Source organism: Cavia porcellus, unplaced genomic scaffold (assembly GCF_034190915.1).
Source record: "Cavia porcellus strain 051 isolate PalLab524CR breed Dunkin Hartley unplaced genomic scaffold, mCavPor4.1 scaffold_31, whole genome shotgun sequence".
Classification (NCBI taxonomy): Eukaryota; Metazoa; Chordata; class Mammalia; order Rodentia; family Caviidae; genus Cavia; species Cavia porcellus.
In genome coordinates, this window is record NW_026947514.1 from 18,758,153 (window position 1) to 18,830,241 (window position 72,089).

Sequence of the window (72,089 nt, forward strand, 5' to 3'; positions counted from 1 at the left end):
TTGATTATTATATTCCTGGGTGTAGCTCTGTTTGTATTGTAGGTGGCTGGGGTCCTGTATGCCACATACATCTGAGTATCTTTACCATTTGCTAAATTAGGGAAATTCTCTGGGATTATTTCTGTGAATAGCTTTTGTAGTCCATTTGTTTGTGTCCCTACTTGTTCTTTTATGTATAACTTAATTCTTAAGTTATAGATCCTCTTATCATCTGCTAGCCTTTGTATTGTTGCTGTTTTTTTTTTTTGTTATTTTTAAGAAGTTTTTCATTTCATGCTCCCATATTACAAATCTGCCCTCCAGTTCAGATAATATATCCTTAATTTCTTTCAAGCTGTTATGCCAGTTTTTGTAGAGTTTTTAGTTTCCTGGTAATCTCGTTGAACCTGCTTCACGTATTCTGTTTTCTCTATTTTCTCCATCAAACAATTCTCCCCTTTTTTTTTTTCTGTTCTTCCATTCCACCATCTGTTTTTTCTTGGGTGGTGCTTAGCATTTCTCTAACTATTCTACTTATATCTTGCTTCAGGTCATTAATAACTTCATTCCTGAACTCATCTATAAGGCCCTGGAGATAGCGCTTTATGTCTATTGGTGCCGTGTCTGATATTGCATGTTTCTCAGGATTGAGTGCTGAGGACCCTTTTTTGTTGCTCCCTCTTCCCATATTTTTTTGTTCCTTTTATACAAGCAAATATACGAGGCCCAGGTTCTTTCTTTTTCGGTTACAGTTTGTTTGAATTGCACTGGCTAGGTGTTCCCGCCCACTGCAGTGTACTAGGGAGACACAGACCTGGGCAGCCTATGCTGGGCCTGCCCCTCCAGGTCAACCTACCGAAGGCTTCACTGCTAAGGTGCACCTCTAGGTGCTGGGACCTGGTTTGGGCTAGCCTACTGGGTCAGAGTCAGTGGTGTCATGCAGGCCAGGTACTTCCCACCAATCCCACTTGAGAGGGGACTGTGTGACTGAAGTCACTGTAGCATCCTTATGGCCAGCCCACCCAGTTCAAGTATGTCCCTTGCTGAAGCCTCCTACTCTATGGAAGGGTCCCCGATCTGCTCACTCACCACAGGTTGATGCAGGGCTCCCAGCCAGTCCTGCTCTCAACTCCATTCACCGCTTCCCACTCTCAGAGCTTTGGCGCTGTCTCTTTGCCATGCCTATTGGGACGTAGCAGCAGCTGCAGGAAATTCAAATTGTAGCTTCCAGTGGCGCAGGGTCCAGCTTCTGCACTGAGACCTTATCTGTTCCTCATTGTTCCAAGATTGCATTTCCAGTTGGTTTCTCTTAGTTTATTTCATTCCTGGGTCGGCAAAGTATATCTCCCCTTGCTTAGGATTTCTCGCCCAGCACCATTCCTGGATTTTAATTGCAGTTTCTCAGAGAGCCTCCAAAGCTGCTGCTATTTATCCGCCATGTTCTCCCAGAAGTCCCTGGAAGTGCACATCTCTCTTAAATTCAGCGAAAGTGTGGATTTTTAGCCTTGGCCATATGCAACATGCCTGGACTTGTTATGCTAATTAGATCAAGAGAACTATTTTCTCACTATTTTAGAGACCGTGAATGAAAATTCCAACTTAGATTAGCCATACAAATTCCCATTTCCTCTTAGGGAAGCATGCTTGGACTATTTGAAAGTCATCCACTCATTTTTGAAGGCCTATATATACTTGAAATATTTTCCAGTATAAAAAAGCAGGTTAGGAGTTCACAACTGCTATGAACATGTTTCATCTGTAGTGTTGCAGTCACTTTCCTCATCACTGAAACACCATCCTGACAGTTAAGACCTACACAAGGAAAGTTTTATTTTTGCTCAGTTTGGCTGACGCTAAGACAGAAATGGCACGGTGAAAGGACCTGGACTAAGAAGAGCTGCTCATGCTCTGGCAGCCAGGAAGCAGAAAGATAAAAGGGGGATCAAGAGAGAAATACTTCTTTTTCCAGTCATATTCCCAATGACCTGTCTCTTCCAACCTGGCATCACCATCTGGAAACACATCCATCCAGGAATCACCAGTGAATTCATTCACTGATGAATCCGCCACTCTTCTGATTCAGTCATGTTGCCAAAAACCCCTCTTGTGCACACATGAGGTTTTGGGGAACACTCTAGATACAAATCAATGAGCTATAACATAAACATTCTGCTTAGAGTTACAATTATGTGTTGAGTTGCCTATTGTCCCACCCAAACTGTAAGGCCTTTGTTGTTGGTGGCTCAACAAAGTATAACACAATATAGATATACAGAAACTGACAAAGCACATTCAATTAAATTAAAAGAATTAGCTATTTAGTAAAAGAAAATTCTATCTATGTTTTGGATATCAAAAGGCAAATGAGGTTCAGTTAAACCTATAAAGTTAATTCTATAACATCCATGAATAAGATATAATAATAATATCTCACTACAGAGGGTTACGTATTCTCTCTGAAAGATTGTTAATTGTAATCTGATTACTTTGGCTCCATATAAAAATGTAAAATTCCTACATTTCTGTAAGTTTTAATGTTTAGAGAATGGGAAACATTCTTATATGTACCACTGCAAGTTGGCTTGGGCTCTCTTATTCCAGCCAGTGCTCATGGAACTTCATGGATGCTTTCAGCATCTTGGCACAGGAGTGTGCAGATTGCATCGTGACTGTGCACAGCAGTTTCTCTGACACGGAGGGCGTGTGTCTCTGGAAGGATTTGTTTGTCTTGCACACATGATACTTATGTGCTGGTGATAGAACAACAGATAAAATACTTCCTTTTTAAATTCTGTGATAGGGAGTTTTGAGACATAGCAGAAGGGTTTTTAGAATTCCCTTGGATCAAGAAAACATTCTTCCCTGTAGGCCACCAGTTGAGTAACACATTTTTTGGATGAACTTCCTGTCTTATTCTGTTCTTTCTAAGGTCCCTGAGTCTCCCTAAAAGTCACATTCCCAAGCAAATCACTTATTTCTTAGCTTTTGAGTAGAGTTTATCTTGAAAAAAATCAGATTAAAGCAAAGAATCTCTTTATTGCTAAAGATGCCGTTGGTGCCAATGGTTTTATTAAATTTCACAAGGCTAAATAAAATAATTTAAAATGTGGACTTCAATAACACTGAGTATTGAAGGAAAATATTATTTCATAGCATATCTGAAATAAAACTAACCAGGAATTTGAATTTCTAAAAACAGTATTAAAAAATATTTGTGCTTTTATTTTCTAAGTTGAATACTAAAAAATAAATAAATTCAAAAATCATACTAACTAGTGAATACTATAATCCTGTATGGCTGGCAATTTTATTCTCTAACTAAAGATTTTATCTTAAATTTATCTTATTTGCTTGAAAGGTATTAGACTTCTAGTTCACCTATAAAAAAGAAGGTAGTTTTTTGGTTGAGGTATTGTTATTGTTTGTTAAATTGTTATTTCCATTGAATTATAGTTAATCGCTATAGTTCTCTTCATTTTTCAATTTTATAAAAAAACTATTAGCCTATGGAATTTAACTAACATAAGAAACATGTGTGTATTTGTTTATTCAAGAATATATTAAAATGATTTAAATCAATACTAGTGATTTATGTGTCGATCACCTCAAAAATAGATGCATTTATTATTTGAATTCCAAAAACAGTGTTCAAAGGTGAAGACTTGGACAAAATCCCTTTGGGTTTATTTATAACTATTAATAGAAATTCAGGAACTGGGTTCATCAGTGAACGCAATCAAGAGCTGTCATTTTATATTACATTACAGAATTTAGTTTTATTAAAAATGCAATAAATTATTCCCCTCAGCTTTCTCCATGTTTCTTCAAAGAGTGAAATGACAATGAACATGAAATCCAAAGTCCATCCACCTGAGAGAGCCGCCTCTATTCACTGAAGATCAATGCACCCCAACAGCTGTTTCTGCTTTAAATGTCACCGGGAATTTATAAACAGTTTCGTCTTTCCTGCTTTTCATAAGGTTAAATTATCCTATAATCAAGAAAGAGACAAATTCAATATATGTCTTATGAGCAAATCAAAAGATAATAAATATCTAGAGGATGTAGTCCTCTGTTAAGAAGCCCTTTGTAAGAACTGGCCATCCTTGTGGCAGGGTTTGTAATCACATAAACCTTTCTTCCCATCTTCTCTCTGCTATTTGGACTCTGTATGATACGTATAGCCTTGGACAAACTACAGGCTATGTGGGAATCTCAGTTTATTGACTAGAAATTGAAGAAAAGGAATGTTAACTTTAAGCAACAAACATAGGCAAATGTGTGCTTCCCAGTCTCTGGATATTCAGAACACAGGAAGTGTTGAAATACATGAGCGTGTGACTTTAATTTTTTCTCTGTTATAAAATTATTGTTTCAATGAAAAAGAAGAATTAATAATAAAATAAAAACCTTTTAAAATCAAATTATACTCAAGTTTTGCATTACATACTAACACTCAGGAAGTTGAGGCACCAAGATCTCTGCAAAGTTCAAGGTCAGCCCAGGCCTTGGCAATGAGTCTAAGGCCAGCCTGAGCTGCATAGCGAAATGCTGTCTCAAACAACACAATAACAACAAACAAATAAAAGCCAAAAAACCAAACTATGCTCCCACTGAAGTAGTGTAATTAAAAGAAAATGTCACACAAAAGCAACTAACCATTGTACTTGTCTGAGAATGCAGACTCATGGGTTGTTAATATTTCTTTCTTAAATGTGAAGAAAAATTAGATGCTATTACCTATGCAAGATATTTTAAAACCAAATTACTGGTTCAATAAAGGAAATAACCTACACATTTTTTTTAAAGAATAAAATAGATTTACTGTTTTCATGATAGTCAGTGAATTACGTATTGCTTCACTTGTAAAATCCAGTAAGTCATGCTGGAGAAGGGTCAGCTAGGGCTGATGGGCACAGAGACATTAGATAAGGATGGCTTGCAGGACTTTATCTACTCACAGCCCTCCCACAAGTACTTGCTCTTACTTTATTTGGTTCTAATTTTATGTCATATGTTTTAATTTTCTTCAAGTAAATCTCTTTAAGGAAAGCTGGGTTCATCTTACCAGTGAAAAGCAAAAACTGGGGCCCTAGACACAGCTCAGCAGCATAAGCTCCTGTCTTTGTTAGGTTGCTTGATCTTTTTGTTTTTTAATGTCTAGATCTTGTAACCTGAACAACTACTTCTAAAATAACAATATGCATTTTATCAACTACTGTTAATTTCCTAATATTTTGAAATTCTGCATCATTTCTATCCTTTTATTCTGTTTTGTTTTTTAAAAGAAAAAAAAAAGAAAAAAATGCTTTATTCTGGCTTTGATGTTTTCTGCGTGTTATTCTAATTTATTTTGAAACATAAATGAGTCAAGTCCATTTGTAAAGAAATATGATGGGTAAACGAGGTGACGCCTTCAGGCCAGATGACTAATTTGGGTGTTCCCAGAATTACCTAATTGAAAGGACTATGTCTTTGACCCAGGGCTTTGTTGGAGAGCATGAAGCTGCATCCTTCTCAACGTTTGATAAAACATAGAAAGATTGTTTTTTTCTTGAACTAGTTTAAGTAATCTAGTCACAGGTAGAAACAAATTTATTTCTGAGTCCACCTTAACCATTTTTGAAATTCAATATTTTTATAGGTTTTGTTTTCTCCTATTGAAAGCTTTTTGTAAGTGCATTTGAAAGTATTTATCCTCTTATCCTCCCAATCAGGTACCCTTCACATTTATGGATGTATGTGTGCATGTGTGTATGTATGTATGTATTTAATTTGACTATCTTTATCATAGAAGCTAAAAAATTAAAATTAAAGTAAAAACCCATAGAATTCAATTATTCTGATTTCTCATGTCCCATTTATATAAATGCTACATGGAGTAGAGGCATATAAACCAGAATTTCCACCCAGGTGATTGTAAACCAATATTTAGGGGAATAAGACTAAGCAGGACCAAACATTTCAGAACCAGCAGATGCTGCCATGGGCACGGAATCAAAATTCATAAGAAGAAAAAATACCTCCCTTGTTGATCAATCCAGTTTTAGCACTGTTGGTATCAAATTAAGTGATTTTTTTTCTTTATTTTTAATATATAATGTCATGTTTATTTATGTTTCACATATTTTTATTTAAAAGTGTTCAGACAACTTTATTTAAGAAATTTAAGTAACAGGTACATATAGACTTAGATAACAATGTAAATCTAGTTAAATACTAACTGTGGAATAGATAGGTCATGGATACAGTAACTTAACATGAGTTTATTTTCTTGAGTTCTAAAGATGAGAAGTTCTAGAGGGGTACAACTGGTATTGATAAGCCCGCATTCCTTTCTAAAGCTTTCTGGAGACCTGACTGAAGACTCTGCCCTCCTTTCCAGTTTCCTTGGTTTATGGAGACGTCCTCTCTCATAGTACTTAAAACCCACCAGTGTAGTGTAGTGACATCTTATCCTTTCCTACTCTGATCTATACTTCTGTTGATCCCTCTGTCCCATTCTTTCATCAATTAAGGACTCTTGTGACAATATTGTGCCTAGGGTCACTCAGAACAATCTCCTGGTTTAAGGCCCTTAAATTAATGGCCTCTGTAGAATCTCCTTTATCAAGGAAAATGATGTGTTCACAGGGTTCAGGGATTAAGCCCTTGACTACTTTGGAGAGCATTATTCTACCTACCTCAATATCTATCATTAGTTCATCTCTCTTTACATATATCAAGCTCGATGATATTTTGAATGCATTAAATTCTGCTTAGTTTTCAAGGCTCTCTACTGAGTTCTACATACAAAATTATTCTTATTTTAACTGTATTTTAGAAAATATTTTTTTAAGTTTCATTTTTTTAGGAATTTCTGTGATTGCTTACAATTTTGGTATTCTCTGTGTGTGTTTTTATTAATAAGTCTATCATGTTGACCCAGAGTGCTAATGGATGGATATTGTTGTGTTTGTCTTGATATCTGTTTTCTTTGTTATATACATATTTTACATTCAGGAAGCCTCTATTGAACTCTCTTCACAAAACTGGTTGATGAACTGACAAATAGTTCATGTTGTGTTCTGGTGCTTTTTTCCCTAATGGAATGATTTCAGTAATAATTTATCTCCTTGGTTATAATTATATAGCCTAACAGAAAATTTATTTTATGAGTGAAGAGTCCCTCACCCCAAATGAGCATGCTGTAATAGAAATATAAAGTACAGAATAATTATATAGCTATGTCTAAATCTAATTTGAATTTACATGTTCCCTTAAAATAACCAATAAGTCAGAGTTCAATGTTTCAACTCAAAATATTAATAAAATTATAATTGTAGTCATATTAAATAACAGTTTGGCATGGTACTATGTGCCTCTAATTCTAACACTTTGGAAAACTGAGGCAGGAGAATCTTAATTTCAAGCTCAGTTTGAATAAATTAGCATCTTATTGAGACTCTGTCTCAAAATCCAAAAAAATAAAAACAAGTAAATATAAAGATCTAGAATTACAACTTTGTGCAAATATGCTGTGTTCAACATCAGCATTGGTGAAAAAATTATCCAACATATATTGATACTGAAAAGTTCCTGTTAAGGTTCATATCTAAAATGTATGCATGAATTTTCATGTGCACTAGTTGGGGCTTTCCAGAAGAGACTGGATCATTGGGTATGTGTGATATTTATCATTGGATTAGTCCACCGGTGTGTTGGATCAGGGCATAATAATAGGTAAAGTCTACTAGATAAGTGCTTCTCTGTGGATGTGGTCTGGAAAGGTATATATCTCTCCTCATCCCTTGATCCTACACATGCTATGCCCTAAGCTATTTCTCCCTTGCATGACCCTCTTCCTGCCATTCCACTCTGCCTTGGAGCCAGGTGACTATAGACTGAAACCTCTACAAACTCTAAGTCAAAATAAACCTTCCCTCGTCCAATTTATGGGTATTGAGTGTTGTTTTTCAGCAATGAAAAGGTAGCTAAGACAGTACCAGAAACTGAATTATTTGGCATTTTCACTTCTGCTTCAAAAAATGCCAGAAAGAACGGGATGTGTTTTCAAATCGAGATGAAATATTTTGTGGGGGGATTAATGACAGTATCTTTTACTTTAATAGATTTTTATAATCTAAACATTCACTGAATGTTTTATCACAGTGTCTATAGATGAGTAAAAAAGTGGACATAATAAATAAAATATTTATACTGATTGAGTTCTCAGAAAGTAAAATTATACTAAAATTTTTATTTGGAATTACATAATTTTTGTTGGCTTATACCTTGGATCCCATCACATGGAAGGTTAGGTCTACAACTTTTGTATTGGAGAAGGAAACAGAAATAATTTACTCATAATATTTCTAAAAAAATATGAAAGGGTAAGTCAGTAATAAAAATTGGAGCAGGATTTTCAAGAGCAAGAAAACAGCTAAAATACATACAATCATGATTCTCAGGATCAGAATATTTGGTAGTGTCTGGAGACGTTTTGTTCATTTTATGTGTGTGAGATTACTATCAGCAGCTAGGGGATAGAGGCCAGGGTAGATACTTTATATCCAGCAATTCATAGGGCAGTACTCACAAGAGAAAAAGCTGTCACCCAAAATGTCAGCAATACTGAGGATGAGATATCACCTCCACTATGTCCACATACATGGAAAAAATACACGTGGAGGAGACAAGGGGTCCCATTTGGCTGGAACAGACAGACACAGAATAGAGGAGAGAGAAGAGAGTAGTAAGGCAGATGAATACATGCAGTTCTGGAACTATTTTGCAGCTTTAGGGTAAGAAGTCTGGATTTTATCTTTCCTGTACTAAGGCTTCGAGAATTTTAAATGTAAGCTGATGTGACACCTACGTATACCCTTGGGGGGGGGAGTGGTTTATGTGAATTAAATGCCAAAATCCAAACTAAAGCAGCTAATAGTATTCTGAATGAACTCTAGGCAATGTTATTTTACGTCATTTGGACCTCATAGTGAAAATAGGTTGCACCAAATGAGATTCATTAAATCACTAAAAAATCTCATCATAATTTGACAAAATAATCTACCAGTGATCTGATACATTATAGCTGTGCCACTAGATATCTCAGATGCACTCTGTTTGATTTTGTACAAACACCACTGTGCCTCCTTCTGTTTATATTTTTGACTTCCTATATGCATTTGCATTTTAAATCCATTAGTCTGCTAAATCAGCTCTGCCTCAGTCCACCCACGGTAGTATGTGCAAGGCACACCCTTCACATGCAGTATGATACACATTGAATAATAAAAAGTACAATTCATGGGAATCAATATTTCATTAGTTTTCCTCCTTATTCCTTTTTTCTCTTCCTAATCATTGTTAATAGAGAAACAATAGAATAAGAAAAAATCCTTATCAATATCCAACTAGGACATCTGACCACATTACTTGTGAGTTATGATCATGAGTGGCTTAAAGATGACCTCAGAGAATTCTCTGAGATTATACCCAGTGGCCTTGCCTCCTGGTGTTTGCAGCCTGCTGTAATTCCCTACTCTTAGATAATTTGATAAATAATTGAGGGAATGTTTTTATTCTTAGTGCTGTCACTTTTATTACTAGCTTAAAAGAGGTGGTGATTTGTGTCTTGCTAGTGGACTTGCGCTTGCTGGTTTTCATAAACTAATCTGCTGTATGAAAGGGCCCTGCAGAGGCTATTTCAACCTGTAGCTTGCTAGGAGATGCGCTCTAACTCTGACAAACCTTGAGGAACTGAGCCATTGCCAGGTTTTAGCAGTGTGGGATCAGCAGTGATCTTTTCACAATTTCTCCTGCAGAAGACACGTTGTCCTCTGCAAGCACCTTTCCTCTGGGTTGTTGAGAGATTGTGAAGTAGAAAAAACAGCAAATTCATATGCAACTTCCTGCTCCATAACAACTGTGATAATAAACCTGGTTTAAGTCACTAAATATTGGGTACATTTGCTGGACAAAGATGGGTGAGTAATAATGGCCCTATTTCATGGTTCTTCTAGAATCCTGTATCTTTGTCATCTGTGATAAGCGCTGAGCCACAAAGGTGAACTAATATGTGCACTAAGTGGGCAGGAATTGAGAAGGAGGGCATGGGAGGACAGTTAGAAAGGCTCAAAACTCTATGAACAAAGGTACCATTGAATATAGTCATATAACAAATGAAAAAACTCCAAGATAGCATTGTTAATAGCGAAATAGGTAAACTTAATGAATCCAAGATAAGTTATCCAAATATTTAGTTATTTCCCAAATTCTGAGCAAATGCTGAGAGCAGAAAATTGTAGATTTTTATTCTACACAAGGGCCAATCACACTTGCCCCTTCACCATGGGGTAGAATATGAATGCTCAAACTTTTGTCTTATCTGAGTGAATACGAACATAGAACATAGAACACAGCCAATGGATAACAAAAATATTCCTGCTTTTTTATGTTTAAACTTACTAAATTATTTTACAAAGCACCCTAAGCCTAAATTTAATAATTCAATAATATCCACATATGTCTGCTTAAAAGCAACTGCCTGTCTTCACAGCAAACACATAGTAGGTTGCAGTTTGATTAGTGGCAATGGCTGTGGTTTACCTGCCATGCTATATCAGAACATGTAAGCTCTGGTGCACACAGGTTTTGGTTCTACTGACTGTGGGTGGTTTGGGTGGAAGATGGAGTCAGCACTGAACTGAGCGGGCTCCTGAACAGTGTTCCACTAGTGACTGTGCATTCCTTCCCTGAGTGTGCAAGACTATCATGAAAATGATACCACAACAATTTTGTAATCCTGTGAGGCTACATTAGCAGCTGTCCAATGTCACATGCAGCCTCCATTGTAGAATGATGCCATTTTGAAGGATTGTATGGCATAGAATGATTTTAGTCCAATAATATCATTGTTTTTTTTCCTAAGAATTGATATAATCCATACTAGTGGAGGCAATATCTGCTGCTTTAAGAGATCAATCCAAAGGGAGCAGCACAGCAAAACAGTCCTTTATCGCATGTCTATGTTGTTCACAATGGAGATTTCTGATCTGCGTAAGTCTTGTGTTACCTGTACATTACAACTGCTGCACTTTTCAATCTTCATTTTCGGTTCTTTGTACCACATAAAGGAAGAAACTTGTCACATAAGGGAGGAAAATGGCGGGTGATTGTTCATGAAAAGAGCTTGTGAGAATAGATCAGAATGGAAAACCCAATAGGAAGCATAAATGGACTTAGTGACCAGCAAACCAGACCCTGCCGCATACCTTAACACTTGTGCTTTGCAAATGAAGCTATGGCTATTTTTAAGGAGTGTGTAATACATTTGATAATATTCATGTATACCACAAATTACTTTCTCTAATTCATACTCACTGCTTGTCTTTCAGAATTTTTATATTGAAAATCTGGTCAGTAGATAATTATTTTTATAGAGTTTTCTAAAGCTATTAAACACTTTGCTGGACTATTGTCAAAGGTCATCTGCAAAGATTCAAATGTGTGATTAATCAACATGGAATTGCTTAGCATTTCGATTTAAAAGAAGTAGACTACGGTTTTCCACTTGTGTTGAAATGGTGAATGAAATACAGCCTTTCTACAATCGTACATTAATAAAAATTAATTAATGAGAGTGTAGTTCAGTGCCTAGAAATCATTTGGAGACATATGTAGGTTTCCTAGAGGCTTCCATTTAATTAGAAAAATGTAATTCCATCATCATTTATCTTAACTATATTTAAATTTCATGACATTAGATCAACAGCACTTGAAAGAAACAAAAGTTCCATTAAGTCTCAAATAAATTGTGTTGAGTCATTCAGTAACTTTTACCTCGATGCTGTGTTTCAGAGAGAGCAATGGGACCATGAGGTATAAATATTTAGCAGGCCCGGCATTGCTAGGTGCCTTGATTCTTGTCTTAGACATTCAATTCTGCTTTCCCATTGTACTGATCAGTTCTTGATATCTTATTTATCTCATTCACAAAACACAGTTTTTGTTTAATGGTCACCCACAGCCTTCAGGTGTGCCAAGCTGGTGGAAAGGTTGCTGAGTGACTAAGGAAAATACAAGGAGACAGCTTGTGAGAAATAAGGTTTATTAAAATTTTAGCAGGAAATGATAGGGTTAGTTGAGACTTACTGCTACAAAAGAATAGCATTCATGGGTGACAGGAAAGACCAGAAAATCACTAGAAGGGAGCAGTTTTCTTTTATTTTATTTTTGCCTTTTACTCATATGAAAAGAGATGTACTTTAGTCAAGTTTATTTCCTTACCTTTGCAGTTTAAATATAAATATCTTGTTGAATCATTTTCTAACTGAAGTGGGATGCCTATTTGTTAAGTGCAAAGCCTCAGTATGATTAATATTGAAATTAGAATGAATGTAAGAATGTCTTACCTGAGACTTTATAAAAATGCTTTGAACTATAAAAATGAAGATACATTATATCAATGATATTTTGGATAGAATTGTACTGAAGATGCTAGATTCAGGTGGCTACCTAACCTTGTACTTGTTGTATATAACCATTAGATAAAATCAGGGGTTTGGGTGGGTGTGGCTATGCATCCTACTTTTGTAAAACTGGTGAACTATGGCACATCTAGATTGTAAGTACTCCTGTGGAGGGGCATCTTGTCTATCACAAGCAAGATGTTGTATTGAGATAATTTGGTAAAGTGCTTAGAGAAGCAAAAGTGGGAGCGTGTGTGTGTGTGTGTGTGTGTGTGTGTGTGTGTGTAGACAGAGAAAGAGACAGACAAGAGGGGGAGAGAAAAGAGAGAGAGAGGTTAAAAATATAACAGAGCTCATTGGGCTAGAAAATGGGTAAATTAAAAGAGACTTTCGTAATAGGTTGTTCTTTCAAACCGATGGTGTATAGGAATAATTACATATTCATCTCAAGTTCAGAATTATTAATAAGGCAAAAAATTCATAATACCATTTTACACATACTCACATATGCATATACACAATTACAAGACATCAGATGTGCAACGTTTTTACAACTTTGTTAGAGTACTTGACCATTAGTGATTCTTTTTAAAGCCCAAGGAAGGATGATAAGAATGTTTTAAAAATCAACTGTGAGAACTGTTTGTAGTATCATTGCTGGAATGTCCACTTTACAAGCTTTAATTTTGTGACTTGAACAATTATTTCTAAGATGACAATATGTAATCCATTAACTAGTGATTTCCTACTGTTTATTTTTTTCTGTAAATCTGTATAACTTGTACCCTTTCTCTGTTTTTTTCACCTTAAATAAAATAAATAAAAAAAATCAACTGTGAGTGAATAGTGAACAATTGAAAGATACTTTATCAATAATTTGTAGAAAATCCACCACAAACTGTTCTCTAAAATAAAATTTTTCAATTGTTTTTACTTTTCCAATGTTAGTAGTAGAAATAGAAAAAAAATAGTAGAACTAGTCCAGTGAACTTGGAAAGGCAAATACACATAAAATAATTCATCTTGTATAATATATATTTAGATTAAATATGTATATTTTTGTATTTTAATAAACAATGTAAAATCTTCTCAGAGACTTTAGGATGAGGCCTGGATTCAGGCATGGGAAACACTGCTTTAATTTGATGATTTGAAGTCAAGATAATGGAACTATTTCTCTTAGTTTTGTTGTTTCCTATAACTTCAACTATACTTAAAATCAATGATTTCTTCAATACTCACTTGAATTTTGGGTCAAATAGGCATCTTTCTATGTTGGAATATCTACAACCGTTACAGTTTGCTTCTATACTTAGTCTTTGGAAGTTTAATTCTGTTCATTTCCCACTTTTTATTGCTGCAGTTTTCTTAAAAGATTGGAATCCTTACAACACAAGATTGATCCCATAAAACTCAGTAATTTGTTAAGTACTTAGAGTCCATTTAAAAAGAAAAAGGCATGAAATTGAACAAATTACTGGATATTTGTAATTCCTTAATTTTTTTGGGAAAATTTTCTTCATTTTGTTCTCATGAGGTTCATTCTGGCCTTGGAATTTATCTTATCTTGTAGTCAATGATCTCACCAAATTGCATAATTTATAATTGTATAATCAAAAACCAGATGATAGAGAAAGCTTAGTGGAACATAACGGGTTTACAGAAATTTTTAAAAATACAAAGCATATGAATGGCAAAATATCTGAGAAATATAAAAGAAAAGACCTGAAAAAAATGCATAAGTTAAAGAAAATCATGACAACCATAGACAGAGGGATGGGAAAGCCTCTCACATTTTACAAATAGTCAGGTCCAAGGGTGAAATCATGGGCTCGGTTGACCAGATCCTGTCTTTTGTGGAGCCAACTTATCTACTTCTCCATTGGGAAGATAGTTATGTAGTTTGAATGACCTCTTGGAGGTATTCAGAGGGGGAAAACAGCAATGAGAAAAAAAAAAAAAAAAAAAAAAGATTTGAAATGCTGTCAGAATTCTGTGGTGAGTTGATTGAAGCTGGGAATAACAGGATGATAGTTCACTTGCTTTAGGTTCACCAGCCAATATGCTGAGTCTCTTCTAAACATCGTCATTTGGGGGTGCTAGCAACTCAGATATCTGTGTTTATTTTCATGTTACAAATAAAACACAAAGGAAAGCACACCTATTGCAAAATAAACTGAATCGTATTTCCCCAAAAGTCACATGCCGGTTCCTAAACTATGATGTAACTAGCTATGAAATGACCACAAGTCCTTCAAGGCAGTCATTAAATTTAAATTAGGTAACAGAGATAAGATGTAACCCAGTGGAAATGGTGTCCTTTTAACAGACTTAGGAGGCACTGGAGGGTTCAGAAGGAAAGTCATGTGAAGACACATCAACAGTGCAGTCATACGTAAGCCAGGAAAGGAGGGCTCAGCAGAGCCCAGCACTGCCAACATACTGGTCTTGGGCTTCCAGCCTGCATGCTCACTGTGTAAGGCATCCTGTTTGCCATGATTTACTGGGCCTGGGCCAGCAGACTAGCACACTCTGTTACGATAAATAACCAAACTTCCATCTCTCTTCTCTTTTTTCTTAATTATGCAAAAGAAAGGATTCTGACCAGCCAGCCCTTGTTTTTGAGAACACAACCCCATTTGGAGAAGAAGATGAAGCCAGGGCCTGTCAGAGACATCTCTAGTTAGGTTGGTATGTGTCTAACATCTAATAGGACCTACTTCAGGGCCATGCAACTGGATTGTTGACCTTATCAGAGATTTGTTATACTTTTGGAAACTATAGAAAAATATATCAGTAAGAAGAATATAAGACACTGAGCATTTTAACGTGCCTTTATTTATTTATTTATTTATTTTGGAGTAGGAATTGAACTCAGGACCTGAGACTTGCCAGGCTGTCACTGTGCTGCTGAGCTGTTTCCCAGCCTCCTGACACTAAACATTTTAAATTATACTGTGCTATTCTCCTCTTCCCTAAATGAACTGGGGGTTTCATTACAGTGCAGAATATATCAGTGGTTAACACTTAGCTAGGTATGTAAGAAACGATGAGAATTTTCTAGGAAAGAAGGAACAGGAAGGTCAAAATGCAGAGAAAGGAAAGGAACACACAAATAGGGAGAGAGGATAGGAATGAGGAGTAAAGATGGGGGAGGACAGAAAGGAGCTTGGAAAGCACTGACATAAGCTCAGGTGGAATTAGCTGCTCTGGCTTTGTGATTATCTGTGTATAATATTTGTATTTAGTAAGAAAAGCAGTTATGTTGAAGAACTGGATATGGAGGGCAAAACACTGATGGACAGATCAAAGGACCATGTGTAGGAAGCAGACATTTGATTAGGGAAAGTGATATTGGGTCCTGAGACAGACATTGGGAATTCAGGCTGCCATTCATCTGCTGTCATTTATGTTTTCGTTGAGTCTGTAGCGTTTTAATTAGGTACTTACTCAAGAGAATTAGTGGGGTGTCATGCACACTGCGCAACCCCGTGACCAGCCTCTTCCTGGCTGCAGACCAGACACAATCTTTCTTACCTTGTCATTTCATTCATAGTAGAGCTCACAATTCAATCAGGCGCTGAATCATTTGGACCACTGCTACACTTTTCATCTTGTTTTCATTTCCTTTCTCTCCACATCTTCTATCTCAGATACATGTTTTGTTCCTCAAGTTTATCAAGACAATTTCCATTTCAGGGCATTTATATCAATAAAATCTAAATTCTAGAACAGTCTATTCCCCAGATGTAAGCGAGACTATCTCCTAGCGTCAAATCTTCCTAAAATACCATGTTTTCCACATAAGACCCACTGTGCCAGAATCCTCCATTGCTCTCCTACATCCTACATCCACTTTTGTCCCTCTCAGTTTGTATCTGCAGATTAGAAACTGAAAATGGTATCTCTAAGGTGATCTCTGCCAGCTGTTGTCCTAGAACTCAATTAACAGCAAAGATGGGCAAAAAGGAGAGACAGAGAGAGAGGTTATGCCAGGGTCCTTCATCCTGCTCCTCTTCTGGTTTACATCTCCAGTTCTGACAGTGAGGAACTCTAAATTCAACTTCTGTGTCTTCGCCTGTGATATGGTGCCATCTACGCAAAGGCTTTCTTCTCAGCCCATCGACCTTTCATTTTCAGGCTTAGGAACAGAAACAGCTTTCTGGCTTCTCTAGCCATGAAGTTCCTCAACAGTCTTTGACTCAGCTTATGCCTCAGTAAACAGCACCTTCTTTGGATTTTCTTTAGAAGGCTATTTGAGTGTACCTTGGCTCTCAGAATAGACCCCCAATGAAAATCTATCCAGGTGACCTTTAAAAATATATGTCTTCTCATGCAGTATGTCAGTCCCCTCTGCCTTACTCTGTTTTTTCATTGAATCATTGTTTATCTCATAGCGACATTTTAGGAATTGTTATATTTGTTCTTTGCAATCAGTCTTCCTTAGATAAAAGCAGAACCATGACCACAAAGATCTAACGTTCAGTGAGATGTTTCAGGGATTTCCCAGTGTGGTGCACAATAGATATATAAAAATCACTTATTGATAAATGATTAGTGCATTAATTTTCTAGTTACATATGGGAAATTTCCCAAGAAACATTGCTTGTTGTTGGTCAGTGTTGATAGACATCTCTGTTTAACATGAAAAAAATTGTACTTGTTTTTTACTTTTTAGCCATAATAGACTTTAGAGAACAGGAGACTCAAAATGAGTAATGAAATAACTTACATAATTCATTGTAATTAAGCTCATATATTTGTAAGGTCATATATTTGTTTTATTTTGGTTTGTTTTAATTTTCCAGTTACTGATACTTGGACTTACTGACTAGGATGATTTAGGCAAGGCTGCAGTAACAAAACCAAAATGTCAGAAATTCAAATTAAAAGTACATGATAATTTTCTATCTTCTTGGATATTTGTCTCAAACTATATGGTGCTATGATCTATGTCTTGTTTACTGAAGAGCAAATCTTCCCCCATTTGAAAGGGCACTGGTTACTATGGTAAGGAAAAGAACACATGAGAAATCTTACACTTGCTCAATTATTTTTTTTCATAAGTAGCTTGCATTCTCTCTGCTTTAATATTATTGATCACAGGAAAGACCTAAATCAACAATAAAAAAGTGGAAAATATCAAATTGTAACAAGTCCATGAGAAAAATAAAAATATATTTGTTGGGCATACATTACCAACAGTTGAATCACATGCCTTTAGGTGATTAACTTATGGTGGATGTTAAAAAGAGCGTATTATCAATAATTTTAATAATTATGTGTTATATATACATATATTTATATATACGTTTACATGTGTAAAAATTACTAAGTTGGTAAAAAGAGGAATAAATTAAAATGAATGAAAATCAGTTTTTGTCAAGATTCATGCAGTTTATTAGAGGAATGTTTTTTTGAAAAAGCCCTAAAATAGTTAATTTTTGATGGATATAAGATATTAATATCCTTTGCTGCAATTCTTAAAATTAGACTATTGAAATTTTAAAGAATGAACTTATTTTAAATAGAATTGGGAAAATTTAAAAAGCAATATTTGGCACTTCGATAATAAATTTTAAAATAATATTACTTAGATGTTATGGGAATTTCCTAGACCCCCTTTTAGTGGTGTAAAGTAATGCTAAAATGTTACATACTTTTTTTTTTAGAAGAATACATGGATTTAAGGCTAAAAGCACAGAGCTAACTTTTTTGATTTAATCTTACTTGATTTATGATGCTCTCTGCTTACCGAAGGCTCATTTCTGTTCTCTTCCATTTAGTTATGTAGCTTGGTCATTACTCAAGTATTTTAAGTGTTAACTTTATGTCTGTGCCAATAAATTTACAAAACTTTTCATGCTTGTTCCATAGAATACTTTCAAATGTGAGATTTATTTCTCTCTAAATGGCTAAATTTCAAACAGAACTATGTCAGGAATGATAAAGGAAATAAGCATGAGTGTGACAAGGAAAAAAGCAGGAAATAAAACCATCTTTACCGGTGATATCACTTTTCTTAAAATGTTTTTGTGTATAAAAATAAAGTAAACAAGTTGAAGATTAAAAGGTAAAATGTTGTCAAGAAAAAGTTGAAAATGGCTGCCATTCTCACTGTTGATGCTTTTAGTTCACTTAATCAAATATGTAAATCTAATTTTTCATTTCACCATATAAAACAATCAGCTAAGACCAGGAATGCAGTTTTGCTGGTCAGGTGCCTGAAAAGCACGCAGATTTTATTTCTTAAAGTTTGAATTTATGATACTGGAAATATATTTTTAATTGATTGAACCAAATAATGCTTTCAATATAGATTGTATGAAATTTCATTTGATTTACATATTATGTATTTATGTTAAATTTTCTTTTAATTTATTATAATGGATTAATCAAAGAGTCCATAGAAATCAATGTAATGAACTTACATAAATAAGTTATGGCAAAAGTTTCAATATCTTCATCCCTTTTGATTCTGCTAAATCATACTGGAAAATAAGGATTGTGATGAGAAGTAATCACCATTTTGATTTTATCTTTTATTAAGAAGATATGTCACTAAATAAATCAACATGGAGATTCTTCAGAAAACTAAAACTGGAAATTTCATTTGATCCAGCTACTCATCTTTTTGATGTGTTCCCCAAAGATACAATGATATCAGATTACAGTGACACATGCACACTCATGCTCATAGCAGTGCAATTCATAAGACCTAAAAGCTTTGAAGAAACCAGTATGTCCATCAAGAGAAGACACAATAGAGTGCTATTGTGTCATAAACATGAATCTTTTGTAGGAAAATGGATGCATGTTGAGATTATAATATTATATGAAATAAATCAGACACACAAGGTTAAATATTGTGTTTTGCCTGGTACTTTGCTCTTTTCCTTTCTATAGATTTGGAAGGACCAAGCTGCCATGAATCCTACAATCATAGTAAAGTGAGTTTTGCAGAACACCAAAGGAAAATGAGTAGCAGAACTTTTATGAGCTGAGGCTCTAATCATAAAATCTGTGCAGCCAAGTGAAGCATAGATTTAAGAGACCCATTTAACTATGCCTGGAACCCTGACCAGTAGAACCTGGGAGACAATAAATATGAACTCTTTTAACTTGCGTGTCTATGGTAATTTATTGTGTATCATAGACACTACTTTATTCTCTTATTTGAGGCCACTGTCAAGATATAAATCATTACACAATTTTCTTAGAACTAGTAAATTGTAAATAGGTAATGTAGACTTTATATGTTATATGCAAGGCAGCTGATAATATGAAATATTAACTATCAAGAGATGACATTTTACTACTCTACAAACAAAAACATGTGTAAGATATTACAAAAATGTTCTTTTCCTGACTGATGTTGACGCATCCATATCTGTTTAACGGCAGGGGACAGTAAATGGAGCCATCCTTTAAAATTGCTTCAAAAAATTTAAAAGTTTAATATAAATGTTAGCACAAACTATTTTGATATAGGGTTTCACCATCCCCAGTCATGTCTGTGGTTTTTATGGTTTAAATTGACACATTAATATAAATATGCTCTTCAAAAGACTGTGCAGGAAGCACTGAATGTTTTATATAAAAGCTGATGGAATCCATACTAACTTGCATGATTTTTCTCATGTTTGAACATTGAACTATGTTTATTAATTTTTATTTGATTTTGTTTGGCTTGTTTTTGCCCTCCCCATCAACTTTTCACAGATAAGCAGCTGAACAGCGCCTGCAGACATTGTGATACGGTAGCTTACCATGAAATTCTTGTTTTCTAAGTTTTCCTTCAGTGCTTTGCACTTAGGATTTTAAATATAGCTTCTTGTGCACATCCTTTTCCTCTGTGCTGTGCATCCTGCCCAAGAGAATTATTTACAGTTCCCTGAAGAATTTTCTAGTTACTATATTTAGAATCACCAGTATTTTATTTTCTCACTTAGAGATACAATTAAATCTCTTTGGGAAATATTTTACTTCTGTAGCAACTCACCTGAATATAATCTAATAGTGTTGTTAAGGTTTTATATCCTGCATCTTTTAAAGTATAGAAAATGATAGCTTCTAAGACTATTAAATACCACGCTGATTAATATCTCTTACAAAGATAGCCCCCTCTCCCAGGAGCTGAACAACGCTTATACAGACAGAGATTTTGTAAAGGAGATTAATATTTTGGAATGATAAGATTATCACAGAGTATCTTAATATTAAGATACTCTGTGATAATCTCAGGGCCTTAGAATATTTATGCTGCCAAAGCGAGCACAGAGGTCCCCTTAGAGGAGAGAAACACAGACGCAGCCTTATTAACAGGATATGGAATTGGAGGCCAGACAATAGAGAAAACTGTATGAAAGGAAAGGGAGACAGATACCAAAAAGTGTAGGTATGTGCTGCATCTTAGTTCATGTCATATTGATATAAAAAAAAAAGGCTGGAAAAGTTACAATGCAAATGTTTACTCAGCCCATAGTTTTGCAAATCCAAAACTATGCCAGCAGCATCAGTTTCTGATGGACTGTGTGATATGATGGAGTTGTATCAGGAGGGAGGAGGTGAGGCCAGGCTTGCATTTTTTTTAGGTGAACCTGTTCTTTTAGGACTCAATCCGTTCTTGCTAGATCTAACCCACTGCATTTGAGGAGTGTCAGTCCTCTCTCAATGGCAGTCGTGACCCAAATGCCTTCAACTAATACCCAACTCTTAAAAATTCGGTGGCTTATCAAAACCATTTCACAAAGGACTAAGTTTTTGGCACACCAGTCTCTGGGAGAAAGATTCACACCATAGCCAAAGCATAGCATTCCACAAACTGGAAAAGTTAAGGAAATGAGGGAATCTCTATTAGTTTTTTAAATAGAACAAAAGTCTGTGAGTCCATTTTAGAAATCTGATCTCCAAAACTGTAAAAGAATAAGTGTGTACTCTTTTGAGCTTAATTTGTGTCAATATTTTAAAATTTGTGTCGATTTGTAAGTGTAGCACTAAAAAACTAATGTAGTATACAAATGGATGTTAAAATGACTAAAATAGGTTTTTAATAAAGAATTTACAGACTTACAATATTAGAGACCCCATGTGAGTGAAGATTATTCTTTGCAAAATGGTGTAACATTTTTCAGCATATGGAGTTAATAACTTGCTTTATTTTTAAACTATAAATTTTTTTCTTCGCAGGCTAGAAAGCTTATCTTGGAAATATATGCTATTGCTTCATCAAATTTAAAGTTTGCAGCCTCTGTTAAGTACAGGTTTATAAAATATTTTAGTGATAAAACTGAGAGAAGATGCAGGCTGGTAATAATCAGTATTAAAGATTTTATCTCAATTCTGGAACAAAATCCTTTGGGGAACATCATTTTGGGTTTATGTGGAGGCCTCTTTGCTCTACGAATCTGCTTCCATGAAGAAGAATTTGTAAGCCCTGGGGCAGATCTAGTCAAAGCACTTATGTCATTCTGCACAGTGGAGGACATTTGCTCCTATTGATAACAATGAGAGCTACACTAAAATTGACTTTTCACTTCCAATCAAACATGGCCACATAATGAAACGATATTGCGTAAGTGGATACACATATCTTAGGAAAACTCATATAGATACTCTGCTTTGCTTAATAGACACTCATAGTAGTAGCCTTTAATCTCATCTGTTTTCTGTGAGAGGAAAATAAATTGCAGGTGGCAGACAAGTGGTCTCAGAATCCTCTTTTAACTTTGTGATTTCCCTGCATAACAGTTTGAGAAAATATATGACTGCTACCCCTTTCTTGAACATAAGCTGTGTAGGGATGTAGCCATAGAAAATTCTTCGTGAGGTAGAGACCTTAACAATTCCTATCAGAGCTGAAATATTTTCCGTTACATTACTTAAACTTCCTTCAGATGCTGTCCTTAGAAGCATAACCATAATAATTAACAATTATAGAAAGCATTGTGAGTATGATAGGTTTCAAGGGCACGGGTCTTCGTAACATATGTCACACTAGATTTTGATTAATATTATTCTGGCTGTGATTAGGAAAGTTGAGTTCAGGTGTTTAAAAACTCATGCATATGTGGACCTTTGCATACATTTATAGGGGGAAATCTATTTCAAAAACCATAGGTGGATTTTGTGAAGATACAACCCCTTTTCAATGAGAATCCCAAATCGTTTACATTACTGCAAGTCACTGTGAAAAATGACTTGGCAGAGAGTAATAATTTCATATTAAAGTATGCTTTGGAAGGCCACGTGTAAGGTTTTATTAAAAAGTTTGAGTGCTTTTTTTCATTTTCTTTTGGTAGAAAGCAAGAAACATAATCCATGTATTAAGAAAAATAGCTTTATTTCACGGATGTTAAACACAAAGAAAATAACAATCTGGAATACCCTGGTTGTCATGCCAATTTTCTCTGATTTGGTGTCTATTTCCATGGACACTGAGTGAAGTTGGTCAAATGTTCTAATACGTATAGTTACTCTCTCCGTGTCTTTCATAAGACACACTTGAAATGTTATGCAATTTAGACTTAATACTCTACTGGATACGGAGGCCCTCCTTGGCTCACTCCTGACAAGTCTGCGTTTTTATGTGGTTGCTTCTGCATCCAATACACACATGCATTTAGTTGACATGTGTCTTCTAATTAGTACCTACTCCTACCTTTTGCTGTCCCTTATGGCTCGCTCTTACTTCTGTTCCCTGTAAAGATGATAGAAAGCAATAGAACAATAGCAAGAAAAAATAATAAAAATAAGAATTATCATAAAATCAAGACAAAAATAATACCTCTAAAATAACTTAATTAATTTTATTGTTTGTATTTTTTTAAGTTTAACCCTCGGGTATCATTAAGCAACTAGAATTGAATTCTGAATTATCCCAAATGTATTATCAATGAATATTATTTCCCTCCCTTAAATAGTAGTCAAGCAACTTATATTATGCATCTTGAAACTAGGTCTGAATATCTCAAGATTTTTTTTTCTTTGAGTAATAGGCTTTTCCAGATAAATTCCAGTGATCTAATTTACCTGGCATCATATGAATTTTATTTTGGTGGAAAAATGAGACATCGATATGGTTTTAATATCTTCTACTAATAGTTTTAAAAAATATTATTAAAAGGAAATCATGTTAGTCTAATCTCTGCATAGTAAGTCTGTGTATGAGCTAGGAAGTTTGTTTCTGAAAATAACTTACATAAATATAAGCTAAATATAGGAAAATATTATAAAAACAATTTGACAAAACAATTTAAGCTGAATGGATGAACACCTGAGTGTTTATTTGGTTTCCAAACTAGCAAAGTGCTGTTTATAGTAACATCATATGTACTGATATTAAATAATGAATTAATATATGAATTTATTGTGAAAATGGAAGTTCATTAACAAAATACTAACAATTAAATTTCAAATTAGTACTAGTCCTTGGTTGACAGCTGGTTTATACATGGTTCTCTTTCAGCTTGTGTGTAGACTTATACACATACACCTGTGAGCCCATAATTCAAAATGAGTGTTCAAGTAGCCACAATAGATTATGTCAGCCTTTTTATCCCATGTCACTGATCTTTGCTTCTCAAGTGCTGTATCTTTTTTCTTGTGTTCATAGTTTTCAGGTTTGTATTTACTATAGGTTTCAAACAAACACATGGCTAAATGTGTAAATATGTTGTTTATTTGAGATGTTTTTAAGTTTATCAAGAAAGCTATCATACATAATATTTTAGTCCATATTATATTGATTCTTCATATTACATTGTCCCAATATATCTATATTATGGAATTTTAGCTTTCTTTGATGCAGATTTTTCTATTTTAACATAGGGTTTCTAAGCCCTGGTAAAAACAATTGGTAATTTGGTTTGAACAAATGATGGTTGTAAGAGACTGCTATTATAGAATAGTATGGTTAGCAGTCTTCCTGGCCTCTAATTACAAGATATTGGGGACATCTCTCCAATTATGCAAAACAATTATGTCCCCAGCCTTTTCAAATATAACTGGAGGTGGGAAGCAAAAATCACTGTATATGAAAAACATTGGTTTAACATAGCATAATTTATTTATCCATTGTATTATCAATGTGTCATGTTATTTGCATATTCTGTTCCATTCTTATAACCTTTTTAAACTAGTCTGGCAGGTACTTTGCAAAAGTTTCTCTGAAACGTCAAGTAGATACAATACAACTCATATGTTCATAGATCTTTACATAATATCAAAATCTTTACCAAGATTCTTGTACTGAATTTTCCTGTTGTGTGAATAGAGTACATGGATTTAAACTTTCTCCAACGCTCATACTGGCTCATACTGTAGATCTGATGTTTTTTACCAGTGCCTGTTCAATGATTACTCCAGAGTATCTTGCTGTGATTGTGATTTACATTTCACTGATTATTTTTAAGATTAAATATTTGCTTTTAGTGAACTCTAAGCATCTTCCTATGGTTGTAGTGTCATTTGTTTCCTCCAAAATGAAGTAGTACATTTACCTCAGCTTCGTACTGAGAATTTTTTTTTTAAATTTTAAAAAGCAAAACAGAAAAAAAGAATGGAAATAATACAGAATTTCAAAAAATAGTAGGAAATTTACATTAGTTAATATATTACATATCATTAAATTACAAGTAATTGTTCAGGTTAATGGTGGTTTTCTACAAATATTTTTCTGTGTTTACTATATTATTAGTGTTTTACTCTGTTGCCTATTTCATAAACACGAGTTGTATATTTCAATACAGACACTTTTCTCTTTTATATGTATTTTATGTTCCATTCTCGATCAGGAAGCTAACACCCATACTTATCTACATGCTTTCCGTATTATCAAAACTTTCCTTTGAATACTAAAGTGAGAGTTTACATGAATAGATATCAGATATAAGTGCTATGTTGTTTGTGGTCTTTTTAAAAAATTGATTTTTCTGCTCAAATTTTAGATTAGACTTCCTGTTCTCTATTGATTTTACACAGCTCTTCCCTCATAAATCAACTTCCATTTGTAGAGAAGTTTGTTTCTGGGCCCTTAATTTGGTTCTATTCATCAATTGATCTGTGTTCCAATAATTGTTTAATAATAAATCTTGCCAGAAACAGAGAAAGTCCTACATGCTTCTTTATTTTTTGCATTTGATGTGCCTCGTCTATAATTTACCTTTATGTCTTTTATGAGAATTTTGAATCCACTTTCAAAAATGCCATAAAATTGAAGAGTATTTTGTTTGTTTTGTTTTGGCTTTTTGTTACTGGGAATCAAAATCATGACCCCACCACTTGCCAGATAGGCGCTTGTGCCCCTGAGTTATATCCCTGGCACAACTTGAAAGTTTTTTAAACTGAAACTGTCATTAAAATTTAGCATCAATTTGAAAAAAAAGAAAAGCATGCATGTTATGAGAATCTTGCTATATTAATTCCGTGTTTCTTCTTCTACACAAGCATTGTATATCCCTACATTTATTTGGAATTCTTTAATTTATTTCTATAGAGGTTGATAAGTTGTTGTATATTTTGATTACTTCTTGATTTATATCAGGTACTTTAGATTATTTTGGTAGTATCATATGATATTTTCTTTTTAATTATACCTCAATATTTTTTTCTATTTTTACAGAATTGAGATTGTTTTGAATATTGATCTCAGATTCAGTGGCTTATTATTTATAATAATTTTGATAATTTCCTTTTTATTTCTAAATAGTTATTACATTCATATAACTACTCCAATCACAACCCAAGGAAAGGGTTTTTTAAGGTGGCAGAGTCTGGCAATATTGGTGATATTACTTACAAAAACTACTTTTAATAATTTCTTTCTTTCTTTTGTGGACTAAGTAATGATTTCATAAAGGATGTCCACATTCTCAGTGCTTCATTCTGTGAGTTATGTGACACAGCAAAGGAGAGCTTAGCATATGGAATTAAGTTAACACTTTCAAATAGGAACAATCATTAGTGAAGTATCCAGGTGGGTGCTGAGTGTAATCCCAAGTACCTAAGAAAAGAAAGTCAGAGGAGTCTTGACACAGAGAAAAAGCCAGTTTGAAGACATATGTTAGCTCCAGGATTTCAGTTAATTAAGGTAGCGTGTCTAGGAACGTGGGCAGCCACAAATAGAAAGCATAAACTCTCCCCCAGAGACTCAGCAGAGAGGTCTGCTTATTAAAATTTGCATTTTCATCAAGTGAAGTACACTTCGGACTTCCAGGAAGAGCATGCAAATGAATATGTGTTGTTTAAACTCCCAAATTAGTAATTTTTTATAGTAGCCAAAGGAAATTATCTCTCTAATTCTTATCTACTGATTCCTCATTATTACTTCATTTGACTGGTAAGAAATCCAATACAATGATAATTAAAAATATTCTGTTTTTAAAGGGGTATTCTCTTTTATTATATATATATTTATATGCATATTTATATAAATATGTATAGTAGTTTACTAAATTTAAAGAATTTTCATCTATTCCTGATTTACTTGAAATGTTTTTAGAAGACACATCAATGTAATGTTATGATTAAAATCTATATACTTATTGAAATAAATTTTATTTGCACTTCTGAAAAAAACCAAGTTGATCGTCAAGTATAAGCTTTGAGTATGCTGTTTGTTGTTAATATAAATTAAGAATATGTGCATGTACCTTCACAAGTTTTGAATATGTGATTTTTCTTTTTCTTTCTAGAATTTTCTATTTAGGTAATAATATGAAATTTGTCTCCAATTATATCGAGGAAAAGAAATTGTATATAAAGAGCCTGAATAAGTTTGCATGATGAGAATTAGCCTTTCAGCATTGCTAGTACTAAAGTACAAAACATATGACTGAGAATTGTTTTGTGGAGAATGTTTAAATTATAGCTTCTGTTTGTTATATATAGTATTATAGAGGAAGCATCTTTCTTTATTAGTCAATTTAATCAGTTATAGTTTCCTTATTTTTTATTTATGGATTTTTCAAAATTATAAATATGTTTCTTATGTGGAATGCCTATTATATTTCCATTTTCATCTATCATTAAATCCTTTTAAAATTTTTACTTTATCTTTAATTAAAATGCTTTCCAATTTATCTCCATATTTGAATAATTTAACTAAACTCTTTTTTATCACTAGTTGATATGCACACTTACCCATACAGTTATCATTGTATACCTTCAAGTTGTTGTTTCCTTATTAAAACAGAAACACTAAATCTATTGGAACAAAAGATGGTAGAAATCTTGGGGACATAGGGTTAGACAAAGGGTTCAAGAACAAAACACAATCTGTAGGGGAAATACTTCAAAGAACCAACAACTGGGATCTCATCTTATTAAAAGGTCTTTGTAATTCAAGAGAAATCACCAACAAAATGAAAAGAAAACCCACAGAATGGGAAAGAATTTTAGCCAGTCATCCCTCAGACAAAGGATTTATATACAGAACATACAAAGAATTGAAAAACATCAAACTCCCCAAATGCAGAGATCCTCTCCAAAAATGAGCATCTGAGATGAACATGCATTTTTAGATGAAGATACACAAATGACAAAAATGCATAAACTTCTTTTTGTAAACACATTTCAAAGATAAATTTTACTTACATATAATGATAACATTAACCATAGGGAATATGTACCTATACAAGGTACATTCCTACCTTAATTCTTCTTTTGTTCCCATTCACATCCCCTGCTTTCAGCCCCACTTCTTCTCCCTATTTACAAGATTTGTTTCCATTTTCCCCTTCTTTATATTTTTTCTTTTCTCTTTCTTCTTTGCCTTCTCCTTTTTCATTGTTCCCCTCACCATCTGAACATTTTATGTCCATTTGCCACCATCTTAAGGGCCACTTTTTGTTCCTTATTTTACACTTTCAGTTTCTCACAACTAAGAAGTAATGTACCTTAATTTATTTAATTTATTTAAATGTATTTAAATGTTTTACTGGAGACTATGTTTCCGTTTACCTATGAATGCCTCATTTGTCTTTTATAGCAGGATAATATTCCATTGTATAAAAATGCCACGTTTTCTTTACCCATTCATCTCTTTGGACTGTTTTCAAGATTTAGATGTTTCAAAATGTGCTCCTTTAGACATGAATTTCTGTATCTCAGTGATATGATGCTCTTAAATCTTTTGATAAGACACCAAGAACAGATGGGTCAAATAGAATCTTTAGTGCTAGTCTTTTGAGGAGGGTCTACACTTAATTTCTACAGTAGCTGCACCAGTCTACACTGTCTCCAACAGCAGACAAACGTTCCTTTTCCCTACAGCTTCTCCGGTATTTGTTATTGATTGATTTCTTATTGATAGTCATTCTTTCTGGAGTGAGATGGAATTTCAGTGTTGTTTTAATTAGCATATCTCAGATGATGAGGCCTTTGAGCATATTTTCATATATTTATTAACTGTTTGTTCTTCTTTATCTGAGAAGTGTCTATGCCTCTCAGATGATAATTTTCAGATTGAGTCTTTAAATTTGGAGTGCATAATGAACAAAACAAAACAAAAAATGAGTAACAAAAATAAAAACCTAAACAATACAAAAAGCATAATTTGTCTGACCGCAGGCCTAAAGCTGTTTTAAGGTGTCTGCAGTTCTGTGGTAGAGATTAAGTCAAAGTCCAAATCTCTGTGGAGTGACCCCACCCAGTCTGCAGTAGGAATAGTGCTGGGTGCGGGTACTCCTTTCATCCTGCATTAGGGTCAGTGACCACCAACTTTGCTCTTCCTGTACCATAGACTTGCAGGCTGATCTTGGTCTCCAGCTATGGTGGCTGACCTGTGTGTCTTTCTTCAGTGAGCATTCTCTGCACGTCGCTTGGTGGCCTGCTCATGTGGTCTCTTTGCCCTGTATGTCTCCATGGCAATCACTGGCTTTGTAGCTGTGGGCTTCCAGCACCAAGGAACCCTTGGACAAAGACTGTCCGCTGGAAGAACAATGCTCAGTTGGCCCACCTGGCCCTTGTACAGCTCTCTCTCTTTCCCTCTCTAGGCATGGCTCCTGCCTGTCTCGCATTACTAGGAGCACAGTGGTGGTGTGAGTGGGATCCTCTGCCTCAGTACCTGTGCCACCATCACAGCCCTTTCCTTGCTGTCTCCAGTGGTTATGATTAGCCGCTATGGGGCACAGCATTAGCTGTGCTACTGACCTGTTTCTCCTTGGAGAACTCTAAACTCATCACACTCGACATGTCCCTGACAATTCTCAACTCAGACAGAGGTTACTTTCTATCGTGTAATAGTCAGAGAACAAACTGGAAGACCAATGAGAGAGGACCAGTTCTTGCTTACCTGTCCACATATGTCTTGGCAAAATATCCTGGCACGCTGCAAAGCCCTTTGTTTGGAGGAGAGCACAAAAGGCAAAAGGGCTAAATAGCCCAAGTCTAAGTGGCTTGATACCACCACACTCATGGATTTCCATCCTCCTTTTTGAGAACTTCCTGCAATGGGGATTCCTGCACTGCGTGGGTGGGAGTCCCATGGGAAGCCTTGTGGACTGCTTTGCCTTTTTACAAACTTCTATATCTGTATTCTGTTTGGGCTACAAGTCACTTCTTTCCAATTAATTTTGGCTTCAAATTGTATGTCCTCCCTTTATTCTATTTACCTGTTTTTAGTTGGTTTTCCGTGACTGCTGCCAAACTGGTCCTCTGATATTCAGCCTGGTTGTCTTTAACTAAACTTCTGCAGTCATTCTCTGCCCCTTATTTTTTGTCACAATAATTATTATTTGTACCTTGAAGCTTTTATTTTTCTCACAAATCTTTTTGAAGGTTTATCGGATTTTTACCCTTTAAAAATAGTTATCTTTAGTGTTTTGTCTTTAATTTTTTTTTGCTTTTTTATTATTTTAAATATTCTCATATTTGTATTTGTTAGTAAATTTGCTCTTTTCTGTTTTTTTAATCTACTAAATTTAACAACAACTGGTCTATTGATTTTGAGTAGTTTTTTATACCTTAAGTATTTAAGGTTATATATTATCTCAAATCAATACTATCATTTCTCACATGTTTTACATTATTTATTAAATACTTATAAATGCATAAATTTTGTCACATATCATTAAACAGTGTATATTCCAATATCTAAAACTTGATGAAGTCTAATATAGTCTTGTTCAGTTAAGACTTAAAATTGATCTCTATAATTGCTATTTTGTAGATATGGTCTAATTTTCAAGGTGACCTAATACCTGGTCAAGCTTTAAATCATTTATTTATGCTTGATGCATTGCATTTTGAATTACTAGATGTTGCAGTTTAGATTTAAAAGGCACCCAAACTGTCTGTATTTACCAGCTTCCACATTTCTGAGAAATGTTATGTGACACCAATAACTTAAACAAAGTAATGGTTTCTTTGACTCATGATTTCAAAGTTTTCCAAGCCACGATCACCTAGCACAAGGCAGAAACCTCATAGTGAAAAGCATGGTGGAACAAAATGGTCCATGTGGTTCACGAAGGCTGCAAGGAACAGGGCAAGAGAGGAAGAGAACAAATAGAGACTCTAAGATCACACCCTCATGACCTGTCAGACACAAACAATGTGTTTTACTAAATCTTGGGGCAGCTCCCTTGCCAATCCAGGTGACAATCCACCTCAGCTTACATGTCACCTCATGTGATCCCTAAATACCTCTCCTTAAACCATTCTTAATCTCCAAATAAACATCCAGCCTAACATGAAGCAACTACTTCATGTAAAACTGAAAATGCAATAATCCCTTCCCCAAAGTCTTAACAGTCACAGCATTGCTGAAGCATCCAATTCAAAATATCATCTAAGACAGAGCACAAACTCTTAGCCACAAATCTGTCAAAAGCAAGTTACATACACCGGACCCTCAAGTTACAACTGGCCTGATGTATGAACAACTTGGGTTAGGCTGGAATGTTAGCTTTAACTTTGACCAGCATGTTGAATTATGATCCAAATGTGTTTCCAGATAGTCTCAGAAAACAATCTAAGCCTTAAAGTGTTCTTAGGGAGCATAACAACATCCTTTTTCATGTAGGTTTCAGAATTTCTGGGCCCACATCTCTAAGGTCACTGAGCTCTGACTCCATATAGGAGAGAGATTCTAAAGCTGTGTAGAGGAGCCTGAATCTTCAGCTGGAAACTTGAGTTACAATCAACCGTTGGGAATGAACTGAGTTCATAAATTAAGATTCATTGTAATCTCCATGTACAATGGCATGGTATAAACATTCACTTTCCAACAGGGTAGAATAGGCGGATAGAAAAAATAAAATGAAATCAAGCCCCAAACTCGGCAGAACAAATATTAAATCCTATAGCTAAATACTGGCATCCTAGGGACATGATGGTGGCATGTGAGTTCTAGAGGCTTAGATAGTTACATAGGTTCTAGACTCAAAGTAATTTTCTTTTGTTCTTTAAAGTACCATTCTATCATTTTCTGTAATCCATTGGTCTTATTGGAATGTCTATTGCTAATCACTTATTTTCTGCCTAGATTTTGTTTTACTGTTTCTAAAATATTTTTGAATTTTTATTTAAATTGTATATAATTTATTACTAGTCATATTATATCTTCTGTTTAAGGTGCTATAAAGCTTTTTAACTGAACACTGTTGTCTTTAATTCTGAGTAATTTATCTCTTTTTTTTTTCTCAAAGTATTTTTTTTTGTGTGTGTCTGTTTTTATTTGTCTCCCCTTTAGGACACCCTCTTGGCTGGAAATTAATCATATTTTTCTATTTTTTAGACTTAACATCTCTCTCAAAAAAGATAATTCTTTCCCCTTTTCAGGTTCATACTTGTAAATAGTCAATCTAAAATTCCAAAAAAGCATTCATCCTTCAACTCTGTTCAATATGATATTTATCACATTATGTGCATTTTTATTTCAATTATTATTTGCTCATTGTTATTTTTATACATTTAGGATTATTTCGCTAAAATATCACTTCATCTCTTCACTTATTATCACTGTGATTTTAGTGTATATTTTTATATTGCTGAGGTCTCTATTTCTGACGATGTCCTGATGAAAGAAATTGTCTTTAAGCTTCTTTTGAGCTCTTATTTTCCTGGGACCGTAAGTTTCTTTGTCATTTATGGGTGATACCCTGGCCGTGGTCATTCTAAGTGATTTCAAAGAAAAAGAAAGGATGATCCCTCAGGTTGTGCATCCTTATGCAACTGGTCACTTTATTTTAGTAGGTCACTTTGTTCAGGTCTCTGGCATATCTCTTGCAAACAGAAACAATGTTATGTGGCTTTGTAGTGAATTACCTCCCAAAAACTTGATACAGAAGGAATCAGTGATTTAATTCAAACTCTTTTCATATCTAGTTGTTTTTGCCTTTCTAGAATTTTGAACTTTAGTGCTGTCCCAAAATCACACTTGCAAAAAAATACACCAATGGTAGAAATAGTTTCCGTACCTTATTAGAGTAAGTATGTATTTATTCTTTCAAGCAATTACAACAGGTAAAAGCAAATAGAAAACAGAAAACCAACTGAAGTGTATTTTATCAGATCTTTCCAGATTCAGATCATATTTTAAAAGTTTTCATATTCACTATTTTTTATTTAATTTCCCTATGTTTTATTTTCATTTCCAACACAGTAAACAGTTTGTGGAAGAACATTAATCTGCATAAATTTAAAGTACATAATTTAATAGTACTGTGAACAAGGAACTAATTGATAGTTATTTTATTACTCCATTAATAAGGACATTAAGTTTCAGAGAAGTTAAATAATTTAATTCACATCGTAGGACTACTGATGTTAGGTTCAGTCACATCATCAATAAATTTCATGAATCCTAACATGAATTCTGGAATTTTGTAACTTTGAACTTTCAGGTTCATATGAGAAGAAAAAATAGAAGATACACGAAGACACACATTGTTTCACATACAATGTATTCTTGAATAAGAATAGAGCCCTACATGTGATGGTTTCTCAAAATCTGTCACCCTTTTTAACCTTCTTAGTGATATATAATATGTGGAACACTGGATTTGATAATAGATAGTTAATATGAACTGTGTATTTTAAAAATTGTATTACAATAATGTACAAAAAATTAAAATTTTACAGAAGAAAAGATTTTTTGAGTTTTCTGTTTAAAATATTATACATTGTCTTTGGAATTTTTAGCGAGTGATTTTTTATTTAAATCAATTTATAGAAATATAAAAGACATAAAAAGTTGGTACTTTAATAGCAATTCTAATAATTTTTCAGAATAATTTGTTTTGTCCTTTTCCTTTACACATCTTAGTTTGCGTTTGTATAAAAATGATTTTGAAACACTCCAAAAACTGTATCAATAAAGCAAGATATTGATTATCTATTATTTACAGATTTTTATTCAAATACTGAAAAGTAATTGAAGTGTTCGAATGTGGATGCTTGTGTTCTTGAAGGTGCTTGGCAGTATTATTTATTATATAAACATGTTAGGTTAGGCACATGTCATAGTTTAAGTGCACACTTTTTACATTACTTGTGCATAAAATCCCACTGCTACTGCTGGGTGTGCTACTGTTCTACTTCTGCTCAGTTTTATACTTCAATCTTGAACCAAGTCTAACAGGAAAACTGGACTGGTGAATGTTCTAAGACTATATTTGTTCACTTACTAAAAGTCAAATGAAGAAATAAAAAATGATTCGTATCCACCTCTCAAGTTACTCTTAATTTGTGAGGTAATAGAAGTTTATTCTATTATTATACAAATACTAAGAGACTGTCAGGATGGGAGTGATTCAGTGTAATTTGGAACGTGATGTTGATGTGGAGGCCAAGCAGAAGGAAGATGTGGTATGGAGCCACGCCTCTTTAAATTTAGAAATTCTAGCCCCCTGGCTTGTCAGGGGAACATCTTTTGGTAAAGGATGGTCATCCTCAGGTCTTTCTAATTACCTCACAACTGTCAGTGCTCTTCAGAAACATTTATTCACTTATAGCTCTTCACACAAAGTTAGTTTGTAAGCTTATATAATCGTTAATTTTATGTGTCCAGATACGTGGATAAACAACATTTCTCTGAGGGTCCACGAATATTTTTCTAGGTGATGTTGTTACTGGAATGAGCAAATTACATTGCTGTGTCCAGTGTGGATTGTCCTTACCCAGTGCACGGAGAGTCAATTTAGTAGAAATATATAGTGAAATAGAGAATTATTTCTATCCACAACTGAACAGTTGAGCTGGGCCATCAGTGTTTTGTTTATGGACTGGTGTGTATGCCACAAAGCCTGTGAGTCTCTACTTTGGATTTGAATTAGAACACATACAACCTATTTCCTATCACTGAAGCTTTTATAAGAGAGAGATTCTCTTAATTTGTCATTTTTGGTCGCTCTCATCCCATATATGCATGTATATATGTGTGTGTGTGTGTGTGTGTGTGTGTGTGTGTGATTTCGTTTCTTAAAATAGTTGTTTCAACAATGTTATCAAAAGAGAACAAATGATATGAATTTAATGTATGTCATAGGAAGAATGACATTTATATATAATTTCTATAAAAGTTTTAAAAATATAAACAAATTAATTTTAGTAATCTAGACATATGTGCTCCATTTTTACTAAATAAATATCCAATATACCTCTACTATTTAAATTGTACCAAAAACACTTGAGATTCAAAAATTGAAACAAAAAAATTCTACCTAGATTAAGAAAGTCAAATCATCAAGAAACAAAGAAAATATAGTGTCGATGTAGATACATATGGTGAGTAGAGTAAATATTTCATAGAATCATTTACATAGTATAATATCACAGAAATATATATGTACCAATACATATAGCAGCACAGTTTGTAATAACTAAATCTTAGAAACAACCCCAATTCTCATTAGCAGATGAATAGATAAAATAGAAGGGTGCCTTTTTTCTAACAGAATGGAGTACTACTCAGTCATGAATATGAGTAACTTGAAACATTTATAGCTAATGGGATGAACCTTGAAACTGTACTCTAAAGTGAAATAAACTGGACCCTTATGTGTAAGTATTGCATTGTATCTCTGGTGTGAGTAACTGAACGTATAAATAAGAACCAACATGTTTACTAGATATTGTGAAACAGGAAGTAACTATTAAAAGGGAAAGGTATTGGGGGGAAGAGAAGGGAAAAGAAACAAATAAGGGAAAAAAAGGAAACAAAGCTTTATAAACAAGGATTGGAGGAGTGGTTAAATAGAGGAGATGGGACTGGGAAATGAAAGAGGAACTAACATATATCAGTTGTGGTACAAATAACCTACGATGAATGTGATCATTATGTGTATCTAAATTGCACCAACAAATTTAATTGTTTTAAAAAAGAATGAAGATACAAAGAGGTAATTTGGAACAGTTCCATACATAATGAATTGGAAAACAAATAGTAAGTTTTGAAGAGGTAATGAAATTACATTGGCAGGTTTAAAGATAAGTTACTTTTATTAAAGCTGCCCATGCTTTGACTGAATGTTTTATTTTAAGGGAGATCTATTTTTAAAAATTCTTTATATTCTAGATAGTAGTCCACAGCCTGCGGAAAAGCTGGTGACTGTTTTTCACTCTGTAGGTTGTCTCTTCAATCTGTTGTTTGCTTCCTCTGCTGTGCAGAAGATGTTTGATCTGACAGGATCCACATTGCAAATTCTTGATGTTATTTCTTGTGCTACTGGGGTTCTGTTCAATGGGTCCTTGTCCATCCCTGTCTTCTAGTGGTCTAGCTGTTTTGTCTTCTATCAGATTGTTTCTGCTGTAACATTTAGACATTGAATCCATTTTGATTTTAGTTTAATACTTAGTGACATAATGGGTCTAGATTCTATCTTCTGCATGTGCATAGCCAGTTTTCAAGCCATCTGTACAGAATTTCTTGGATATCAACTTCCGATCTCTGAGAACCAGAATATAGTCATATATATATATATATATATATATATATATATATATATATAATGAAAATTGTATTCCTTGTTTTTAAGACAGTGCATGAAGTTCACAGTGGCCCTCTTCATCGCCAAATATGGGTAGAATATTCCAAAATCTATACATACAGTGATGAGAAAAATCATGGCAACAGGAACTCATTTGTTGCTGTTGAGAATGCCAAGTCACACAGTCATTTTCTAGGACAGTTTGGCAATATTTTACAAAGATAAACATAGTTTCCTCCAGTATTTCTAAGATCGCACTCCAACTGATCTGAAAATGTTCCCACACTCGCAAATATGTACACAAATATTTATTGCAGTTTAATTCATAATTACTCCAAAAAGGAAAGGCCCAAAGTGTTCTTAAATAGAAGAAAGGATAAATAAAGCTGTGAAACATCTATACAATAAAAATATTCCTGGGAAATTTTAAAATTATAAGATTCGAAACAAAGACATTAGTAAATATGAAAGAGATACAAACTGAAAAAATTGAATAGTACAAAGTCTACAATTCCAACTGTATGATATTCTGGAAAGAATACAATAATGATTTATAAATCAATGTAAGAATGTCTATAATTGTAAGATATGAAGTGAAAAACATAAAGTACAAAGTATATTCCTCTAGTGCATGCATTTTATAGATGTTTTTGGCATTTGGGGATTAAGTAGATACATATGTGTTTATATGTACATGTACACAGAAAAGCTCATATGTGTATCAATCCATTAATGCACATATGAGCAGTGTGCACATATAAACATTTGCATGTGTATATATGTACATATGCATTCCTGATTGTATGCATATGTGTAAATATATTTGCTAGATATATCACTAGATTTTATAATAACTTAATAAAAATGTAAAAGTCTATACTATTAAAAGTATTGGTCTTGGGACTGGGGATTTAGCTCAGTGGCATAAGCACCTGCCTTGCAAGCAGGCGGTCGTGTGTTTGATCCCTGGTATCGATTAAAAAAAAAAAGTATTGTTCTGAAGGCAAGTAGAAAAAACTTAAAATGAATTTTTTGCACAGTTTAAAAGTATAAAAATCTTATAAGTTTAGCTATAGATTTTGAGTGGGATAAATGCTTAATAATATATTTTGAAAAATATTTCACAATTTTATGTGTGTGTGTGTGTATGTGTGTGTGTGTTTTAAACAATATATCGTGAATTATGTGGTAGGCTCTGAAATATTCAGGTACATTTGTATGATTTAACTTCAAAATCATAATCAATTTTTACAGTCATTTTTCTTCACGTAATAATTATTACAAACACATTGAGGTAATTCATTCCTGTAAACCCCAAATTCAGGAGGCTGAAACAGATTGCCAGGAGTTCAAGGCTAGTCTGTGGTATGTAGGAAGTTCAAAGTCGGCATTAATTACATAGGGAGGCCCTGTCTGCAACAAATAAAGAAGAAAATGAGAAAAATAAACAAAAGCAAAACTGGCATATTGTGAACTTGTCATGTCTCCGTCCCAATTCCCATAGTGTGGTCCTAAAACTCAACATGAGGGTTCAGAATATGAGGCCATGAGGAGATACTTAGCCCCTGTTAGTGGAACCCATGTGCATAGGATTAGGGCCTTTAAAAAAGAAATAATAGTTTGTTTTCTTTCTCCCTGTTTTCTGCCGTATTGAAATAAAGAACACAGCCTTCTGCATTTTTGGAAAGAAGACCTCACTGAATGCCAAATTCTCCAGCACTTTGATATTTAACTTTCTCACCTCCAGAAAGATGTGGAATAAATTCTTTTGTTTAAGCCACCTTGTTTACAATACTCTGTTACAGAAGCTCAAACTTGTTATAAGTGCTGTTGAAAACAGATAGGAGATTAAAACTTATTTTTATTCTTTGTAAACAAAAAGTTCGTGCATTTTAGCTGAATAAGATGTTAGCTTCTGTTTCAGAAGAATTAAAGCCAGTGTCTTTACAGCAGAGTGATTTCTGTCGCTAGGAAAGTTCCTTCTTCAAAGAATGATGAAACTTTAAAAACCTATGTTACATAACAATTTGCATATAAGACTGACTTACGCTTTCCTGAGGTCAAGGTATTTAGATTAGGTACGTAATTGTTTCAGTGTAAAACAAACTAGACTGCCAAGATTAAAACTAAGTGAATAGATTGGTTTATATACAGGCACTTCATTCTTCTTAAATATCCTGAAACAGATGAATTTTCACTATCCTGAGAAAATAGGTAAAATCCGTACAACTACTGTATTTTTTTAATATTCAGTTTATATGAGTAATAATAACTTTCATGCAGGACTTTCATGGAAATTAATGAGTGGTTGGAGTTAATGGACCAAACATCTCCCCCTCCCAGGCAGCCATTAATCTCTAGAAATGCCTGAAACTGCAACTACAATTGCTTAAATAAAAGCTTGCAGGAGAATTCAGAGAAATGCTAGACCTGTACATGTCACTACAGAACAAATGGCAGTTTCGATCCCAAATAAATCTCCAGAGGGATAAATAATTTGTGTTGCAATTGTTCTCTTTTCTAAAATGCTGCACTGCATTTACAATTTTTAAGGTGCCAAAGCAGATTGTATTTCTTCAGGACTCACTGCAGGATAGAACTGTCCAAAAGAGAAATTTTAACTTAAGTGGGAGAATGTAAATAACTCTGGAAGAAACTATTTTGCAATATAGTTTCTGGTGTCTATAAACCTTCAGGAGGCTTTTAAGCCCAGAGAATTGTAACTTGGGAATCATGTGTACTTATTAAGTGCACCTAAAATGTCTTTATTTATAAAGTGATGGATTCTTGATTAATTATTTTAGTGAAATCATAGTCATAGTAAACAATTTTGATACTTTTTACTTTGCAAAACACCATGTTTCATTGTCTTTGTTTTGCATAGGTTTACATCTCTCTGTAGCTTCCGAACTACTGAAGTCTGAATCTCTGCCGCCTCCCTCAACAACACCTCTGCTCAAATCTTAATTCTCGGAGTGAAGTGTTAGTTGATAGGGACTTAGGGAGGTAACTAGATTATGAAGGTGGAGCGACTGCATTAGGAAACAGTTTTCCTGACCTCTTTTCTCTCTGGAGTCTACAGCTGCGACAGGACGACAGGACCCTCTCTAGAATCTAACCATACTGATAACTTAATCCCAGATCCCCAAACTCCAAAATGTAGGTATAGATTTCTAGTGTTCATATGCTACCCAATCTATCACCACAACATCAGACTAACCAGTCCTGTCCCTTTCACTGACTGTGTTTCCTTCACTTCTTTAAAGGTCACTGTTACTCTGGAAACACGTCCCAAATACCTTCCATCTTTTACTGGTTTTATTTCACGATCCTGGTGTTTTGAATTACCTTCTTCAGGATGAAAACTCCCTAGTCTGTACTGACATAACTACACACATGACCTCACCCTCTCTGTGATTTCAGTCTCAGTAATGAGTGTCATAAAAGTCCATCTCGGGGAAGTCATTTGCCAAATTCTTTTTTTCACTAGGCCCCATCAATTTTATTTTCAGAACATATCTCCAGCCCATCCGTTGCTTGTCACTTATGTAACCTCACCCTAATCCTCAGTGACACTGCCTTTCATTTGACTTGATGGACAGAGGAACTGATTTTGCTTTTATAGTCTTGTACCTCGGCACTGTTCTCTCCAGATATTCATCAGTGATCCTTCTAAAATTCAGGACAGTCCTGCTCTATTACATAAGATCACTAATGACTTGTCAGTGAGTTTTAATACATACCATGTTATTTTTTGCAGGAGACAAGACTATCAGTGTTCCTGTCTTCAGAAGAGCAAAGAGAAATGCACTGATAATCTTTATTTAGATGTTTTACCATTATTCACTGTAGCAGGGAGATTCTAGTTTCCTAGCTTTTGTGAGACATCTCTTCCTCCTGATTTGGCAGACCTGTGACAGTAAGTCGGAGGTGAACGGGTGGCTAGCTGTAAGTGCTTATGTTATATAAAACTGTTGCATCTGTTTTACTAGGCGACTTACTTTCACTAATATTAAAGGAAATGGTTACTAAACTGTGAGCTGTCTTGTGAATAGTACCACGCTGATCTCTCTCTCTCTCTTTCTCTCTCTCTCTCTCTCTCTCTCTCTCTCTCTCTCTCTCTCTCTCTCTCTTATGCTGTCTTCTGCTACTGTGAACTGTTACCTCTTTGCTATGTGTCAAGTCAATTATGGACTGAAGTCTCTACAAACTGTCAGGTAAATAAACCTTTCCCTCCTTAAAAAAAAAAAAAAAAAAAAAAAAAAAAAAGAGCCACATGACAAGATGCTGAGATCGTTTTCTGGCTCAGGGTTGCAACCCTGGAATTTAGAGCTAGAAATAAAACAGGGGACTGCATTTCTCATCGTTTACTGATAAAGAAACTGAGGCCCAAATTTTTTCATCATGTAGTTTGCTATTATCAGGCCAAAAACAATCCAATTTGACTTACTACAAATGCTCTGTCTTTAACTGTGATATATTTGGAACTGTAGAGTTACTGATTGCATAGTTTGATTGCTGTAGCAAAACAACTACTCATTACAAGTGAAATTCTTCTGTGTTAGGAGTTTATGCTTTGAAAATGAAGCACAGATATTTTTATTTCATGCAGCTTTTGTTCAGTCTCTTGAATCCTTCATGTCTTCAAAGTTAGCTTTTAACGATTCACAATGTATCAAGCTTCACAATGGTAAGGACATTAATTTCCAGTTCCCCTAACATCTTTATCAAGGATCCTTTCTAAAAGTTAGCAGCTTTTTACAGAAGACATCAAGTTAATACATAATTAGCTTTTTTTGTTGTGAATTTTGGAAAAGTTATCATAATAATTGGTGGAGAAAAGTCAACTATAAAAGACCTCCTATGAAACACAAGGGTCAGAAGATACATTCATATTTTCTAGAAAGTGAGATAGTCCAAAGGATAATGTAGATCGTCTAAAGATCTAAAGTCATGAACATTGATAAAGAGTTAAGTAATTTCCATCAGTGATAAAGACCCAAGATATGAACAGTGCTGCGGGGAAATTGGAAATGAAGCAGTAAAAATTAAGATGACACTAGGCTGATTTGCTTAAGGTCAAATACATATAGTAATATCTCCATCTTGTTACCATTTTCTAAAGTTTCAGTCAACTGTGGTCCTAAAACAATAAAGTACAATTTTTAGAAATAAACAATTCATAGACTACTCTGCATAATATTCTGAATAATATGATAAAATGTTGTGCGTTCCAGTTCGGTTTTTTCTTGGCAGCGAATCATTTTTAGTCCAGTGTATTCACATGATGTGAGCTACCTAGGCACTTGGAGTTGTCACTTGTAATCGCATCTGTGATCAGATCATCTGTAGAGGTATCTCAGTGTTTCTGTTTGTGTAATTATTATTTTAATTAATACCGACCATTTGGGTATGACACAGGAATCTGTAACACGCTTCCTTTTCATAAAAGCTGGCAAGTATTGACAAAAAAGAAAACATGTGTGCTGATGTCACAGTGTCTATGCCATGCACCCCTCTTTTTATCGTGTTGGTATTGTAGCATCCTGTATTATCACAAGATAAAAATAGAGGGAGTATAGTTCAATAAGATTTTTTTGAAAGAAGAAAATTTCATCATGTTTATATAGTAGGTTGTTATAATTTTTATTTTTATTAGTTATGATTATATTTTTTTTACTTTAATGAAATTTTATTATAGCTATGCTTGTATAGTGGAAGACATAGGATATATAGGGTTTCTTACTATCTATAGTTTCAAGGGTTCACTGGGGTTATGGGATGCATCCCCCACAGATAAGTGAGGTATATGGTAGCTCTTAATTAGTGTCTCACTTTTTTAAGGCTCATTTACTTATGTAAAGGGAAAAGGGGAAGTAGATTGACAATATGAGCAGAAACAAAATGATGTTCATCATGAGGGCTGTTTATATATCAGGCACATAGTTCACCGTGGCCCGAGAACACCAGTGAATTATTTAACCATAATCCAAATATAGCTGGGAGGTATCTGGGTTATTATCAATGTATTATGAAACATCAGAGATGTTTATTACTAGACCATAATTGTATGTTCATTTATTAGTTATTTTAACATTTACAACAATTTCACTTCTGAAAAACTGCTCCCAGGAAAATAAATAGAATTAAGCAAAATAAGGAATGTGACATTGACCAGTAAATTAGCATCACTCTAAATGATTGTGGAATGCGATTTAGCCTGATAGTTACTTAAATTCATGGAGGAATGTCTCAGTGATGTGATTTCTAATATAAATTTCTTGTGGTAATTACAGGAAACTGTGTACCCATGTTAACTATTTTCTTTCGAATTTATTATGACAACAAATGCTCTAATATAAAGATGCTTATTTTGAAGAAGAAAATTAGGCATTTTATATATTATGTTCTGTGCTTTAATGTACTTATGACCAACATACACAATTGAGAGTCAATGGTATTAATATTTTAATTCAGCTTCCCATTGCTATGACTAAAGTCCAAAGACATTTCACTGATGAACTAAAGAGGACTTTGTTTAGCCGATGGTTTTGGAAATTCAGGTCCCTTAGTTTGAGCTTCCAGCAAATGCAGTTCATCATGGTAGTGGGTACATGGTTGGGCTCACAGGTAGAAATCTCAAGCTAGGAAAAAAAAAAGAGGAGGAAGAAGAGAAGGAAGAGGAAGAAAAGAAAGAGGAGTAGAAGAAGAAGAAGATGGAGAAAAAGAAGTGGAGGAGGAAAACCCTTTTGAGACCATACCCTATTTGCCCTGTAATTTCCGGCATACCTCATCCTTTACAAGTCCATATCATTTCCCAGTACCACTTCCCTGGGAAGCTAAGGTTTATACGTAGACCTTTGGGAAACTGCATCATTCAAACAGTAGCAAAGTGTAACATGTTTTCAGGCGGAGGTGATTAATGTCCATATAAATAACCAGAGCAATCTTCCTGTTGGCAGCAGAATTTGTAGGAAAGCTAATAGATAAGTGGAGAGGACAAAGAATGGCTTTGACATGCTTACAACCATAGTGACAAAGCAGAAAACAGAGATAACAAAGAGCACATTACTATTCATTGAGGATTTGATATGTACCCAGCAGACTATGTATATAAAATATCGGAGCTACTTTCCAAGTAATCCACTTAAAGCAGTAGCGTAGATAGGTTTCTATTTTATTTCAAAATTCCTTTTTGTGACAGACGTTGACTTCAGTGTGTTACATGTAACACACTTATGAGCTGCCACCTCTCTGATCCTTTTAATAGCAACAAGACTGCCTCATAGCTGTAATTCCATGAAGACTTTAGTAAGCTCCCAAGTCTCCTGTAGACTTTGCTACAGTCTTCCTTCAAGTAGCCCTCTGCTTCTGTGTTCCTGAGGCATCACGCACTGGCCTTATTTTATGCTGTCACACAATATATTGCACAGCCAATCATATGAGGTTTCCGGATACTAGGAGCTCAGGCTTCAGGAAAGTTCAGAAAGAGTGCATATCAAACATTGTGGTCCTCCTTATGGAGAAGTCCCTCAGTCCTATCTCACACACTTCATTCCAGGGGCCATAGACATCCATGCATAAGCATCCTCACTTCCTCCTCTGATGCTCTGATACCATCTGCAATCAATCCCTTATGCCACAAAGACTCAGCCAAAAATATCATGATGCACTTTTGACTTTTCTAAAGCCTGTTGTTTAAGTAATAAGGGCACATTGCAGAAGACTTTAAGTTCTTAAACAAATTACTCAATATCCTGTTCTGTCAAGATTTTCTTCATGTTCCCTTGTCCGTGAGCTTTTGACAGCCTTCCAAGTTGGGAGCTCTCATAATTGTACAAATATCTCTATTGTCTAGGAATGTAAATGATTTCACCTGGTCAGTTGTACTTAATTATTGTTACAGATATTGACTAATTAGGCATCTAATCATCAATTCATTTTCATTTCTGGTTGTCTGTGTATGTGTGGTGTTTAATTCTGCCCAAAACAACCATGCTATTTTACTGTTTCTCTGATTAATTGATGACTTCATGAAATCTTTGGCCCATGTTTATTTCATATTTTTATCAAAGTCATGATATTAGATTTTTTTAAAATAACTCATTCAATGAAAACTTAACTGCACATAAAGTATTGTATGCTCACCTAAAGAAGTCTTCAAATATTGACTTTAATTACTGGGAAAGCTAAAGGCTTTCAAAGAACATTGTTTCCCATGGGACCCATTCAGAAAAGCACAGACTGTACTCAATTTTCTCTGGAATACAGATAGTGGAATCTTAAATATATTGTAAAGATTACATGATAAGGAACGTATCACTTAGACTTTTATCTTAAATAAAAATATGTGCTCTTAGACTCAATTATTTTATGTCCCCATTAAGCTTGAAATTCTTTCAATGCACAGGCCTTTAGATTTTATGTCTCAAGTTTATTATCTTTGAAAGGATACCTTCTCATTTGTATCATAATTATAACTATACAAGTTTATATATCTTCTTTCTGAAATCTGGACCTGACATGGCAATAAACTTCTAAAGATGTTTCTCTCCAGGGGTGCAAGGAAGGCAAAAATAATGATCGAAATGATTTAGTGGTACATTAGACAGCTCATTTTACTAATTACCTGCCAAAAGTTTTAGGCAAGTTTTTATGGGTTTTGTAAATGTTAATTATATGTGGGAACATGTGTGTTTGGAAACAAATATTTCAATCTCTCTATCAATTTAGTGGTAGCCATCACCCACAGCAACCATGAAAGCCCTAAAGACGCTTTCTGGCAGAGGCCCATCCACATGTGTGCTTTTTGAGGCACCCTCACTTTGAAGGGTCAGATGGCCATACATGCCTTAGAGAGAGACTCACTGAGTGAAGGGTTAAGAGCTTCTGGTTCTTACAGATCCTGGGAAATGGAGAATATACCCACAGGCCACACCCACAGAGGACAGAGAGTCATAGGAGGCATAGAGGAAAAATCCTTGGAGCAGTGTTTTGGTTGGGTTAGGAGTTATCCAAACATGTGTTTTGCAGGATATTTTATGATCTTAAAAGCAAGCAGGCATGAATTTTAAGACATGACACTGTGACTGAATGGTGATCACTGCAACATATTTGCACAGGCCATCAGACATGAGAGTCAAGGGGTCAGCAAAACAAAGCGCATCTTGCTGACCTCAGGGGCAACAGGCAAGGGACAGTCCCATTAGGTGAGTGACTTACATGGCCTGCAATGGGAAAATTAATGTGGGAGGAGCACTGTGGAACCATAAATGAATCAAAGATGACTGCACTTACATCAGGTGGCAGAAAGTTCATCTTATAAAATGGGTATCAAGGAACCTTAAAGTTTTAAATATTAACTACAATATATGTTGCAGGAGAATAAGTCCCAATGTAATCTATCTCTTCTGACTTGCATTTTAGAACACGTATTCCTTCAACTGACTTTTCCTATGTATTGTCATGGTAGCTTTCTCATTTTGCAAAGTGAGGGGTACATATATTTTTACGTAGGGTAAAATAGTGTTAGGTTCTAGATAGAAATCTTGATATGGGACGTATGGAGAGGCTTTAAATGTTATTATCTGTTTGATATTTAACAATTGTAAATCTCTATACATTTAGTACAAAAGACTTGAATTTTGAGAAAAGAAGGTATTCATTCGTTTATCCATTCAGTCAATCAAGCTTGGATATTTTTTATCATGGAATAGAGGATTTTGTAGAATAGAATATTTTGTATTTGGAATAGAGGATTAACACAAACAAGATATAGTATCAGTTCCAATAGAGCTCTAAGTGGCTGAAGGAATATGAACAATTAGCTTAGTGAAAAGTTCAGGTGTTGCTCTACATGTTTTAAACTATGGAATCTTGGTTCTTGTACATAATTTGCCACTAAATCTTTAATCTGAAAAAAGGAGCATCTCTGTCTCAATTTCTTACTACTTTTTTTGTGAATATTGAGTATTATCATGTTTAGTGAGCTGTAGACATATAGTGATGCCTAAACTATTACAGCCGTATGTTGGGGAACAACAAGTTATCAGGGAGAATAACTAGGTAAAGATTTGTAACAGAATTATAGGTTTCTTCATCAAGGTAAACTACCTGACTTTTTCAAACCAGACACAGTAGGAATAAAAATTTGTTGCTTTTCTTTACATGTTGGTCTTAAGGGAGAACAAGGTCAATATAGGATAAAATAATGTTTAGCAGAGGTGAGAATTACTGGGGAGACAATTAACAAAGATAGAAATATTCAGAAAAGTAATCTGAGTGAGTTTTGACATGTAATGTACAACATGAACACTAGGATTAATAAAAGTATACTGTACTAAAATGTAACTTAAACAATAGCTATACTAATTTGCTTCAGTACAGTAACAGTTTTGATGTGTATATGTATCTTAAACATGCTGCAAATCACACATGACTAGAGCAAGATTCATTTTAAAAACACACAACTGTTTGAGATGCATGTAATAAGAAGTAGGCATTTTCTGGATATGAGGTTATATGTATTAATACAGATCTTCTTATCCACCAGGCACAATTTCTAGTGGATATATCCTAGTTGGCATAATGGAAAAGCTTCTACTTTGAAGTTATTTTATGTTTTTGTTTGTTTGTTACACAGAAGGTTCTCTAGAGAAACTTACAAGGAGCCTGTTACAATTGTGGAAGTATTGTTTCTCTCTCTCTTTTTTTTAGGTAACCTTGACTAATCTTTGCTTGTTATAATACTAAATTCTCTGCCAAGAAGCTTTGTATCTGCCTTGTTTGAACACAAGGAAAATCACCTTGAACTGAGCATGCTAAGAAGGTGCCTGCCTCTCCATATGATAAGAAGCCTTTTCAATGTGAATCTTTATGAATTTCTGGGCCAACATTCCTTTGGAAATTTTTCTTCATGCCCTTTTTTCTTGTTGAAAGTAATAAACCTCTCCTTTTCTCTTCCTCTCATTATGCCTATTGGTTTTGCATTTACCAAAGAGAAAACTCTCCGCATTCAGTTATATTGAGACACTAGTGATTCTAGAAAATTAATTTTTCAGCCCTTAAGAATGAAGGACAAACAAAACAATATATTCCCTAAGTTTGGGTTAATTGAAAAATTAAAAATCAGAGGATTTAAAATTGACTTATGAATTTGATAAACAGAATAAATTATAACTGCCATTTCCCAAACTTTCATGCATTCTTTAATATAACAAGTTCCCAGAAAATATATCTCTATGGTAAAAAAAATACTGTTTCTGATATACATAGTCACAACTCTAAATTTAACAACCATATATATATATATATATATATATATATATATATATATATGATTTCTAAATATTAGAAGACAGGTTTTGAGGTGTATCTGCAAGAAAAAAAAAACTGTTGGAAAATTTACTCAGGTATCTTGTTTAAAATTTTAATAGACTCCCAAGGAACTCTAATATTCTAAAATTTAAACATTAAGTATAAATAGGCTACTCATGCAGAGAATACATTGTATGTTATGAGGCAGGTGGAAGGGGAGGAGGAACAGGGGGATACTGACATAAAATACGGGAAAGCCAACTTCAAAGAAGGTAACACTTTTACATAAGATGATAATCTCTGCGTGAGTTTGTGAAAACATAAAACAGTATCTTAGGATATATTTCCTTTTTAATTATATTTTAACTTGTGCACAGATCAACATAATTTTTATACTTTCTGTAGAAAATGCCCAACAAATGTGGCAATGGATTAATGTGGTCTCATTTACCCACATCAAGAACCAAGTGTCACCCCTTATTGCTTTTCAATAAAAGGAAAAATCATTTAGAAAATACCTAGACCTTGAAGATTAGTTCAAAATCAATGTTTCTCTGACAATTAGAGTTTACAAAGTATTTCCATACTAAAATATTGACTTCCTTACCTTATGCTTATCGATGATATCCAAAACATTCATTGTGGTAATTAATCAAGTCCTAAATATTATTCTTCATGTATCAGTACAGGTAAACTGAGCAGTCACACTGATAAATCATAATACTAGTCAAGTCAGATTGGGAAACATTGCTTAACGTAGATAACTTTCAATCTGATTATTTATAAGTACATAGGATTCTTGAGTTACACAGGTGTCATATGAACAATTAACAGGATAAAAATACAATAATTTTGGTGATTAATTTTATGTGTCAATTTTTGTAGGCTTTTGTGCCCAGTTGTTTGTATTCAACACTAGTACAGATGCCACAGTGAAGACAATTTTCAAATGTGATAGACTTGAAATAAGTAGACTTTAAGTAAAGCAGGGAGATTTCTATAAATTCTGGTGGGATTTATTAAAACAGGTGAAGGACGTAAAGTTAGATCATGTGATTTCTGAAGGAAGAAGAATTTTTCACTAAGATGGAAAAATAGAAACTGCTTGTATCTTCAGACTACTGCTGTGTGGTGGTGAGCTTGAACAAGATTGCAACATTATCCTGGAAACATGAATTTCCAGACTGCCTGTCTTATCAAGTGATTTAAACCTTGTTAGCCACTACAATAACATATAGACAAGGACAAGATAGATAGATAAAGATAGACAGAGAGGAAGAGACACACAAATAGATACATAGATGTAATGTTCTGTTCCTCCATGAGATAGAACTTTAATTTACAATATAGTATGCATAACAAATACGTCATATTTCTAAATCCATCACTTCACATGAGACTAGACTTTGGCAGGCATCTTTTAGAATCACTGAAATTTTAAAGTATAATCATTAAGAAAAAGTATACCACGTAGAATATCGGTTCAGCCCTCATCCTCTACGTCACTGACTGCCTATAGGTGACTATCGCCATCTGTAAAATGACAAAACTAACTTAATTCATCTCAGCATACCCCTCCTGTTCTAAACTACATAATCCCCATGGTGCATGATTGTCAGTTACCACCTCCAGAAGGACTGAGATATATGAAGACTCCCTTCCAGTAACATACGCCTGGTATAGGCAGAAATCGGATAGAATAGATACATTTTAAAGTATCTTAAGACACAACTGTTAAAGAGTATTTAGGGTGTAGGAATAAGAACTATACAAATATTTAAAAGAAGTTAGATTAGTTCATTGAAGTGCAATAAGCAATAGAAACCATAGTACCCATCATTCCTGACTAAAAGATTTTGTTATTGTTGCTTTTCTTGGTTTGGTTGGTATTAGCCCTAGATTCCTAAGGATTGGCTCACTGTTAGAAATGCAGAGATTTATGGATTTGCACCCATTGTTTAGACTGATATCAAGTCATGAATTCTCTGACCACTTTTCCTCTAATTCCACAATAACTATAATCATTAATATGATCAAAATGTGATTTTAATAACAGTGAGGAGAGTTTTCAGGTTATTCACTGTCTTCATCTCTGGAGGAGGTAATAGAAATATGACCTAGTATTCCGAAATTAAGAAATTAAAGAATAGAATACTGAGAACCATATTAAATCTACCTTTGTGGAATGTAATAAAAGTAATGTTAACTTATTCTTCCTCATAATAATGTAATAGTGGTAGTATCAGTAATAATAAGAGTATCAAAATGGCAGACTATGGAATATAGGTATCATTAATATAATTGAAATATTGACAGATGAATAAATCTAGGTACTATTACAAATATCTTTAATGTGTAATATTAGCTTACGGGAAAGTTACAAAATATGATGTCCCTGATGAAGGTTGTCATTAACATTCTTCTTCTTCATTCAGGATAACATTCTTAGAGTGAATCAAATGAGACTTTATAACCTGAATTAGTTGGCCATATACCTCTGGAGTATATTTTTTGTTTTAATAGTGTTAATCTGTGGTAGGGAGTTTGACCCCTAACTCAACAGCATCTGTATTCACTGGGAACTTACTAGAAACAGATTCCTGGGCCCCATCTGAGATCTGTGGATTGAGAAAGAAGAGGGGGACCAGGGTCTGTGTTTGCACAAACACTCCAGCGACTCTGTCACCAGAGCCTGAGACACAACGCTCTCAACACACATTGAAGTATGCCTGCACTGACTGAAAAAAGAGAGAGAGAGGCTTCCAAAAGCCTCCATGGGGAAATATAATTTGCTTTTTTCCATATTCTTGTAAAGATAGAAACATCTAGAGAAAAACAGCAAGCAAACAAATATAAGTAAAGGAATTTTAAAATGTGCATTTAGAAGCAATACTTCTTTTGATTCTGCTGACTGGAAATTGTTTTTATAGTAAGAAACCTGTGACTAAATTTTGCTTCTTTCCCCCGTGATCTCAGATGATTTGTTTTGTAATATTTTTTCATCTTGTACTCATACAAACAGATACTGTAAAGTCAAAGCATTACGTATTTGGACACTGAAGAACTACCACACTCAGTTCTAATATTTTTTTTTCTACTTTTGTGTGCTGCCTTCATCACTAAATGGCTAGTTCTAACACAGCGTGAAGAAGGAATTTATTAAATATATATATACATATATATATATATAGTTTATTTTAAAGAAAAAAACAATAAAAACAATTTCAAAATAAGACTGTAGGAGAATAATAATGATTAGTACACTATGCATTGATATTTTCAAAGTAGTTCCTTGTATTACAGGCTATAATGCCTGAAAAAGTGACCCAAAAATATAGACACATACTTTTCAATGAACTAACATCAGTTAGTAGTATACGTATCTTAAGTTTTTTTGTCTGTGTGTTCTTTTATTTATTTCTCTTTTTCTATCCGCCTTTCCCCCATCTCAGTTTCTCTTTGCTTTTGAGCAGCCTCCTTCCACTTCATGGTATCTGTTGTACATTCTGGAACTTATTTGCTTTTTCAGTTTCTTATACTAGACAATATGATGTTTAGATGTGTAAGTGTGATTTATTTCACTTATAAGTATGCTCTCAGGTTGCATCCGTTTCCCTATAAATGTCTCAAGTTTATCCTTCTTTATAGCTGAGTGGTATTCGATTGTGTAAAAATACCACAGCTTTATTTATCCATTCCTCAGATGATGAGCATTTGAGTTGTTTCCAATATTTATCTATTGCAAATTGTGTTGCTATAAATGTGGGTGCACATGTATCATTCTGGTATGATGTCTTCAGTTGTTCTGGGAAAATACTGAGAAGTTGAATAGCTCAGTTTAAATATATATTGAAATCAGAGTTAAACAATTAAAATTAACCTATAGAAAACAGATAAAGGGTCATTTGGGACCTTATTAAAATTAATCAATATTAATGAATGTTTCTAAAGAAAAAAATCATATAAATATGTAACACTAAAATATCTGAATTATACACCCCCTTAACTTCACTTCTTACTGACTTGCTATTTTAAGCACGGAGCCAGTTGTAATAATGTCAGAATTATTACCCAATGCCAATGAATGCATGAAGCCCTTGATTCAAAATCAGAAATGTTTTCAAACAATTCATAATTACAAAGTCCACCTATCTCCAATTCTAGAAATGATTCCATAATGCAAACTTAATTGGCTGCTATTAGCAGGACTAAATTAAGTAGCTTATTGTGCCTATGGTAACTTTATCTGTTATGGACGTAATTAGGATCCCTACATCCAAAAAGCTCAGAGGGACTCATAGCACAGGCAACCGTCTTGCCAAGAGGCACTTACACATTCTTAAAGTTCTACTCCTGCTGTCTTCAAGAGTCACCGCTGCTCCCACGCCCCACTTTATGTTTTTAATCTGCCAGGTGGATTAATTTGATTCCTAGGAACCACAAGGGGCTAAATCCTTTATGTATGGGCATGTTTGCTTTTCTCAGAAGAATGCAAATTGGTATAAGAAGCTGGAGCTAGGGAATTAGTGGCTAGGGACTAGGATCACTGCACTACTACCCACAAACAATGGGAAGCCAAGTAGTGTTCTCAAATGTCAGCGTTTGTATTGTATCCTGCCACTTTATTATTCTTGTTGGTTATGCACTAAGTTTAAGCAGTTTTACATGTACTCCCATATATCTTGTGACTTCCCTTTTCCTTCTTTTGATTCTCCTCTGGGAGTAGATAAAACCTGCTCTTCTATATTCAGAAGAGAAGCTGAGTTGCATGTCTGTCAAAAGTGATTTTTATAGCTAGCGTATAGTAGTTAGAAATTTTTTTTTTTTTGTCTTTTTCATTTTTATCGGTACTGGGGATCGAACTCAGGACCGCCTGCTTGCAAGGCAGGTGCTTATGCCACTGAGCTAAATCCCCAGCCCAGTAGTTAGAAATTTTGCAAGGATCATTTTTTTCAGACATTTTAGAAAGTGAGGGTAAGTAATTTTGTTAAAGGCAAATTGTTTCTGTCAGGCTCATCACTAATAAGATAATGGCAAATAAAAACAGTGCTAACATTCTTCACTCACTGCATAGCTTTAAATCCAGATCCATAGGTCACATTCAACATTTTCCAAAGGCAGCCAAAGTTGAGAATCATGGTAGAGTAATTTTGCACTAATTTCTATCAAGAAACAAACAAAAAAAATTGGTTAAATGTATTTGTTTCAGTAACTAATTTTTATTTATAACAGAATTTATGTGATTAAGGAAACTTTTTTTTTTTAAATCGGGCATGGTGGTACAGTTGTGTAATCCCAGCAACCCCGAGATTGATGTAAGAGGATCCTTGCAAATTGGAGGGGAGCCTTGGCAGCAAGGTGAGTTCAAGGCCAGCCTGAACAGTATAGTGAAACCTTGCCTCAAAAGGAAAGAATAAAAAATGGAGAAGAAGAAGAAGGAGGAGGAGGAGGAGGAGGAGGAGGAGGAGGAGGAGGAGGAGGAGGAGGAGGAGAAAAGAAGAAGGAGGAGGAGGACGAGGATGAGGAGGATGAGGAGGAGGAAGAGGAGGAGGAGGAGAAGGAGAAGGAGGAGAAGAAGGAGACGGAGAAGCAAGAGAAGAAGGAGAAGGAGGAGGAAGAGGAGAAGGAGGAGGAGAAGAAGAAGAAGAAGAAGAAGAAGAAGAAGAAGAAGAAGAAGAAGAAGAAGAAGAAGAAGAAGAAGAAGAAGAAGAAGAAGAAGAAGAAGAAGAAGAAGAAGAAGAAGAAGAAGAAGAAGAAGAAGAAGAAGAAGAAGAAGAAGAAGAAGAAGAAGAAAGATGATGATGATGATGATGGTGGTGGTGGTGGTGCAGTAAACAGTGGAGAAACCAGCCCCTTTGAGAGTCACTGTCCAGAAGCAGGAATAGAGTATTGTGAGAAAGACAAGAAGGGAGTGGGTCCCTTGGACCTAGAAAGAATCTGAAGTGTGAATTGCGGCCCACAAAGAGAGTAAAAAGACAAACTTCAATGAAGAAGAAGAATACAGTAGCTGGCAGCACCTTTGTCCAGAATCAACTGTAAGAGAAGAGCTGTTGGAACCTGGGATGCATGCTCACCGTGACCAGGGAGGCTGGGAGCCCAGAGGCCCCTGCAGAGAGCTGCAGCAGTGGAATGGAGCAGTGAGCCTGGAGGATGGAACTGGCTGGGAGTGAATGCAGAGCACTCAGTCCTCCTGTGAGAGAGAAGGCAGTTGGCTGGGAGCCATTTTGGAGCTGGACTGGGTAAGCCCTGGACCAGAACTGCTGCCACCTTCGTCCAGCAGCTCCTAGCTGGGCACAGCCCCATGGAAACTGCTTGGACTGTGGGGATCCCAATGAGTTTGGTCTTGGGGCAGGCCTGCTAAGGTCATCTTCTACTCCACCATAAAACTACAGCTGGTGTGATGTGGGATTTTGTCTCCACAGGTTGTCTACTACTGAACCCAGAGAGAACCCTAAAAGTGGACCTTCTGTTTTATTTCTTTTTCCCCTCTTTTGTTTGTTTTATTCAGTTTTTAAATTGCTCTCTCTTTCTTTTTTTAAATAAGTGTGAGAGTGGTTTCTAACATCTTTGTGGGTGTGATTCTATTTTGTTCTATCTTTTATCTCTTCCACCTCTCTTTTCTTTCAATCTTCTATACCAGTTTCTCCAAGTTGGACCCATCTTTGTCCTGCAACCTTACTTATTATCTCTTTCTCTTTTTTCATTTCTGTATTACCTCCTTAATACATTTTAAACTTTAACACTAATGGCAAAATTGACCCATTATGAACTTACACATTGCATACAATTATTTGATTGGTTTTATATTTTGTTATATAATCGCAAATTTAGTTCATACAGTTAAAAGTTGCAAGCTAAAGGTTACCTCAGTGTGTTGTTTTATAGCACAGACTCTCAAGTTAAGGAGTCTTTGGAATAAAGTGCTCCAATTTCTAAAGGAAAACAACTTTCAATCCAGACTGATGGATCTTGCAAAACTATCTTTCAAAATTGAGGGAGAAATAAGATACTTCCATGACAAAGAACAACTGAGGAAATTTATGACCACCAAACCATCTCTCCAAACATATTCTGAAGGACATTCTAGAAGAGGATAATAAGGACTACAGTTCCATGAATGCCAGCAGAAAGATACTTTCAGAGAAGGCAAACAATTAGGAGAAGGGAAAAGGGAAGCCAAGAACAGGAAAATAAAATAACAAAGATAAGTCAGTATGTATCAGTTATAACAGTTAATGCTAATAATCTCAAATCACCAATCACAATACACAGACTGGCAGAATGGATCAAGAAGCAACACCCAACAATATGCTGCATGTAAGAAACACATTTAATTAAAAAAAAGAAAGTCATAGACTGAAAGTCAAAGGATGGACAACAATACCCATGTGAACAAGAAATCAGAAAAAAGCAGGAGTAGCTATTCTATTTGCAAAGAAAGTGAATTTTCAGCCAATAGTGATTAAGAGAGAAGGTCACTACATTCTTGTAATGGGAAAAATCCAAGAAGAAGAGATAATAATCATAAATATATATGCAACAAATATTAATGCACCCAGTTATATAAAACTATTATTAACATGAAAAGTCAAAAAAAGCCTTTATACAATTGTATAGGGGGACCTCAGTACCCCACTATCACAAAAAGACAGATCAACCAGACCAAAAAAATCAATAATGAAATTTTAGAACTAAATTGAATTTTTGAGCAAATGGAATGTTCCATCCTACAACATCATAATATATATTCTTCCCAGCTGCACATGGGACATTCTGCAAAATAGATCTTATATTGGTCGATAGAATACGCTTACATAAATGTGAAGGTATGGAAATTATCCCATGCATAGTATCAGACCACAGCGCAATGAAGTTGGAAATCCATGCCAAAGCAAACCACAAGAACTTCATAAGTATATAGAAGTTAAATAGCATGCTACTGAACAACAATGAGTAATAGAAGAAATTAAAGAAGAAATTAGTTTTTACAGTTGTATAATAATGACAGTGTAGTATACCAGAACCTGTGGGACACAATGAAAGCAGTCTTAAGAGAGAAATTTATAGCAGTAAATACCCATATCAGGAAAACAGAGCAAGAGCATATACTTAACTTAATGTTGAACCTCTAGAAAAAGAAGGGGAGGCTAAGGCAAAAGTTCATAGAAAGGGGGAAATTATAAAGATCAGAGCACAAATTAATACCCTGGTGACCAAAACAACAATACAAAGAATCAATGAACCAAAACCTGGTTTTTGAAAGATTAAATAAAATTGATAAATACTTCATCAACTTTATCAAAAAAAAAAAAGTAAAAGACTCAACTCTACACAATTAGGAATGAAAAAGGTGAAATCCCAATAGATCCGGCAGAAATCCAGATCATCAATAGCTACTTTGAAAACCTTTACAGTTAATAAGATCAAAAGCACAGAAAAAAATGGAAAGATTCCTAAATGCATATGAATTATCAAAGCTGAATCAAGAAGATATAGAATCCTAAATAACCCAATATCAATCAATGAAATTGAAGATATAATTAAAAGCCTATCAGCAAATGAAATCCAGGATCCTGATGGACTCACTGCTGAATCCTACAAGAAGTTTAGTGAAGACATAACACTGCTGCATTTCAAAATCTTTAATGAAATTGCAATGGAAGCAAAACTCCCAAATTCATTCCTGGATGCAAGCATTACTCTGATTCCAAACCCAGGGAAGGACCCAATTAAGTAAGAGACTTACAGGCCGATCTCTCTAATGAACAACAACACAAAATTCCTCAGTAACACACTGGTAGATAGACTCTGGAAAATCATCAAAAAGAATATACACAATGATCAAATGAAGCTCACGCCAGGGGTTGTTCAGCGTACATAAATTCATAAATGTAATACACCACATTAACAGAGCCAAGAACAAAAATCTTATGATCATCTCAATAGATGCCGAAAAGGCTTTTGACAAACTTTAGCATCCATTTATGCAAAAAGAACTATAGAAAGTTGGAACAGATAGTCTTTACCCCTCATCTGATAAAGAGCATCCATGACAAACCAATAGCCAACATTATACTAAATGGACAAAAATTGAAAGCTTTCTCTAAAATCAGGAACAGGACAAAGATGTCCATTGTCACACTCTTATTCAACATGGTCCTGGAAACTTTAGCAAGAGCAATTAGACAAGAGAAAGAAATAAAAGGAAAAAAAAGATATGAAAGAAAGAATACAAAATATTATTTTCAGATGACATGATACTCTTCTTAGAAGACACAAAAATCTCCACCAAAAACTACTAGATTTAATAAGCAAATTCAGTAACGTAACTTGCTACAAGTCAACATGCTACATTAAAAACTATAATATTCTGAAAAAAGAAGATGGAAAAAAGATATTAGAAAATGGAGAGATATCCTTTGCTTTTGGTAGGAAGTATAAACGGTGAACATAGCCACAGTTCCAAAACTGTTATACACAATACAATCTCAATCAAAATCCCAATACCATACCTCACAGAATTAAAGGAAACATCTGGATGCAGAAGACAACTAGAATAACAAAGGCAATCATAGGCAACAAACACAAGACAGAGAGCATCACAATCTCTGGCTTGAAATTATACTATAAATTCACTGTGATAAAAAATAATGTGGTACTGGCAAAAAAAAAAAAAAACAGACCTAAAGATCAATGGAATAGATTATAAGATGCAGAAATAGCTTCAGACATACTAAGCCAACTTATCTTTGACAAAGGTGTCACACATTCACTGGAAGAAAGATACCCTCTTTAATAAATGATGCTGGAAACACTGGCTCTATGCATGCTGCAGATTAAACCTGGATCCATGTCTTTCGTCATGTACTAAGCTAAAATTAGAATGGATCAAAGATCTTAATATTAAAACAGAGACTTTAAATGTTCTGGAAGACAGAATAGTTAAAACTCTTGACGGCATTGATGTAGGCCATGACTTGATGAACAAAACCCAGATTGCCCAGGAACTGTCACAAAGAATCTACAACTGAGATCTCACCCTACTGAAAAGCTTTTTCACAGCAAGAGAAACCACCAATAGAGTGAAGAAAAAACCCACAACATGGTAGAAAATGTTTGCCGGCTGTTTCTCAGTGGATTTCTATGGAGAACATATAAATAACTAAAAAAAATTCAGTTCTTCCAGATTAAAGACCCAATCCAAAAAATTGGGCATCTGAGATGAGTACACACTTCTCAGAAGACAAAACATAAACAGCAAATAAATATGGGAAAAACATTCAGCATCACCGGTCATTCAAAAGATACAAATTAAAACAAAACTGAGATTCTACCTTACCCTGGAAATAGTGGCTTGTATCAAGAAATCAACCAATAACTAATTGTGTAGGGGCTGTGGGGAAAAAGGAACCCTCCTCCACTGTTGGTGGAAATGCAGACTCATGAAATCACTGTGGAAATCAATGTGTAATTTCCTCAAAAAACATGGATTGGAGGTTAAATTCAACCCAGTTATTCTTCTTCTGGGTATCTTCCCAAAAGAATTAAAAACATCATAACACAGTGATATATGTGCATCCATGTTTATAGTAGCACAGTTTCTAATAGCCAGATCTTGGAAACAACCTAAATGCCCATTGACTAAGTAATGGATAAAGAAGATGTGGAATTTTATACGTTAGAGAACTACTCAGCAATAAAGAATGATCAACTGAACATTTTTATAGGTAAATGGATGTACCTTTAAAACATCCTAATTAGTAAGATAAATAAGATGCACATGTCTAAATATTTTACAGTTTATTAGTGTGACAAAATGAAAGAAAAAAACGTGTATCTGTATGTATATGTTCATAAAAATAGTTAAGACAGTTATATTACTGATTTCTCGGAGCTCACTGAAGAGAAAGATTTGAGCTGGTAGTGTTCAGACAATTGAATGCAGATGTCTTGTGTTCTGAGTGCATGGTTTGTAGATGACAATGTGCAGTTGTTAAACCCTGCCGATGTACTTTAAAATTTTGTTGCAGATTTTTTTCTTCTTTATTTTTATATTTGACTAAAATAGTTTTTAAAATATGACAAAAAAAGAAAGAACCCCTTTTGGCACTTATTGGAATTCAAACTAATCAGTCGAAAGATAAGAATTAGAACTCTCAGTTTATTTCAGGGCCTTCCGTAGAATTTGCCACTCCCTATTATATAAGAATCAAACATTTTTTCATCATTTATTATCATATTTTGGAGAAATTTTGCCATTTATGTTCGGTATCATTTCAGGCAGTTGAACTAGGTATAGTGGAAAACATCTGTGTTTCCAGCAGTCAGATGGCCAGTAAGAGCACTTCCAGTTCAAGGCCAGCCCGACCTACAAAGTGAGTTCAAGGCCAGCCTGAACTGCATCGTGAAACCCTGCCTAAAAATTAATAAATAAATAAATAAATTAATTAATTAATAAAATAAAATAAAAGACCAAAAAAATCAGGCATTTATGCTAATCTTTATAATGAGGATTACATTTCTACCTGCTTCATAGTGTCACTAGCTTGAAAGAAACTCTTCTAATTAGCAGAGAAAAACCTAGCATAAAATGACTCAATAAATATTCAATATCATCATATCCATGAGTTCAAGATAGACATATTTTGAGACAAATTGAAGATGTGGTGTTTTTTTGTTGTTATTGTTGTTGTTGTTGTTGTTGTTATTTTTAGCTATCAAATTACCATCATTTGAAATGTATGATGTCATGAAAAGGCAGATTTTCTTATTAGGTTTACAGAGGATGAAATGATCTTTTTCTTACATGCAGTAGATCTGGAAGCAGTAATTTGCCTTGTGTTCCAGATAGAGACCATCTCAATTTTGTCTATATTGCTTGGTACTCTTCCATTCTCTTACACCAAATATTCTGCAAGTGATGAATTTGGGCTTTTTGAGCAGAATCTTACAACGTGTACGGCAGAGAAGAGGGAGACTTCTCACTTTACTTTTGCTCGTTTTTCTCTCCTTAGTATCTGTGACATGAAAGTTGCTATCTATGCATGTATCCTATAAACAGACCGTGGACTGAGATGCGGATTAGCACTGCCCCTTCCCAGGGTCATCTGACAATTCCACATTTTATATAAACTTACTTATTTGTCACACTAAAACTCTTCTTAAAAATGAAATAAAATATCCTAATGCAACCATATTAAATATGATAATCTAGAAGGGAAAAAGAGAAACATTACTTTTAAAGAACGAAGGAAACAAACTTTTAAAAAGGAAAACTCATTTAAAAGCTTTTAAGCAGATAATGAAACTTCTACATGAAAATATTTGGTCAACAGTAGAAACATCTACCTCTCTGGCTTCTCTCACCAAAGATTGATTCTATCACTGTAGAGGACTAGTTAGACATGCCTACCTTTAAAAAGATCACTTATTCAACTGTACTGGAACTTATGGTCAGTAATAAAGTGTATGCTACCTACTATATTAAATTTGAATTTTTGACGAGTAATAATTTTGATTAAACATTTTCTATGTCTTCACAAATACTATAAGTCACATACCTATTACTGAAAAAAATCATTTTGTGAAATTTAAAGTCAACTGTTTTTCCTGTGCTTTGATCCCTAATTTGACAATATTAATTTAAGTCACAAGATAACATTTTGTGTTTTATGTTTCCAACAGAAACATTGTAATGGGTTTTAACTGTTGAAAGCTAATGCTGTTTGTTTAATCCAAATACTTGAAAAAGGGTAAAATTTTGAGGCTAGAAAAAGCATCCATCTGTGTGCAAGTAAAACTATTTTCTAGGCTAAAATCCTTCTTATCGGAATGAAAGTTCAACATAAAATTTTACCATGATGTCTTCTGAACTCCATTTTATTTTCTTTGATGTTTGACAAAATTATTTGCAGTGGTGAATACACATTTTAAACTTCTGTATTTCTTGAACTTATTGCATAGTCTATTTTTATTTTAAATTTATTCTGAGCAATCTAGCTTTTACTTAATAAAGAAGTCTGAGTATTTCTCACCATATATGTACTAGAATTATTTTACATTACTCAGTGACTGATCTGTGAAAGCTATGAACGAAAATTAAGTAAAACAAAGTAACCTACTTGTGTGCAAAAGTTTGATACATTTTTAAGCAAAGCATGAGAAGTGTGTGCTTTTGAGACTTAGCTCTTCCTCTTTCAGGATTGTGATCTCAAGCAGTTAATTTAAAGACTTGACTCATCACCAATATTACAGGGTTAAGAAATGTATCACATCACAGACGTCTGTTAGAATTAAATGTAATAATGACTTATATGAAGCATAAAGTTCATTCTAGAAAATAGTGATTTTTTAAATTATTAACATTAACAAATTATATCCTGAGATAGTATTTAGCCTATATTTTCCTTCATCAGCAAACCACACTTTGAAAATATAGCTATTTAATACCATAGAATTAGAAGTCTACAGTGAACATGGTAGACTAAATTATGGCCAAAAATTGAAGTCTCCATATGAGGCAGCCTATGTAGTAAAATTAATTAAAGAAAATACATATCAGAATTAAGCATAGTGAGGTAACATTATTTAAAGATTTTTAGTAGTGTCATTCCACTGACTCTTGACAGCAAATTTGTATCTGTCATTGTCAAGAGATCTCCACCTCTGACTATATACATGTGTAAGCTATTTTGAAGATGCACTTATTGCAAAATGATCTGCATATCTGACAATTAAAATGAACTGACAAAGCAACAAAGAATGATTAGCATAGTATCATTAGATAATTGTTTCTTGTGCTAATATCTAAAAATAGATATTCATACATTATATATGTACATTTTTATCTAATATGAAATACTTGGGTTTTTTTTTCAAAATTATTAGTTTTAGTGTGAGTTTTTACTCCACTCAATTTGTGAGTTTTTCTTTTTCCTCTCATCTACTCTGGTCTTTTCTCACATCCTGTTGCACAATGCCATAAACATTTGTCTTCAGAAAAACTCATGTTTTGCTTACTTGTTTAGTTAAAATTCTCTTCAAGTAACAAGCTTTTATTCACAAAATTGCTAAGGAATCTTTACTTCCCTCTCACGTGCGCTAAAACCATTTACCTCTTAGACCACCAAATTTCTTTTCTTTTCTTTTTTTCTCTTTTTCATCCTCCATTTTTTCCTCCTTCCTTCTTTTTTTTTCTCTTTGTCCTTTATTTTCTGTATATTCTACTCAGGACTTATGTGTTCCAACAACATTTTCTTAGTCAAAACATAATTACTTCATCACATTTTTTTATTGGATACAGATAATTTTAGTTACTGGATAAAACTGACTACAGATAAAAGACACAATCTAGGATTACTGAAGTTTTAGTACCTTAAGTATTTAGTGCTCACTGTCATATGGATGACAGAATCTGTTCAAAGTATTTTCTTCCCTTAATCTCGTCACCATTATTTCTAGACAAACGAAACATTTGGTGCAAGATTGCCATGCAATGCTTATAATTAAAACAAATACACCACTCTGGGTTTGTATAAAAACACAAAGCCTTTTCCAGATGGTGTACACTTGTAGTGCTGGCACTCAGGAGGCTCAGGTAGGAGGATAGCCAAGAGTTCAAAGCCACCATGAACTACATAGTTTGTTTAAGGCCAGCCTAAACAACATAGGAAGACCCTGTTTCAAAACAAAACAAAGCAAAACAAAACAAAACAAATCACATAAAACTTTTAAGACTGACAAGAAACATTTAATTATTAGTTAATAATGAATGATATTAAATTATATATAAATAGAAGTATAATTCACAAAAGAAATCCTTGGATTATAGACTTATTTTAGGTCCATGTTTATGTCAGCTTCCCTCCACTAAAGCAAATGCCTGAAGTAATGAACTTATAACATAAAATGATTACTTTTTGCTCATAGGTTAAGAGGTTCTAGTCCATGATCAGGTAGAATCAATACTTTTAGACCTCTGTTGAAGGGATATCAGCTGGACTTGACAGTAAATGAGTGTGGGAATAGAGCTGTTCATCTCACAAGCAGGAAACAAAAAAGCCAAAGAGGAAGAGACCAGGGTATGACAGTTACCTTGAAGAGGACATCTCCAGTGATCTGAACACCTTCCATTTATGCCCACCTTTGAAAGTTTACAAAGCCTTACAACAACAACTTAGTATTGGCCCTCAAAAGACATTCAAGATTGAAAAATACTGCTTCTGAAATTTGTGCCAGTCTCTCAGTGCAAACAAGTCAGTACAACCCTAACTGTTGATTGCTGCAGTATTCCTCAAAATTCCAGTCCAAAGTCGCCTTTGAGACCCATGCAGAAGTCTGAGCTATATTCTTTAAGAAATAAAAAACAAAAATCATATATTTCCAGGATGGAATAGTGGGACAGGTAGAGGGTAACATTTCCTATTCCAAATAAAAAGAATAAGGAAATAGTACAGATAGTTGGAAACCCATTGGGGTAAACAAATTTTACAGTCTGTATATCCACTATCCAAAACATACTGTGACTCCATGTAGAATGGCAAGGGCGTGGGCTTCCCCTCTTGGTTTTTACTGCTGTGGTCTGCGTGAATTTTCCTCCTTTTTGGAACTGTCCCTGGCAGGCTTCGTACACTAGGTGGTATCTGACTTACTGTTCACTGAAGCTCCAGTATTGCTCTCTCTAATGTCACCATAAACTGCAACTCTCCTATGTGCTCCTGAGATTCACAAACCTTCCTTTGAATTATTGGCAAAATCCCCCATAATCTCATAACCCATGCATGTTGCATGCCTGGCAAAGCAAAATATGCAGCTGATTTCATGGTCTACTGTTACTATAGTCTTATTTGACTTGCTTGAATCATGGTATTGACCTCTGAGTAACTGATGTCTGAACATGAAAATGTATTCCCTAGTACTCTGGAGCCAGAAGGGCTTTCAGGGCTCTTTTCTCAAAGGAAAGTTTTGGAAAGAAAGCTCTATGGTGAATTGGGTGACTTTGCACATTACCATGATGCCCTTGAGAGATCTTTCCTACTGTCTATCTGCAAAGTCCGTGGCTTCTTATTATTACCACAAATCACTGAAGAATCCTTGGCCAGAAATTTCATGTGTTCCTTTTCTGGATCCATGAAAATTTTCAATTTCCTTTTGCTCTACTCCTCTTTGCTCCTGATTCTCCCTGTGTATCTGTGTAGAAGCTGTGAATAACACCCATGATATGCCATGACATTACTTTGCTCCACTGAGATTCCCTCTTCAAAGTAAGGTAGTCCAAGATCTCCACGTTCAACCAGAAAAAGTCTCAGAGAAAAATAAATACATCCTTTATTATTAATATTTAAAAGTGTAAATAGTGGAGTCTTTAGTCACAACCTCTTTGTTGTTAGCAGCATCAACATAATTTTTACTATACAGGATTCTATGAGTAAAGTCATGACCTTAAAAAAAGCCAATTAAATCACCATTAAATCGTTAAATTCAGCTTTCAGCACTCACATCTCCTCTGCTCTGCTCTTCAACATTTCTCCAATGTTTGCTCCACTGGAAATGAATTCCAAAGGCTTCTTCAGATATGTAGTAACTAAGTGGATCCTATTTCTTGGTACGAATTTTTGGGTTAATGGACTTTCAGTAAACTATTAAAAGTATGTGAAACAACCAAATTATGAGAAGAAGAAACATCTTTTAAAAAATTATTTAAAAGGAAAAAGAGAAAAAACAAAACAAAACAAAGCGGTGTAAGGGTACAAGTAATACAGAACTACAAAAAAAAAAAAAAAAAAACAGTAAGAAATCACCAGTTAATAGATTACACATTATCGTCTTAGAGATGGTTGCTCAAGTCACAGTATCAAAGCATACAAAGTGAACATTCAGAGAGACTGCAAACAGTTGTGTTCAATGATCCAACCAAAAACATTAATAGGGTCAGCTATTTAACACCCCTAAACACACTTGCAGTTGTATCCTTTAAAGCACTTTTTTTCCCTCTCTTTTTTACAATAAAATTTATACATTTTGGGTTTTATTACTCCTTAGTTCTTATTACTTTTTTTTGGAAGAGAATAAAGTCAAATATGGCAAAACAAAACTGTCAGTTAAAACCAAGGATAAACATAGTACATGATGTAAGAACAGAGTACAAGGTTATCAACAATGGTTACCATAATGTCTCTTCTTTCCTTAAAAATAATTTTCTATCTCATTAGGTATTATAAAGTTGAACAAAACAGTAGAGAACAAGAACAATAAAACTTAAACATTGTAAACATTACAGGTCTTCCAAAGGAGATAATAGTCAAACCAGAATGGGCATCTTAGTGAATCTTATTGCCTTCAAAGTAGTTGCCTATACACCCAAACTTGGTACTATCATACAGAATGGAACAGAGTCTAATCAGTCAAAATAAGATAGTGGGAGTATTACAGGACTTCAACACAAGTTAATAGGAAATAAAAAAAAAAGTTACTACAATATCTCCTGCTAATTTTTTAAATTTTTCCCCTTAATTAAAAAAACAATAAAAATAACTAAATAATTTTTTTAGTGAATAAGGAAAAGATTGAGATAAAAGAGGACATAACAACATAACAATACAGGTCAAAGCATGACTGTTTCAGCAACCTAGTGCTTCACCACCAAATAACCCGATTTAGTAGTAGTTACCATAGTGTCTATCTTTTGGCTCATGGTTTTAGAATTGCAGTCTATGACAAGATGGACTCATTGCTTTGGGGTTACTGATGGAATTCCAGTGGGAATGTTTGAGAACCTGTGGCAGAGAAAAACTCCTCTCCTCATGATAAGGAAATCAAACAGTGGGAAGAGAAGACCTCAGGTCTCATAATCCCTTTATAAATCACAACCTCAGTAGCTTAAGACTTTCCAATAGACCCCACTTTGTAAAGTTCCTGTCACTTCCACTAGAGTCAGGCAGAATCTAGGCGCTCAGTACAGAGGGTTCGAGGAGATATTCAAAGAAGGGTAGGGAGAGAACGGAAGATGAATGAAAAAGAATTTAAGATGTGTTATACCTATATACCAACTCCTCACGGTGAAAGTAATCATTATATACTGCAAACATGTGCTAAATAAAAATAAAAATTTTAAAAGATCCAAAGTAGAGCTCCAAGTTATGCATTTGTTGAGCTTTAGGTACCCATGTTGCAAATAGTAAAGCCAAGATATGAAAACACATAATTTTCCACAAACCCTTACCATTTAAACAATGATGATTTGCAAACTTCCATTCAGAAAGTTTAAACTGTTTCTTCATTTATATTTCTTCTTAAAGTCCCCTTTGTCCTAACAAACTAATCAACAAAATAGAAATAACAATTTTCTTGAACAATAAATTGAGTCTTAACTTCGTATTGTTTTTCTTTTAACAAAACTTTCTGCTTTGCTTTCGTACACGCTGTTATACAGTTTAATCACTCATTCATGGAATCATTAATTCATCTGTGTGCTCAAAAAAGATTTATTTTTGATTTAGCATTGTACTAATATTTTATTATGCCTATCACCTTGACAATTTCTGGGCTGTTTTATTTACTTTTATGCTAAAATTAACATCTGCAATTCTGGTTTAGTGAATAGTTTCTACAAGTGTTAAAATGCACTTGGGAAACCTAACAAAGCAATCATAAAAATAGCGTGGCTGTGAACCTTTTACTTGGTACTAGGTATGCCAAATATATTTATTCAACATTAGATGCTTTTTCTCAGATAGTTCAATTCCTTTGCCTATGAAAGATATTATCTTTTGTATTTTGCTCTTGCTTCATTTTCCTGGTCATTTACCTTTCCTATCCATCGTTTTTTATGGCCATAGGTACAGTAAAATTTCTATTATATGTGCCAGGGGAAAGCAGTCCATTAGCTACAAGTTTCCCTTTTGCAATAAAGGACGGAGGATTGTTATAACAGAGGGTCTTTTCCTCATGGGGTCCTCTTTAGTGGCAGAAAACTGGCCATGTACCACAGGCTCTAGTGTGAAATTGTGTGTCATAAAGAAAAATAGACTTTCTTCCACTGGGGGAAAACTGGAGCTGGTTTACTGCAGAAATATTAGCTTCCAGATTGCCACGTAGGGAAAAGTTCACGGAGACAAAGGGAGCACAGGCTCTTTGGCAGGGTTTTTAGAGGGGCTTTACAAACTTCTTGATTCTTTGGGGGTTAGAGTGAAGACTGCACTCTAGTGACACAATGATTGTCACAAGAGAAAGAATACTGCAGAATGCACAGCCATTTTGATCTTTGCTTAGATTTGGCCACACTAAGTTTTACCATAGAAAGAAAAGCATCATAAAGTTTTTTCAGTCTTTGTTTCTATACGTGAAGAGAAACTTCCTCCAGAACACTTTTGTGTCCTTCCTTGTGGCTTACGTATTTGAGTTCTCTACTAATTTCAAACTGATGGTAAGTGGCTTAGAGCACTGTTTGTCAAATTGAATATTTCTAAGAATTACAAGAAGAGATGCTCTGACTCCATCCCTAGTGAACTTTGTCTCATAGATCTAAAGCAAATATGAAAGTCTCACATTTCCATGGAGATCCCAGATTACTTTGAGGCTGTTTCCTGGAGCCTGATATCAAATAGTGCTGCTCTAGAGTCCAGGAATCTAGCTTTGGAAAGGGATGCTGTAGCACACAGAACAGAGATATGAAGTGATAAACAGCAGTCACACAACTACTCCATTTAAGTGGTATAATGTTTTCCATTATGCAACTTGAAGTATTTAATAGTTTTATCTTCAATGCTCAGACTCAGCAGAAGAATATGTGCTCTTAATAGTTTCTTTGGCACACATAAATCATTGTGTCACACCCACAGTCAGGATTAAGTACACATTGAACCAATTCACACCTTTAAATGCCATTCTGGCCTTCTTAAATTTAAAACTGTATAATCAGCAAGAAGAAATAGATTGGAATAGGCATGCTTTCTTCTACTTAAAATAATTTTCAATGTGCATGGTCAGTTATAACATCATCTATATCTGCAAGTAAAATCTGTTATGCTTGAATATCTTGTCTCTTCTCTTCACTAAAATCTTTACAAGGTCCAGATATTATATCATGTTCCTCTTTGGAAGAATAAGAGAGTTCACCAAGCGTAAAATTTTTGTGAATACTACACCATTGTGTCGGGGTGCACTCATCCTATCCACACAACATGATCATAGGAGAATGAAGATTGTTTCCAATATATGTCAGGTTTGGTTTCTGCAGCTCTTTTTTTTAAGCTGGTTTATATTTTTCCCCTAAATGATGCAAGTTATATTTTTAAAGACAATTTATGCTTTTAAAATATTCTATCTGAGATAATAACTGCAAGTGGTTGAGTACTAAATATTTTAAGTAAGACCGACACGGTAGAAGTCTCACAGAATATTTTTATAGTGAGAGATGTCAAAGCATGGCAATGCTTTCTACAGATCTATGTGTACTTCATGACTTATAAATACATCAACTCAGTAAAGTTGCTTAGCTTGGAAAAATGATATGAAGGATGGGAAAGAGAGGGAATAATTTAAAAGTCTCATAGGAAATAATCTACAATATTGTTCAAACTAAGGAAAAATCTAATTAAAGAGATAATATTGCTATTATGACAAATGAATGAAATATTAAATTAGGGAACATTGAAATTCCAAAAGACAAGATACTGTCAAGAACAAATAATTCAACCTGGCCTGAACATTAATACCAAGGAAGCATTGCAAGTCTCTATCTTCTTAGAAAAGGGATATGACAGATACGTTAAGTCACAAAAATCTTAAAGGACAGATAACTTACCTACCACTGGAAACACAGTAGTTTGCCTGTCTGCTATCATTGATACACATAAAATTATAGCATATATATTTCAGGATGACAGCATGTAAATATATTTATAGTATGATTCATATTTGCATTATTTATTAAATTAAGAATCTGTATGAAAGAAGGAAATCAATCACTGTTGCATGAGCTGCAAAGTGCAAATGGCATAAAATCTGTTTAATATCACAAAAGCTATGATTTTCCACATGCTTTGAAAACTTTAAAAGAGGCTTTTAAAACAAGGGCAAATAATATCTGAAAAATGAAAACTTAGTTAAGATAAGCACAAGGAAAGTTGAACATAAACTATAATGTCTTCATATTAAAATGCAATTTTTCATTTGTGTGTATAAAAGAAAAATCCCAAATAACTGGTTTATCACCGAAAAATTCTTTGAGGAAAGAAAAATTAAACATGTCAGTAGTCAAACAATGCTGAGAAAAGGATGTAATTTTCAAGTTCTATTTTACCTTCAAGATAACTGCCCTGATAAGGTTTTTCCATGACTTCAGGATAGGGCAGGAATTTTAGATTTGTGAAACTCTTACTAAAAGAGAAAACGTAAATCACAAAAAAGAATCAGATAAAACCAAACTGAGGAAAATTCTACAAAATACCTGAATGACAGTCTTCAAAATGATCAGTCATGGACACTAAGAAAAGACAGAGAAAGATGGGAGAGGAGCATTCTAAGGAGACCACATTAGTCATGGTTTTCTAGAGAAGCAGAATATATACATGCAAGGGGAGTTATTAGATAGGCTAACAGAAGCAGAGTCGAGAGACTGCACAGTAGCCAAGGGCATGGGGCAGAGACAGAGGGTGCAGCAGCTGCCCACCACAAGAAGACAGAGCTGTACAAGAGGAGGGTACAAGGAAACACCAGTCCAAGGGCAAAGGCCTGGAATCTCAGGGAAAACTCACTTGTAGGAGTCTGTGTCAGAAATCTGAAGAAATGGGAGACGAATGTCCAAGGGCAATTACAACAGCTACCCCAACTTGAAGAGAATGGAGATTTTTTTTTGAGATCACTGTACACGTCTTTCTATTTTCTCTTTTATGATTGGCCCAAACATGCCACATTTATAATTGAGGCAAATGGGAATATAAAAGACATGTCTTGAGATCCTGATTTAAGTCTTTAGATTTTATATTAGTTTAGTTTAGTTTAGTATAAGTTTAGTCTAGTTTAGTTTAATTTAGATGAATATGTAGAAGTAGTTATTTCTGGATCATAAGGAAACTGAATTTTACTTTTCTTCAGGAAACTCAAACCTGTTTTGCATGTTTATGCCAGTTTAAATTCCTACTAATAGTGTATTAGAATTCATTTTTGTCCATGCCCTCATCAAAGTTTCTAATTTGTGTTTGTGTATGTATATGCATGTTTAATAGTAAACGTTCTAACAGACAGGAGATGATGTCTCATTGTTACTCTAATTAAAATTCCCTTGAAAGTAGTGCTGTTGAGGATACTTCTATGTACCTGTTGGCCATTTGCATATTTTCTTCATAATGTTGCCCATTCAGGCTGGACCTGGTAGTGCGCACCTATAATTCCCAAACTCATGAGCTAGGAGGATCGCTGTGAGTTCGAGACCAGCCTGGGCTACATAGTGAACTCAAGAGCAGCCAGAAAACAAAACAAAACAAAACAAAACAAAACAAAACAAAAAGGAAACACATCTGTTGAGTGCTTTTGCCTTTTATCTGGATTATTTCATTTTTGTTACTCAGTTGCATGATTTTTTAAAAATAGTTTGCATTGGAAGACCAATGCCAAAGTACTTTTAACTTGTAGTTTATTTTAAAAGTTTAGGAATTCAGATTTTATTTACAATCTTTGATCCATTCATAGTTAACTATTGTATATATAGTACGACAAATTCGGATTTTGTCCATTTTCTGATAAATATCCAATTTTTCAATATCTTTTATTTGACAAAGCTATCATTTCAGTTGTTTATTCTAAGAGATATCATCAAAGATTAACTGTATAGAAATATGTTCATTATAAAATATATTTTGTGATTCTTTAATTGCTAAATCTGTTTTTATCTCAGTCCCATTCCATTTTTATTATGATACCTTTGCAATATAATTCAAAAGCAGGACAATTATTAACTTAAGGTGTATTCTTTTGTATTATTTGAATCAAGACTGCATTAGATATTTAAAGTCTTCCATAGTTTCATATATATTTTTAAATTTTTTTTTACTATTTCTATGAGAAGCGTCTCTGAAATTTTCATAAAGATTGAGTTAAAGCATTAGATAACTTTTTTGATAGTGTGGATCTTTTAACAATCTTATTTTTCTCTAAACAATAAGTATGTGATACATTTTATTATTTCACACAATATCTTTCATCAGTATTTAAAGTTTTCATTTTAAAGCTCTTTTTTGACTTGGTTAACTTTACTGGTTAGTATCTTTTTTATAAAGAAGATTTAAATTTTTTTTGATGTCTCATGGATGAGAATTGAAATTGATATTTATATATTGTTTTTATGTCATGCAACTTTAGTGAATTCATTTGCTTATCCTAAGAGGGTTGTGTGCATGCGTGTGTGTATGTGCATGTATATGCATGCATGTGTAGTATCAGATATTGTATCTGTAAGCTCATGAGCCCTGAAAGTAGAGAAATTTACTGGCTTTTCTTTTCTCATATAGATGCTATTTATTTACTCATTTTACTTGACTGCTCTGTCTAGGTCACCTAATGACGAAGAAAACGAACAGAAGTGGTGAGACTAGATATGTTATTGATTTGAGAGTAAATTCTCTCAGCTTGTCTTTTTTTTTTTTTTCCTTTTACTTCTTTCCTGACATTGAAGCTAAAACCTAGGGCCTCACAAATGCTAAAGAAGTACTCTGCCCCTGAGCACAGCCAGCTGTCTGCTTTCTAATGTTGTGTGTGTGTGCTGTGGAACTACTATAGATGACTGCTACTACGCACAGCCACATTTTTATGAATCTGATTTGTTGAGTTTTTATCCTAAATGCATGTGGGAATTGACAAATGCTTTCTCTGCTTCTTTTTAAATGATAGCATGGATTTTATGCTTCATTACATTTAGATGATACAATATTTTTATTGATTAGAATTTGTTGACCCACCTTTGCGTTTCAAATATTAAGTGAACATAATTGTAGCCTGGGATCACTTCAATACTCAGCTATATTCACTTTGCTAGTGCTTTCCTGATGACTATTGCTGTTGTATTTGCGTGCATATTGACCTGCAATTTTAATTTCTTTTGTTGTCGTTATTTTGTTTTAGAGTTACAGGAATGCAGGTCTTATAAAACCATTCTGGAAATTCTTTGTCCAGGAGTCAGTTCAAGAAGATGGAACAATTTTAAACAGATATGAACCCTTCTGGAGATTCAGAAGAATCCCTATTACTTCTTTAAATGGCAGATAAAACTCAGCAGTGAAGCTGTTTGTACCAGGCAATTCTTAGAAGAATATTTTTGATTACACATTCCTCCTCAGTACTTGTCAATATTCTATGACAATTTACTATTTCCCTTTAACTCAGTTTTGGGAATTTGCCCACATCCAGGAACTTACTT